Source organism: Mus caroli, unplaced genomic scaffold, assembly GCF_978045245.1.
Source record: "Mus caroli unplaced genomic scaffold, Mus_caroli_1 scaffold_8, whole genome shotgun sequence".
In the NCBI taxonomy this organism is placed as follows: Eukaryota; Metazoa; Chordata; class Mammalia; order Rodentia; family Muridae; genus Mus; species Mus caroli.
Window position 1 is genome coordinate 122,184,995 of NW_028227263.1, and position 72,089 is coordinate 122,257,083.

The 72,089-nt window shown below is 41.6% G+C and overlaps 1 protein-coding gene, 1 long non-coding RNA gene and 1 pseudogene across 2 annotated transcripts; 1 reads left to right on the forward strand and 2 right to left on the reverse strand.

Moving 5' to 3' along the window:
- The first annotated feature begins 20,840 nt into the window (after positions 1 to 20,840).
- LOC147003405 (igE-binding protein pseudogene) lies at positions 20,841 to 21,419 on the forward strand (annotated as a pseudogene).
- A 19,228-nt stretch (positions 21,420 to 40,647) lies between these two features.
- Positions 40,648 to 42,533, reverse strand: LOC147003406 (vomeronasal type-1 receptor 4-like). Its single transcript, XM_085840983.1, has one exon. The coding sequence runs from the start codon at positions 42,491 to 42,493 to the stop codon at positions 41,543 to 41,545; it is 951 nt and encodes a 316-aa protein (XP_085697109.1). The 5' UTR covers positions 42,494 to 42,533; the 3' UTR covers positions 40,648 to 41,542.
- A 125-nt stretch (positions 42,534 to 42,658) lies between these two features.
- LOC147003407 (uncharacterized) lies at positions 42,659 to 44,088 on the reverse strand. Its single transcript, XR_015047762.1, has 3 exons — positions 43,873 to 44,088; positions 43,590 to 43,752; positions 42,659 to 42,916 (listed from the first exon to the last, which is right to left on the reverse strand). It is a non-coding gene; the product is annotated as an uncharacterized LOC147003407 (long non-coding RNA).
- Between the last annotated feature and the right edge of the window lie 28,001 nt (positions 44,089 to 72,089).

Consider the following 72,089-nt stretch of genomic DNA (forward strand, 5'->3'; position numbering starts at 1 on the left):
GTTACATCACTCAGAGTGATATCTTACAGATCCATCCATTTGTCCAAGAATTTCATAAATTCATTGTTTTTAATAGCTGAGTAGGACTGCATTGTATAAATGTACCACATTTTCTCTATCCATTCCTCTGTTGAGGGGCATCTGGGCTCTTTCCAGCTTCTGGCTATTCTAAATAAGGCTGCTATGAATAGAGTGGAGCATGTGTTCTTATTACATGTTGTAGCATCTTCTTGGAATATGCCCAGAAGTGGTATTGCTGGGTCCTCAGGTAGTACCATGTCCAATTTTCTGACGATCTACCCAGGATCTTCTGGCTTTCATATTATTTAGTGAGAAGTTTGATTTACATTTCTCTGATCACTAAGGACTTCGAACATTTCTTTAGGTGTTTCTCAGCCATTTGAGATTCCTCAGTTTAGTTTTTTTTGATTGGGTTGTTTTGTATTTTGGTGATTAACTTCTTGACTTCTTTATATATTTTTGATATTAGCCCTCTATCGGATGTGGGGTTAGTGAAGATTTTTTCCCAATCAGTAGGTTGCTGATTTGTCTTATTGACTATGTCCTTTGCTTTACAGAAGCTTTCCAATTTTATGAGGTACCATGTTTCAAATCTTTATCTCAGAGCATGAGCCATTGGAGTTCTGTTTATTAAATTTCCCCTTGTGCCAATGGGTTCAAGGCTCTTTCCCACTTTCTCTTCTATTAGATTCAGTGTACCTGGCTTTATGTTGAGGTCCTTGATCCACTTGGACTTGAGCTTTGTACGAGTTGAATAATATGGATTTATTTTCATTTTTCTACATACAGACAGCCAGATAGACCAGCACCATTTATTGAAGATGCTTCCCTTTTTCCATTGTATATTTTGGCGTCTTTGTCAAAGATCAAGTGATGGTAACTGTGTGGTTTTATTTCTGAGTCTTCAGTTCTATTTCATTGATCAACATGTCTGTCTCTGTACCAACACCATGCAGTTTTTATCACTATTGCTCTGTAGTAAGCTTGAGATCAGGGATGGTGATTACTCCAGCTGTTCGTTTATTGTTAAGAATTGTTTTCAATATTCTGGTTTTTTGGTTTTTGTTTTGCCTTTCCAGATGAATTTGAGAATTGTTCTTTCTATGTCTTTGAAGAATTGTGTTGGGATCTTAATGGGTATTGCATTGAATGTATAGATTGCCTTTGGTAGGATTGCCATTTTTTTTTTAGGATTGCCATTTTTACTATGTTAATTCTGCCAATCCATGAGCATGGGAGATCTCTCCATTTTCTGAGATCTTCTTTGATTTCTTTCTTGAGAGACTTGAAGTTATTGTCATATAGGTCTTTCACTTTTTTGGTTAGAGTTACCCCAAGATACTTTATACTATTTGTGGCCATTATGAAGGGAATTGTTTCCCTAATTTCTTTCTCAGCCTGTTTATCTTTTGTATAAAGGAATGCTACTGATTTATTTGAGTTAATTTTATGTCTAGCAACTTTGCTGAAGTTGTTTATCAGCTGGAGAAGTTCTCTGATAGAATTTTTGGGGTAGCTTATGTATGCTATCATAGCATCTGCAAATACTAATACCTTTATATCTTCTTTAACAGTTTTTATCCCCTGGATCTCTTTTTGTTGTCTTATTGTTCTAGCTAACACTTTGAGTACCATATTGAATAGATATGGGGAGAGTGGGCAGCCTTGTCTTGTCCCTGATTTCAGTGGGATTGCTTCAAATATGTCTCCATTTAATTTGATATTGACTGTTGGTTTGCCATAAATTGCTTTTATTATGTTTAGGTATGGGCCTTGAATTCCTGATCTCTCGAACACTTTTAACATGAAGGGGTGTTGTATTTTGTCGAATGCTTTCTCAGTATCTAATGAAATGATCATGTGTTTTATTTTCTTTGAGTTTGTTTATATAGTGGATTACATTAATGGATTTTTGTATATTAAACCAACCTTGCATCCCTGGATGAAGCCTACTTGATCATGGTGAATGATGGTTTTGATATGTTCTTGGATTTGGTTTGCAAGAATTTTACTGAGTATTTTTGCATCAATGTTCATAAGCGAGATTGGTCTGAAGTTCTCCTTTTTGGTTGGGTCCTTGTGTAGTTTAGGTATCAGAGTAATTGTCGCTTCATAGAATGAGTTATGTAGAATTTCTTCTGTTTTTATTTTATGGAATAGTTTGAGGAAAATTAGTATCAGGTCTTCTTTGAATGTCTAGTAGAATTCTGCACTAAATCCATCTGGCCCTGGGCTTTTTTTGGTTGTGAGGGTTTTAGTGACTTCTTATATTTCCTTGTGTGGTATGGACATGTTTAGATAGTTTACCTGCTCTTGATTTAACTTTGGTATGTGGCATCTGGCTAGAAAACCATCCATTTCATCTAGATTTTCCAGTTTTGTTGATTTTCCAGTTTTGTTGAGTATAGGCTTTTATAGTAGGATCAAATGGTTTTTTGAATTTCCTCTGTTTCTATTGTTAGGTCTCTCTTCTCATTTCTGATTTTATTAAGTTGGATACTACCTCTTGGCCCTTTAGTTAGTTTGGCTAGGGGTTTATCTATCTTGTTGATTCTTTCAAAGAACCAGCTTTTGGTTTTGCTGATTCTTTGTATTGTTTTCTTTGTTTCTATTCAGTTGATTTTGGCCCTGAGTTTGACTATTTTCCTGCCTTCTACTCTTCTGGCTTCTTTTTATTCTAGGACTCTCAGGTGTGCTGTTAACTTCTTAGTGTAAGATCTCTCCAGTTTCTTTACCAGAGCACTTAGTGCTATGAACTTTCCTCTTAGCACTGCTTTCATTGTGTTCCATAAATTTAGGTATGGTGTGTCAACATTTTCATTAAATTCCAGGAAATATTTAATTTCTTTCTTTATGTCTTCCCTGACCAAGTTATCACTGAGTAAAGAGTTGTTCAGTTTCCCTGTGTATGTGGTATTTCTGTAGTTTTTGCTGTTACTGAAGACAAACCTTAGGCCATGGTGATCAGATAGGATGCATGGTATTATTTCATATTCTTGTATCTGTTGAGGGTTGTTTTGTGACCAATATATGGTCGATTTTAGAGAAGGTACCATGAGATGCTGAGAAGAAGGTGTATTCTTTTCTTTTAGAGTGAAATACTCTGTAGATATCTGTTAAATCCATTTGGTTCATATCCTCTCTTAGTTTCACTGTGTCTCTGTTTAGTTTCTGTTTCAATGACCTGTCCATTGCTGAGAGTCGGGTTTTGAAATCTCCCACTATTATTGTGTGGGGTTCAATGTGAGTTTAGAGTTTTAAAGTTCATTTTATGAATTTGGGTGCTCTTGCATTTCGAGCATAGATGTTCAGAATTGAGACTTTCTCTTGGTGGATTTTTCCCCTTGATGATTATGAAGTATCCTTCATCATGCTTGATAACTTGAAAGTCCATTTTATTGGATATTAGGATGGCAACTACTGCAAATTTCTTTGGACCATTTGCTTGGAAGACCTTTTTTTCATCCTTTTATTCTGAGATAGTGCCTGTCTTTGTTGTTCAGGTGTGTTTATTGTATACAGCAAAATGCTGAATCTTGTTTGCATATCCAGTCTGTTAACTTATGTCTTTTTATAGGTGAGTTGAATCCATTATTATTGAGAGACATTAAAGGGAGATGACTGGTGGTTCCAGATATGTTTGTTTTTGTAGGTTGTTTTATGTGCTTGTGGCTCTCTGCTTATGACTTTGTTGTGAGATGCTTAATATCTTGTCCTTTCTTTGGTGCAGGTTTCTTCCTTGTGTTGGAGTTTTCCTTCCAGGATCCTCTCTGTAAGGCTGGGTTGGTAGATAGATACTGTTTGAATTTGGTTTTGTCCTGGAATATTTTGTTTTCTCTATCAATGTTGATTGAGAGTTTTGCTGGTATAATAGCCTGAGCTGGCATTTGTGCTCTCTTAGAATCTGCATGACCTCTGACCTGGCCCCTCAGACTTTCATAGTCTCTGTTGAGAAGTCTGGTATAATTCTGATAGGTCTACCTTTATATGTTACTTGGACTTTTCCCCTTGCAGCTTTTAATATTTTTTCTTTACTCTGTGCATTTAGTGATTTGATAATTATGTGACAAGAAGATTTTCTTTTCTGGTCATATTTATTTGGTGTTCTATAGGCTTCTTGTACCTTTATGTCCATCTCTTTCTTTAGGTTGGGGAAGTTTTCTTCTAACAGTTTTTGAAGACATTTTCAGGTCCTTTGAGCTGGGAATCTTCATTCTCCTCTATTCTGATTATTTTTAGATTTGGTATTTTCATTGTGTTCTGAATTTCCTGGATTCTTTGGGTTAGTAGTTTTTTATGTTTTGAATATTCTTTGAATATTTAAATATTGAATATTGACAGTTCTGTCAATCTCTCCTACTTTATCTTCAAATACCTGAGATTGTCTCTTCTATCTCTTGTATTCTGTTGGTAATACTTACATCTGTTATTCCTGACCTCATGCTAGGTTTTCCATTTCCAGGTTTGCCTCCATCTGTGTGTTCTTTATAGTTTCTACTTCCACTTTTACGTCTTGGATTGCTTTATTCAATTCCTTCAACTGTTTGTCTGTCTTTTCCTTTTTTCTTTCAGTGAATTATTAATATCCTCCGTAAAGTACCCAATTATCTCCATGAGATAGGATTTTAGGACAGATTCTTGGTTTTCAGATGTGTTGTATTCAGGACTTGCTGTGGTGGGAGAGTTGGGTTCTGGTGATGCCCACGTGTTTTGGCTTCTGTTGCTTATGGTCTTGTGCTTGCCATTCCCCTGGTGTTTGTTGACCTGTGTGACTGTATGGAATCTGCCTCTTTTGTCCCTGGTTGCTTCAGGTTTCCTGGTATGCTTGTGGCCCTGACTGTATCAGACCACCTGTGGTACCTTCCAGGGCCAGAGAAGCTGCTTATCTGTTGCCCTGGCTACAATTGATCTCCTGGGAGGCTTTCAGACTATTGGGTCTTCTGTGGAGCAGTCAAGCTGTTGTTCAACTGTGCTGAGCATAGCTGGTTCTCAACTACTCTGGGCTCAGAAGGTCCTCAACTTCTCTGAGTTCAGAGGGTCTTCTAGGATGTATCGGGATATGGAGTATTCATGGGAGCAGACCAACTAGGAGTTTCCCCCAGCAGCAAGGGCCAGGTAGAAGGGGTAGGGGGGATGGAAGGAGGGAGGGTGGTATTCAGGAGGGCAGGGATTTTGGTAGCTGATGTGTCCCGAGTTCATCAGGCTCCCAGCAGCAGCTCCAGGGTGTGGGAGGGGCGTTCTTACCAACTGCTCTTGAGTGCAGCGGGTCCTCTAGGATGGATTGGGATATGGAGTCTTCACCTCTTCAAAAATTCTTAAATTTATGTAAATTCTATGAATCCCGGATCAATAGTCCTAACCCCAATTTCCTTAAAGCAGAAACTAAACACAAAGCAAAAGCATATTTCCTTATAGGTTTATACATCCTGTTCTTCATGGGTCGTTGGGCACAGCTCTTGTGGTTTCTTAGTACACCAGACAGCAGTGTTTAGTAATGATTTTCACGGAAAAATAGAAAGATGACAGACTCCTATAATTAAAATGATTCCTTACAAAGTTTTAAATTTATATAAGTAAAGTGGTTAGCTCTCTTTAATATCAAGATGTAGAACTGTCGGCTCTTTCAGTACCCAGGCTGCCATGCTTCCTGCCATGATGATAATGCACTGAACCTCTGAATCTGTAAGCCAGCCTCAGTTAGGTGTTTGCCTTTACTTTAAGAGTTACCTGGGTCACATCTCTTCACAACAATGAAACCATAACTAAGACCCTTCTGTAGCTCCAGTTCTGGGAAACCTGACCATCTCTTCTGTCCTTGTAGGAACCTACTTTCACGTGGTAGGCACAATTATTTTTTAAGAAGTGTCAGATTCACAACAGAATTTGAGAAATTGGAAACAGAATGGGCTTCTCAGAAACAAGCCCATCCACTGGTTTTCATATAATGCAAGTGATGCAAGATAGCTCAGGAAAAGAGCTGGTTCAACAAGCATTCCCAGTCAGCCACCATCCGTGAGGATAGGTAAGTCTGTGACACCATGCCATCTTTCTTCCCTTGATGTAAAGGATAAGCCTTAAAAGCTGTACAGTAGCCACCCCTACCCCTGTGTTGTCCATGGTTTGAGTTACCCATAGTGTCCCACTCCATTTTCATATGAGTTACCTGTGCTCAAAATTACTCATGCTCAAAGGCATTACTTAACCTAAAATAGTTTTACCTTTAAAAAGATTGTTTTGCTTCACCTAATGTGTGTTTGTGTGTGCAAGTGCCTGAGGAGGCTGCAAGAGGGAATTGGATCCCCTGCAACTGGAGTTCCAGGTGGGTGTGAGCTGACTGACATGGGTTTGGCAAACAAACTTGTGTGTTCTGCAAGATAGGTGTGCTCTTTAGCTCTGAGCCATCCCTCCAGCCCATATTTTAATTTTCATTTCAATGTATTGCAGTTCATCTTCTACACCATTGTTAGTTATCCTTGTGTTCCTGATCTACTCCACTGTCATTGTCAATGGACTACTGAGAACATGATGCTTTTTTTTAAAGATTTATTTATTTATTTATTGTATGTGAGTACACTGTTGATGTCTTCAGACACATCAGAAGACAGGGCATCTGATCCCATTACAGATGGTGTGAGTACCACATGGTTGCTGGGAATTGAACTCAGGACCTCTGGAAGAGCAGCCAGTTCTCTTAGTCACTGAGCCCTGTCTCCAGCCTGAGAACATGATATTTTCTGAATCTCTGAGTGCTGTCTGCTGTTGCAGACATCGCTGGGTCTTGTGAAATGCTTCCTTTTCAGATCAGGGAATAACCACAGTATTGTGATTTTTCTCTTACAGTATGAGACATTGTCTCATCACCACTAGTGGTTGCCAGGACCTGGCTGAAGTCTTGAGGAACAACCAGAACCTGAGGAACCTACAGGTTTCAAACAATAAAATAGAAGACTCTGGTGTGAAGCTCCTGTGTGATGCTATAAAACATCCCAACTGCCACTTAGAGAATATTGAGTGGGTGTCACCATGGTCATAGCTGTGTCTTTGAGGGTGGCAAAAAGTGGGCAATTAATGTTTAGAAAAATAAATTAAAACTCCATAGGGAGGCTGCAGAGATGGCTCAGAGATTACGAGCACTGTCTGTGCTTCCAGAGGTCCTGAGTTCAATTCCTAGTGACCACATGGTGGCTCACAACCATCTGTAATGAAATCTGTTGCCCTCTTCTGGCCTGCAGGCACACATGCAAGCAGAATGCTGTATACATAATAAAAAATTAAAAAAAAAAGAACTCCATAGGTGGGCTGGTTTGATGGTTGAGCAGTTAAAAGCACTGACTGCTCTTCTAGAGGACCCAAGTTCAATTCCCAGGACCTACATAGGACTTCAGAACTGTCTATGACTTCAGTTTCAGGGGACCTGACACACTCATACAGACATTGATACAGGCAAAATACCAGTACACTAAAATAAAAATAATTTTTTTTTTAAAACTCCATAGGCAATCTCAGTAACATAGCAGCTAGCAGTAGTTATATTAGTAACCAATTCCAAACCTTCAAGCCTGAAAGCAGTGAGCTTTTACTGCTGACTGATTGCTGATCTAGCCAGGTATGATTTATCATTACTGGGCATACTTACAGAATTGATCATCTAGGGGACTGTAATATGGGCCAGCCTAACTGTTGGGAATGGAGGCAGGAAAAGGAGATGGTGTGTGGATAGATGGATGAATGGGGAGATGCCAAGTTGATGAAATGAATGCATGGTGGGAGGGTGACTGATGGTTGTATGCAATGAATAGATGTTTATTACACAGATGGATGCATATTTAGTTGGGTGAGCCCATAGATGTTTGGATAGATCGATGCATTGGTGGGTGAGTGATTGATGGTTGTAAGTATAGATATATGCTTGTCTTTACTGATGTAAGCCTGCATAGATATATAGCTCTTACTTGGCTAGGAACATATATGAATACTGGATGCATGCATAGATGATTGGATAAGTGTAGGAATGGATGTCCACTGGAGATGACAGGAGTGACTAGACCACATCTCATTGACTTATTTCTGTGGGCTGATATGGCAACTGCTTTGGCTGCCATGACAAAAATAGACTGACTGGCTCATACAGTAGGGATTTATTGATAAACACAGTTGCAGAGGTTAGAAGTGACATTATGCATCAACTGAGATGGATCCTTAAGAGCACCAAACAAGGACTATGTTCCAGGCATTTTTCATTGACTTGAAAATGGTTGTCTTCTCCTTGAGTCTTCACAGTTATACAAGATTAGATCCCACTCTATTGTCCTCATTTTAATTTAATTCCCTCTGTAAAGACTGTCTGAAAATCCATACTCAAAGGATACTGGAGATTAGGACTTTAACATATGAATTTTGACAGCATATTGTTTAGTCCATAGCAGAATTAATCTCAAGGGTTAAAATAAAAAAGTATCAAGGTGCTTGAGGTGTAGGCTCAGAGCTCAGCAACCCTTGTCCCCTATTTTACTGTAGTACACATTGTGAGGTCCAATTTCATCCCAGCTTCAAGGGATGAGATAGCACATCATTAGTGGAACTATTAGTTAACCATAGACATGGATACTGAGAACGAGCAATTGTGATCTTATCTGCCAATAAAGGGAAAATTTGGTATCATGAACCCTGGGCTTTTAAGAGTCTGTCCTTAGAGGCTATGGAGTGAGCACACTCTAGATCTAGACTGAGTCACGACCCACCCACATGCCTTCTCATCCCGACACAGAACTATTCATTTTGTTGCAGATTGGAAGCACTAACTGGTGCCTCCTGTGAGCACCTTGCTTCTACTTTTACCCACTGTAACACCCTGTCAGGAATCAATCTGTGGGAGAATGCCTTGGACCAGAGTGGGTTGGTTGTACTGTTTCAGGCTCTGAAACAGCAACAGCATACCCTGCATTTGGGTGAGCTGGCCTCTGTTCTCTTCGATGGGAAGAGTCCGTAGGGATAAGAAGGGATAAACTGAGATCTAAAATGCACTGCTAACAATATGATAATTTTAGATAGAAATAAGAGCTGAACACATGATTCAGACTCTAGATACCATGCCACTCAAGTATAAGGGACCAGAGTTTGATCCCCAGAAACTACATGGAAAAAGCCAGGCATAAGTTTTGTATTTATAATCTCAGAAATGGAGAAAAAGAGACAAGAAGAATCCTTAACACTCCCTGGCCAGCCAGTCTAGTCAAACTGGTGAATTTCAGACCAAATGAGAGGAATTCCATCTCAAAAATCAAGGATGATACCTGAGGTTGTCCTCTGGCTTCTCTCTGCCTACTTATACACACACACCCAAGATGCAAGTAACTCAATAATAAGATGGTCACACCAATAATAATAATCCTGCCAATGCTACACCAGTAAGCATATCTTGTCATGAAACCCCACCTCTCACTGAGGGGCTGTGGGTAGGTGATTGGTGTTTGGGGAAGGGACACCATAAAATATTTTTAAAATTCAAGTTAAAAATAAATTCAAGTTATGCTCTCTCTCATGGTGATGCTGTTACAGGAGTATTAGATTAAGTATAAAGCCCTTCCTTGCCCTTGGACTGGTCAGAGCCTAAGTACTGGTGATACTTGGTACTATTGTAAGGAGAATACATAAATATGGTTGTAAATACAACTTTATTTATGCAGACAGTCCTGACTTAAGATTGTTTGGATCTACAATATGAAAGCATGTCCAATCATTCACTTGTTTTTCTCCACCACAGTAGTCCTTAATTATATGAGATAACATTTTTAACATTTCAGTATTTTAATATAATATCATCTTTATGTTAGGTGATTTGGTTTTGGCCACCTGGAGCCTAATGTGAGTGCTCTGAGAACATTTAAGATAGACTAAGTGAGCTAGGGTGGTCTGCTTGTAGATAAAGGTTTATATTGTGCTATTGTCATATAAATATGTGATTCAGAGTACTTTATATAAGCATACGATATTTTATGAGATACATTACATACTATTATTTTTATAGTCTTCAGCATTTATCTCTGTTATTTGTTTCCCCCCTATGGTCTTCAAACCCTTATGAGATCAAGGTGATGTTTGTGAAAGTATGTGAGCTCAGGTGCACATATGTGTTTACATTATGTACACAAACATAGAGACCAGAGGAAAACCTCTAATGGCCCTCCGTCATCAGATGCCTTCCACCTCGGTTGTTTTTGAGATGGGATCTCACACTTTTTACTAAGAGTAATAAATTCTGTAAGGCTGGTTAGCCATCAAGTGCTTGGAATCTGTCAGTCTCTGCTTCCTTGCTTCTTGGACCACAGTCATATGCCACTGTTTCCAGCTTGTTATGTGGGAGTTGGGAAGCAGCCTCAGGTCCTCATGTAGCAAACACTTCACTGGGAGAACCATCAGGGTCATTTTAGATAGTTATTTAAGCTACTCATTTCTAGGAAAGTGAAATCTTATAGAGTTGTCCAACCTTTTGCATTGCAGTGTGGCACATACAGAGTTCACACTCAAAAACTGTTCAGTTTGTTTACCAAAATAATTATTTTGAGTAAACTTAGACTTTTGTGCTAGCCCTTTTCATAGCTACCCTCATCTGTGTGTGGCTCATGGGTGACAGGGTGAATATGCCTATGAGATGTTGAGGTTAAAATGTCTATAACCCTTCTCTCCTGAAAGGAAGACACAGGCTCACTTCCTTAAGATTTACGCTTGCCAATTGCCTTGTCCCCTCCAAGTGTTGAGTGCCTGTGAGATTTCTTTCTTAATTGGTGTTGGCTGGAGGTTGACAGGGTACCAAGTGGGAGTGGATGCATAACAAAGCAGAAAGAGGTGAGTTATCTGTCATTTACTGAGTAACCCAGCTCTGCATCTAATGACAATTCAGCCTTTTTTACCTGCACCCTGGGGCAAGGTAGCCATTCCTCTGATTTGATTGGCAAAGTAAGAGTTCTTCTTTGACATGGGAAATTCAAAATTATATAGGTGTCAGATAATGTGATAGATATTATGAAGCCAAGTAAGTTTCTATAATGTCCTCTTACTCCACTGTGGAACGTCTCAGAAAGACATGTACTACAACTAATATAAGCCCTAGTACATGGTTCATTCCTATAGTACAAACCTACTTAAAAATACACATAACATGATTGTTTGAATGAAAATGTCTTCTCCTATTTATTGGCTCAGATGTTTGGATATGTGGTCTGCAGTTGATATTGTTACTTTGGTAGGGTTTGGAGGTGTGTGCTTGCTTGAGAAACTATGTCACTGGGACAGCCTCATACCATACCCAGTGAGTTTTCTCTGCTTCATGCTTGTATGTGGGCACTCAGCTTCCTGCTCCTGTAGCCACCCTTCCCTGCCATCATGGAGATAGACTTTTATATCGCTGGAACAGTAGGGGTTTTAGGCAAATAGACCTTTCCTTCTGTAAGCTGCCTTGGTCATGGTGTTGTATCACAATAATAGAAAAGTAATTCACATAGAATGAAAACAGACAGGAACCAGGATTTGAGAGAGAGGGAGGGAGGAGGAAGAGAAAAAGAGAGGGGGGGAAGACAGAGGGAGGGAGGGAGGGAGGGAGGGAGAGAGAGAGAGAGAGAGAGAGAGAGAGAGAGAGAGAGAGAGAGAGAGAGAGAGAGAGAGAGAGAGAGAATATGAATATGGGGGTCTCGTGTAGGGGAGGGGGAAGGGATGTACATACATGAGAACAATTACTGGTTGGAGCTTGAAAAAACATCAAATCTTTTCCAAGTCTTCTATGCAAAACCCTAAGAAGGAGTTGGTACTTGTAGGAAGCAATGGAAGTGCCACCATTCTGAATGTTGAAACCAAATTAAAATAAACCTCAGTTAGAGTTCACAGCACAGAGATGGTCAGAGCAGAAGCTGCGAAGAGGATCAGTCAAGTAAAGTGCTTGCAGCAGAAGTCTGAGGACCTGAGGTCAGATCTTCACCATCCACCTAAGAAACTTGATTGTGGTCTCATATGTCTATAGCCTTAGGGCCAGGGAGGAAGGTGGAGATAGGAGGCTCCCTGAAGCTCACTGGCCAGCCAGTCTATGAATGGAAGTTTCAGTGAGAGACCCTGTCTCACAAAGATAAGGTGGAAAACAATTGAAGACACCCGACATTGACCTCTGGCAGGCAGGCAGGCATGCACATATACACATACACCATACACACATGGGCAGACCAACAAATTAGGTTTTTAAATTTCATTTTTAAAAATTATATGTATGGGTATTTTACTTGCATGTATATTCTGGCTTGGAGGCCAGAAGTTGGTATCAGGTCCCCTGGAACTAAAGTTACAAATGGATGTAAGCTGCAGTGTGGGGAATTGAACCTGGGTCCTCTGAGGGAACAGCCACTGCTCTTAACCACTGAGCCATCTCTCCAGTTCCCAGGTTAGTTTTTAAGGAAAAGTCTGAATGTTAAACATGTATTAGCATACCATATCATAGTCTGGCTGTGTCACCCCATTTCCAGGCAATATCAGCGTTACCTGAACTTGGCCTTGGAAAAAATTATGGAGGGAAACTAAGATGTCAGAGAGCAAAAGGGAAGGTGTGGAGAAATGGCGCCTCTGTTAAGCTTTTGCTGCTCTTGCAGAGGACTCAGTCTCGGTTCCCAGCATCATCTGACATGGCAGCTCCCAACTGCTCTCACCCTATTCCAGCAGGTCCAGTGACTTCTGACTCCCACAGACACCTGCACACATGTGCTGCCCAGAGATCCACACAGGCACATGCACATACATAAATAATTTTAAAAAATTAAATCTTAAAAGAAGAGCAAATTAATTAAAACCTTTTTAAAATCTTTCTAGACTTCGAATTACTGACTTTGATAAGGAAACCCAGGAGATCCTGATTGCTGAGAAAGAGAAAAACCCATACTTGAGCATCCTAAGCAGTGTGTAAGGCAGAAGCAGAAACAAGGGTGGATGTTCTTGTGCAAGAAATATGGCTGTATTCTGACCTCAAACTGCCTCAAACTACTCCCAAAAGAAAGAGAGCAGGATCCTTAATTTGACCCATTGTATACTAAACTTACAGTTCACTAACATTCAAGTGAGATACATACAGTTTCTTTACCCCTGCCCCCTTCACCCCCCATTCAGATGTGTTTGCAAAATAGATGTGGCTTTTTGTTTGCACTACAGATTCAAACAGGCCATTCAAAGACAGTTAGGGTAAAATGAATGCCTTATAATGACAGTTTTTCCACACTGGTATCTTTAAGCATAGAATAAAATCTTTAAATGTATCTTTAATTTTAAAGAACAAAGTATCTTTAAATGCTTTGGAAAACTATCTTTTTCAATGGGATATTTTCTTCAATTAAATTCAAATGTTATCCTCTTTCCCAGTCACCCCCCCAGAAAACCCTATCCCATCCCCCCTCCCCCTGCTTCTGTGAGGGTGTTCCTCCACCCACCCACCCACTCCCACCACTCTGCTCTCAGTTGCCCTACACTGGGGCATCTATCAAGCCTTCATAGGACCAAGGACTTCTCCTCCCATCCTCTGCTACATATGCAGCTGGAGCCATTTGTACTCCTTGGTTGATTCATGGCTTACTTACTGGGAGCTCTTAGGGGACTGGTTGGTTGATACTGTTGTTCTTCCTGTGGGGTTGCAATCCCCTTCAACTCCTTTGGTCCTTTCTCTAAATCCCCTATTGGGGACCCCACGCTCAGTCCAATGGTTGGCTGCAAGCATCCATCTCTGTATTTGTAAGGCTCTGGCAGGACCTCTCAGGAGACAGCCATATCAAGCTCCTTTTAGCAGGCACTTCTTGGCATCCACAATAGTGTCTGAGTTTAGTAACTGTATATGGGATGAATCCTTAGATGGGAGAGTCTCTGGATGGCCTTTCCTTTAGTCTCTGCTCTATACTTTAACTCCATATTTGCTCCTGTGAATATTTTGTTCTCCTTCTAAGAAGGACCAAAGCACCCACACTTTGGTCTTGAGCATCATGTGGTCTGTGAATTCTATCTTGGTTATTTGGAGCTTTTGGGCTAATATCTATTTATCAGTGAGTACATAACTTGTGTGTTCTTTTACAGTTGTGTTACCTCACTCAGGATATTTTCTATTTCTGTCCATTTGCCTAAGAATGTCATGAAGTCATTGTTTTTAATAGCTGAGTAGTACTCCATTGTGTAATTGTACCACCATTTGTTTAAAATGCTGTCTTCTTTCCACTGGTTAGTTTTAGCTCCTTTGTCAAAGATCAACTGACCATATATGTGAGGGTTCATTTCTGGGTCTTTAATTCTATTCCATTGATCTTCCTACCTGTCTCTGTACCAATACCATGTAGTTTTTAATCACAGTTGCACTGTAATACAGCTTGAAGTCAAGGATAGTGATTCCCCAGAAGTTCTTTTATCGTAGAGAATAGTTTTTTGATATCCTGTTGTTGTTTTTGTTTTGTTTTGCTTGTTTGTTTTGTTATTCCAAACAAATTTGCAAATTACTCTTTCTAGCTCTGTGAAGAATTGGGTTTTGATGGGGATTGCATTGACTCTTTAGATTACTTTCAGCAGAATGGCCATTTTTACTATATTAATCCTGACAATCCATGAGCATGGGAGATCTTTCCATCTTCTGAGATCTTCAATTTCTTTCTTCAGAGACTTGAAGTACTTATCATATAGATGAAACTAGAAAAAAATAATTTATTTTTTATTAGATATTTTCTTTATATACATTTCAAATGCTATCCCCAAAGTTCCCTATACCCTCCCTCTGCCCTGCTCCCCTGCCCACTCACTCACACTTCTTGGCCCTGTCATTCCTGTGTACAGGGGCATCTAAAGTTTGCAATACCAAGGGGTCTCTCTTCCAAGTTATGGCCGACTAGGCCATCTTCTGCTACATATGCAGCTAGAGATACAAGCTCTGGGGGTACTGGTTAGTTCATATTGTTGTTCCACCTATAGGGTTGCAGAGCCCTGAAGCTCCTTGGGTGCTTTCTCTAGCTTCTCCACTGGGGGCCGTGTGTTCCATCTTATAGATGACTGTGAGCATCTACTTCTGTATTTGCCAGGCACTGGCATAACTATGAGACATACGAGACAGCTATGACAGGGTCCCTTCAGCAAAATCTTTATGGCATATGCAATACTGTCCGGGTTTGTTGGCTGATTATGGGATGGATCCCCAGGTGGGGTAGTCTCTGGATAGTCCATCCTTTCATCTTAGCTCCAAACTTTGTCTCTGTAACTCCTTTCATGGATATTTTCTTCCCCATTCTAAAGAGGAATGAAGTATCCACCCATTGGTCTTCCCTCTTCTTGATTTTCTTGTGTTTTGCAAATTGTATGTTGGGTGTTCTACGTTTCTGGGCTAATATCCACTTATTAGTAACTGCATATCTAATGACTTCTTTTGTGATTGGTTATCTCACTAAGGATGATATCCTCCATATATATCCATTTGTCCAAAAATCTCATAAATCCATTATTTTTAATAGCTGAGTAGTACTCCATGGTGTAAATATACCACATTTTCTGTATCCATTGTTCTGTTTAGGGACATCTGGGTTCTTTCCAGCTTCTGGCTATTATAAATAAGGCTGCTATGGATATAGTGGAGCATGTGTTCTTATTACCAGTTGGAACTTCTTCTGGGTATATGCCCAGGAGTGGTATTGCTGGATCTTCTGGTAGTATTATGTCCAATTTTCTGAGGAACCTAGAGACTGAGTTCCAGAGTAGTTGTAGAAGCTTGCAATCCCACCAGCAGTGGAGGAGTGTTCCTCTTTCTCCACATCCTTGCCAGCATCTGCTGTCACCTGAATTTTTGATCTTAGCCATTCTGACTAGTGTGAGGTGGAATCTCAAGGTTGTTTTGATTTGCATTTCCCTGATGATTAAGAATGTTGAACATTTTTTTCAGGTGCTTCTCAGCCATTTGGTATTCGTCAGTTGAGAATTCTTTATTTAACTCTGAACCCCATTTTTAATGAGGTTACTTGAATTTCTGGAGTCCAGCTTCTTGAGCTCTTTGTATGTATTGGATTTTATTCCCCTATCATAGTTAGGATTGGTGAAAATCCTTTCCCAATCTGTTGGTGGCCTTTTTGTCTTATTGACAGTGTCTTCTGCATTACAGAAGCTTCACAATTTTATGAGTTCCCATTTGTCAATTCTTGACCTGACTGCACAAGCCACTGCTATTCTGTCTAGGAATTTTCCCCCTGTGTCCATATCTTTGAGCTTTTCCCTACTTTCTCCTCTATTAATTTCAGTGTCTCTGGTTGTATGTGGAGGTCTTTGATCCCCTTAGACTTGAGCTTTGTACAAGGAGATAAGACTGGATCAATTCGCATTCTTCTACATGATAACCGCCAGTGGTGCCAGCACCATTTGTTGAAAATACTGTCTTTTTTCCACTGGGTGGTATTAGCTCCATTGTCAAAGATCAAGTGATTATAGGTGTGTGGATTCATTTCTGGGTCCTCAATTCTATTCCATTGATCTATCTGTCTGTCACTGTACCATTTTTTTTTTCACAATTGCTCTTTAGTATAGCTTAATATCAGGCATTGTGATTCCACAAGAGGTTCTTTTATTGTTGAGAATAGTTTTGCTATTCTAGTTTTTTTTTTCCAGATGAATTTTCAAATTTCCCTTTTTTTCTCAGGGAAGAATTGAGTTGGAATTTTGATGTGGATTGCATTGAATCTGTAGATTGCTTTTGGCAATTAGCCATTTTTACTATTAATCCTGCCAATCCATGAGCATGGGAGATCTTTCCATTTTCTGAGATCTTCTTTGATTTCTTTCTTCAGAGACTTGAAGTTCTTATCATACAGATCTTTCACTTCCTTATTTATAGTCACACCAAGCTATTTTATATTATTTGTGACTATTATGAAGGGTGTTGTTTCCCTAATTTCTTTCTCAGTCCGTTTATCCTTTGTGTAGAGAAAGGCCATTGATTTATTAGAGTTAATTTTATATCCAACTACTGCACAGAAGCTGTTTATCAGGTTTAAAAGTTCTCTGGTGGAATTTTTGGGGTCACTTATATATATATATGATTATATCATCTGCAAATAGTGACATTTTGACTTCTTCCTTTCCAAATTGTATCCCCTTGATCTCCTTTTGTTGTCAAATTGCTCTGGGTAGGACTTCAAGTACTATATTTAATAGGTAGGGAGAAAGTGGGCAGCCTTGTCTAGTACCTGATTTTAGTGGGATTGCTTCCAGATTCTCTCCATTTAGTTTGATGTTGGCTACTGATTTGCTGTAGATTTATTATGTTTAGATATGGGCCTTGAATTCTTGATCTTTCCAAAACTTTTATCATGAAGGGGTGTTGGATTTTGTCAAATGCTTTCTCAGCATCTAACAAGATGATAATGTGGTTTTTGTCTTTGAGTTTGTTTATATAGTGGATCACATTGATCAATTTCCATATATTAAACTATCCCTTCATCCCTGGGATGAAGCCTACTTGGTCATGATAAATTATCATTTTGATGTGTTCTTAGATTCGGTTTGCCAGGATTCTATTGAGTATTTTGCATCGATATTCATAAGGAAAATTGTTCTGAAGTTCTCTTTCTTTGTTGGATCTTTGTGGGTTTAGGTATCAGAGTAATTGTGGCTTCATAGAATGAATTGTGTATATTACCTTCTGTTTCTATCTTGTGGAATAGTTTGAGAAGAGTTGGAATTAGGTCTTCTTTAAAGGTCTGATAGAACTCTACACTAAACCCATCTGGTCCTGGGCTTTTTTTGGTTGGGAGATTCCCCTATTTTTTTTTTAGGGGAAATGGGACTGTTTAGACTGTTAATCTGATCCTGATTTAACTTTGGTACCTGGTATCTGCCTAGGAAGTTGTTCATTTCATCCAGGTTTTCTAGTTTTGTTGAGTATAGCCTTTTGGAGTAGGATCTGATGATGTTTTGGATTTCCTCAGGTTCTGCTGTTATCCCTCCTTTTTCATTTTTGATTTTGTTAATTAAGATACTGTCCCTGTGCCCTCTAGTTAGTCTCGCTAAGGGTTCATCTATCTTTTTTATTTTCTCAAAGAACCAGCTCCTCCTTAGGTTGATTCTTTGAATAGGTTTTTTTGTTTACACTTGGTTGATTTCAGCCTTGAGTTTGATTATTTCCTGCCATCTTCTCCTCTTGGGTGAATTTGCTTCCTTTAGTTCTAGAGCTTCTAGGTGTGCTGTCAGACTGCTAGTGTATGCTTTCTCTAATTTCTTTTTGGAAGCACTCAGGGCTATGAGTTTTCCTCTTAGGTATGCCTTAATTGTATCCCATAAGTTTGGGTATGCTGTGTCTTAATTTTCATTAAACTTTATAAAGTCTTTAATTTCTTTCTTTATTTTATCCTTGACCAAGGAATCATTGAGTAGAATGTTGTTCAGTTTCCACGTGAATGTTGGCTTTCTATTATTTATGTTGTTATTGAAGATCAGCCTTAATCCATGGTGATCAGATAGGATGCATGGGATAATTTCAATATTTTTTATTTATTATTATTATTTTTTTAGAATTTTAGATTCTCTTTAATCACCAAATTTATGTTCACAAACAAACAACCTTAGGGGAGCTCAGGTTACAAAGATTTTTGTGGGGACAGTTCTTGCACATGAAGGACAATTACATGCTCCATTCTTCATCTTGTAACTATTAAGACACATCACCACAGACACAAAAACTTAAAAAGCGATAGATTGCTGCACTTATATTTACAAGGATCCACGAGCAGACATGCATTTCTCCTTCAGCCAGAGGGCTTAAGTAGATGCTTGAGTGTTAAGGCAGTGGATGAGTCCAAAACAATAGAAAATCTAAGTTAAGGCTTTGTGTCTGTTCTGAAACTTACATTCACAGGCGACTGTGACCACAACCATTGTTTAGCTCCGGGGTTGCATTCACCTGCCAGGTGTGTTATTAGCCCATTACTGAGTTCTTTGCATCAGATGAATGTGACAGGACAGCAGCAATACCAACTTATTTAATGAGTCATCACCAGCCCCCTTAGGTTTCATTTTGAAGGTTCAGCTTTTGGCAGCACAAACATATGCCAAAAGAACAGGGCTTTTCCATCCAGGCTAGACTGGAAAGGTCTCCAGGCTGTGCTGATTCTGAATTTGCCTCAGAGTTGGTCAACAGCTATGAATTCATGATCTACTTAGCACAGAGCCTTACCCTCACTCCCCCTCCTGCTCCCAGTCAGGCTTGACCTCCCTCTTCCCTCAGAATGAGAGTGTTCTTAACCGTTGAATCAGTTGGTCTCCAGATTTTTCCTCTTTAAAGAATGCATCACAACAGAATCTAGATCAACATACTTTAGAAGGGTCTATTCTACAATTGCTAGTCTCAACGTACACATACTATGTTTGTCAGACCTAAGAGCTTCTTTCAGGGAGAAGATGGGGGTGGGTGGAGGAAAGATACTGTGGGCCCTGCTTCTCCTACCAAGATAACAAGTGCAGCATACTGACTGGGGCTGGGCAGGAAAGCCTTTCCCTTGCCCCACACCATCCTTTTTAACCCTTAGAGGGTTTCTGAGTCCATTATGGGAAGCAGTTAGGTAGGCCCCATGGTCTACTGTGGAGCAGGAAGGACGTTCATGGGGGTGGTAATGTAAAGTACATATTTGCTCACAACTTCCCCTAAAACCCAAAGTCTTGAGAAAAAATATTTTGCTTTGGCTTGCTATGAGGTCATTGGTAGCTGGTAGCATCAGGGTAGTATTAGGATGGGGACAAGTCACAGGAGAGACCAAGGAATAATTTCAATATTTTTTATCTGTTGAGGCCTGTTTTGTGACCTATTATATGGTCAATTTTGGAGGAGGTGCCATCTAGCGCTGAGAAGAAGGTATATCCTTTTGTTTTAGGATAAAATGTTCTGTATATATCAATTAAATCCATTTGTTTCATAAATTCTGTTAGTGTCCATGTGTCTCTGTTTAGTTCTGTTTCCAGGATCTGTCCATTGGTGAGAGTGGGGTGCTGAAATCTCCCACTATTATTGTGTGCAGTGCAATGTGTGCTTTGAGCCTTACTAACATTTCTTTAATGAATGTGACTGCCCTTTTATTTGGAGCATAGATATTTAGAATTGAGAGTTTATCTTGGTAGATTTTACCTTTGATGAGTATGAAGTGCCTCTCCTTGTCTTTTTTGATAACTTTGGGTTGGGAGTCAATTTCATTCATATTATAATGGCTACTCCAGCTTGTTTTTTTCGGACCATTTCCTTGGAAAATTGTTTTCCAGCCTTTCACTCTGAGGTAGGACTATCAGAAGGACAGGCTCGAATCAGATATATTGAGAGCAGCAAGAACTTGAGATAACCAGATGGCAGAAGACAAGCATAAGTACAGAAGCAACAGAAACCATGGTTACTTGGCATCATCAGAACCTAACTCTCCCATCATAGTAAGTCCTGGATACACCATCACACCAGAAAAGCAAAATATGGATCTTGTGAGGAGCCTTGTGGAATAAACTGGGAAAAAGGGGAAGGTGAAAAAACGCCCCCTACAGGTAAACTTAGTAACATTTATCCCACCCAGGATTTAGAAGCCCTAGAACTTGATAGCTCAGATCCTGATGATCTAGATCCTAGTGAAGAGGCAGAATTAGAAGAGGAAGCAGCAAAATATGAAGAGGAAAGGTATGGCCCTGATCAGAGAGTACAGCAAAAAAATAATAAGAGGGGTGGCATACAGCCGTCACCCAAGCCTCCACCATATGAATCAAGATATGGTGCTAGTTCCTTTCTGCCTCAGGAGGAATTAAAAAAGATTCAGATGGCGTTTCCAGACTTCGATGCTGGAGATGCGAGACGCATGCATGCTCCTGTAGAATACCAACAAATTAAAGAACTTGCTGAATCTGTCCATAATTATGGAGTCAATGCCAACTTCACCTTAGTACAAGTCGAGAGATTTGCCAATACAGCAATGACTCCGGCAGACTGGCAAATGACAGTTAAGGCCACTTTACCTAATATGGGACAATACATGGAGTGGAAAGCCTTATGGTATGATGCTGCCCAGAATCAGGCAAGAATTAATGCTGTGGCAGAAGATGATAATCAGAGGCAATGGACTTTTGAATTATTAACAGGCCAAGGACAGTTTGCTGCCAATCAGACTAACTATCATTGGGGAGCATATGCTCAGATATTGGTGGCTGCCATTAAGGATTGGAAAGCTCTAACAAGAAAGGGAGAAGCTGGAGGCCACCTTACAAATATCATCCAGGGCCCCCAGGAGCCATTCTCAGACTTTGTAGCAAGAATGACTGAGGCCACAGGAAGGGTTTTTGGAGACACTGAACAGGCCATGCTGCTAATTGAACAGTTTGTTTATGAGCAGGCCACATAGGAATGCAGGACTGCAATCACGCCAAGAGAAAACAAGGGATTGCAAGATTGGCTTAGGGTATGTAGAGAACTGTGAGGCCCACTTACCAATGCGGGGCTGGCTGCAGCCATATTTCAATCACAAAAGCGCCCCTCTACTAACAAACAAAGAGCTTGCTTTAACTGTGGAAAAATAGGCCACCTAAAGAAAGACTGCCCCCTCCCAGAGCGGGCCCGGGTGGCTACTCTTTGCTCTCATTGTGGAAAGGGTTATCACAAAGCTAGTGAGTGCCACTCTGTTCACGATATAAAAGGGAGGCTCCTGCCCCCAATCAATGAATCTGACAACCGCCTACCAAAAAACGGGGTTGTGGGCCCCCGATCCCAGGGCCCTCACAAATATGGGAATCAATTTGTCAAAAGCCAGAGCAACTTAGAGGAAATGAACCCCGGGGAATCGCAGGAGTGGACCTGCGTTCCACCACCGACTTCCTACTCATGCCACAAATGAATGTCCAGCCTATCCCAGTTGAAGCCCCGGAACCCTTACCTTCAGGAACAATGGGCCTGATAATAGGGCGGGGATTGCTGACTATGCAAGGACTTATAGTTTATCCTGGAATAGTAGATCATCACCATTTACAAGAAATCCAGGTCCTTCGCTCCTGCCCTCAAGGAATTGTCTCCATTACATCAGGAGATAGAATTGCACAAATGATCCTGTTGCCCACAGGGAGAGAGGAAAGCACACAAAAACATGAAAACAATTGTATGGGCTCTTCTGGCCAAGATGCAGCATATCTAATTATGCCACTAAACAATAGACCCACGCTGCATTTAACAATCAATGGTAAAAGCTTTCAGAGAATTATGGATACATGGGGCCAATAAGAGCATCATCTCCTCACATTGGTGGCCCCGGACCTGGACTGTAGATAAATCTTCCCACTCGCTACAGGGCCTGGGATATCAATCATGTCCTACAATCAGTTCTACACAATTGGAGTGGCAAACTCCGGAGGGGCAGAGAGGCTTATTTACCCCTATGTCCTTCCATTACCAGTCAATCTTTGGGGGAGAGATGTTCTTTCAGAAGTGGGCCTGACCTTAACAAATGAGTATTCTACACAAGCTGTTAAAATCATGAGTAAAATGGGTTACAAAAAAGGAAAGGGATTAGGGAAAGTAGAGCAGGGTAGATTTGAACCTATCCCTCAAGAAGGTAATAATGGGAGACAAGGTTTGGGTTTTTTCTAGGGGCCGATGGGGGCTCTATGCCCATACCATGGCTTACAGAGGAAGTTGTATGGGTTCCTCAATGGCCTCTCTCCTCTGAAAAATTAGAAGCAGCCACAAAACTGGTCTCTGAACAGCTACAATTGGGTCATTTAGAGCCCTCTACCTCACCCTGGAATACACCTATCTTTGTAATTAAGAAAAAATCTGGCAAATGGTGCTTATTACATGATCTTAGGAGCAATTAATACACAAATGTGCCTGTTTGGGTCAGTTCAGCGAGGGCTTCCATTGCTTTCCACCCTACCAAAAAATTGGGAAATTATAATTATAGATATTAAAGATTGTTTTTTCTCTATACCTTTATGCCCTCAAGATAGGCAAAGATTTGCATTTACCATCCCAGCAATTAATTATTTAGAGCCTGATCAAAGAAACTAATGGAGGGTCCTACCTCAGGGGATGGCAAATAGCCCCATCATGTGTCAACTGTATGTGCAATTGGCACTTAAGTCAGTTAGAAATCATTTTCCATCATTTCTTGTGATACTTTACATGGATGACATTTTGATTTGCCATAAAAATTTACAGTTATTGCAAGATGCATACCCTATATTAATAAAAAAGTTAGGGCAATGGGGATTGCAGGTGGCTACAGAAAAGGTGCAAGTTGCTAGAATAGGAGCATTCCTAGGGTCACTCATTTATCTTGACAAAATTGTTCCTCAAAAATTAGAGATTTGCAGAGATCATTTACACACCTTAAATGATTTTCAAAAATTATTGGGAGATATAAATTGGCTGAGACCATTCTTAAAGATTTCCTCGGCTGAATTAAAACCTTTATTTGATATTCTGGAAGGGGATTCTCATATCTCCTCCCCTAGGACTCTTACTTTTGCCGCTAATCAGGCCTTGCAAAAGGTAGAGAATGCCCTGCAAAAAGCTCAATTACAGCGCATTGATGAATCACAGTCTTTTGATTTGTGTGTCTTTAAGACAGCCCAGTTGCCAACCGCAGTTTTGTGGCAAAATGGACCTTTATTATGGGTTCATCCAAATGCATCTCCTGTTAAATAATAGATTGGTATCCTAATGCAGTTGCACAGCTAGCGCTCCGAGGGATAAAAGCAGCCATTACTCATTTTGGACGAGACCCTAAATTCTTAATTGTGCCTTACAATGCTGCACAAGTTCAAACCTTGGCAGCTACATCTAATGATTGGGCAGTATTAGTCACCTCCTTTTCAGGACAGATTGATAACCATTATCCAAAACATCCAATATTACAGTTTGCCCTAAATCAGGCTATTGTGTTTCCACAAGTAACAGCTAAGGAACCACTTAAAGATGGGATTATAGTATATACTGACGGATCAAAAACTGGTATAGGTGCTTATGTGGTTGATAACAAGGTGGTATCAAAACAATATAATGAAACCTCACCTCAAATTGTAGAATGTCTAGTGGTACTGGAGGTTCTTAAAGCCTTTCCAGGGCCGCTTAACATTGTATCAGATTCTTCTTATGTAGTTAATGCAGTTAACCTTCTTGAGACAGCTGGAGTAATAAAACCTTCTAGCAGGGTTGTCAATATTTTCCAACAAATACAATCTGTATTATTAAATAGAAGATTCCCTGTTTATATTACTCATGTCAGAGCACATTCAGGCCTTCCTGGCCCTATGTCTTTGGGAAATGATTTGGCGGATAAAGCCACAAAGGTTGTGGCTGTTGCTCTGTCTTCCCAGACAGAAGCTGCAAAAGAATTTCATAAGCGCTTTCATGTGACGGCTGAAACTTTACGTCGCCGCTTCTCATTAACTAGAAAAGAAGATAGAGAAATTGTTACTCAATGCCAAAATTGCTGTGAATTCTTGCCTATCCCTCATGTGGGGATAAACCCACGTGGCGTAAGGCCTTTACAGGTCTGGCAAATGGATGTTACTCATATCTCTTCCTTTGGAAGACTTCAGTATTTACATGTTTCTATTGATACCTGCTCTGGTATCATATTTGCTACACCTCTAACAGGAGAGAAGGCCTCACATGTAATTAAACATTGCCTCGAAGCATGGAGTGCTCGGGGACAACCTAAAATTCTTAAGACAGACAATGGACCAGCCTATACTTCTCAAAAATTTCAACAGTTTTGCCATCAGATGAATGTGACTCATCTAACCGGACTTCCATATAATCCTCAAGGACAGGGCACTGTAGAACATGCCCATTGCACTCTTAAGTCCTACTTAATTAAACAAAAGGGGGGAGTCGAGGAGGCTCTACCCTCAGTACCAAGAGTAGCTGTTTCCATGGCACTCTTCACTCTTAATTTTTAAAATTTTGATGCTCAAGGCCATACTGCGGCTGAACGTCACTGTTCAGAACCTGATAGGCCCAAGGAAATGGCGAAGTGGAAAGATGTCTTGACAGGAAAATGGAGAGGCCCGGATCCTATTTTAATAAGATCCAGGGGAGCTATATGTGTTTTTCCACAGGAGGAAGATAATCCCTTTTGGATTCCGGAGCGCCTCACTCGAAGGATCCAGCTCTCAGACAATGAGTCACAAGAACAAGATCCCAAGACATCGATGGTTCATACTCCTCATGCTGGAGATTCTGGTTCCTAGTATATCTGGGAAGTTAAGATGGGGAATTATGTCAACTTTTCCTCTTCCTATGCCAGTTATGCATAATGCACAAATATTTCCACACTTTTTTTTTTCTACAGATAAAGAACTGGGACTTGCCTATTTACCCTTAAATGAACAGATTCAGGCTTTACAAGAAAATAGAACCTTCTTCCTACAGGGAAGCCTGTGTTTTGTGCTAATTTCTTCATTACAAGATAAGAGTCAATGCATATCCTTGTATAATCAGTCAGAAGCCTGGTTAGAGAAGGCCTCTTGGGACAGAATGACTGAGATAAAGGCTGATACCATAGTTATAAGAGGATGGTGGCCCAGCCGAAAATCTGGAAATAAGCCATCTCCACAACCAAGAATGGCACCCTTTTGCATGGAAGGGTCCATGGAAGATTTAATGCTGCCTTGGACAGGCTACCAAGCTAAAAAATATACTTGGGCAGTAGAGAAATATTTTTCCTTTTCCCCCATATATTAGTAGAGAGTTTAATGATACTTTTGCTGGATATGATTTTACTACTATGGACCCCCTCAGAACTAATACTAACCCTTTTGATCAGTGGTTGCTTTGTGGGGTTAATGGAAGCTGTACTGATCTCGCCCCCATGGCAATGATTGGAGGAGGTTCTAGTGAGAAAGGAGAAATGACCTTTGAATGGAAAGGTACCTCAAAGACCAGTCGGTCTGAAAAACAGAGTTCAAATTCTTTTAAATGGACTACCTCTACCCGCATGCCTAGATTTGTCCCTGTTCCTGTAGATGCCCCTAATAGCTTGAGTTTGTTTCGAGAGAAAAGATATTTTGGTATTTCTGCTATCATAGTCGGACTGGTGGCCACAGTGGCGGTTGCAGCCTCTGTCACGGCCTTGGCACTCGCTCTATCTACTACTGTTCAAACAACACAAACTATTAACGAGCTTTCTATGACTGTCACAATGGCCTTGGATAAACAAGCCACAGCCAACTCACAGATACAAGGAGGGTTGATGCTGATAAATCAGTGCATCAACCTAGCCCAAGAGCAGGTGGATATTCTTTGGCAGTTGGCTCAATTGGGTTGTGAATACAAGATGCCTGGCCTTTGTCTTACTTCTGTTCAGTTTGAAAATTTTACAAGAGCAGCAAATTTGTCAAAAACTTTGTCTCGTTATATGTTACAGAATTGGACCATGGAATTTGAACAAACGCTTCGAGAATTGAGAGTTGCTATTCTACAAGTGAATTCTACGCATCTTGACCTTTCGCTGATGAAGGGCTTCTCCACCTGGATTTCCTCTGCATTTTCCTACTTTAAGGAGTGGGTGGGGGTAGGCTTGTTTGCCTTGATCCTATTCCGTGGAGCATTTCTTTTGCTCTGGATGGTCTGTAAACTTAAAGCTCAAACAAAAAGGGACAAGATGGTGATAGCCCAAGCACTTGCAGCATTGGAACACGGTGCCTCCCCTAATATATGGCTATCTATGCTTAAGCAATAGGTCGCTGGCCACTCAACTCTTGCACCCCACGAGGCTAGTCTCATTGCACGGGATAGAGTGAGTGTGCTTCAGCAGCCCAGGAGAGTTGCACAGCTAAGCACTGCAGTAGAAAGGCTCTGCAGCATAAAATGAGCCTATTCTGGGGAGACATATCTTGTATGAAGGTTGAGTGTCCAAGTGTCCTTCCCCCAGGAAAAACGACACGGGAGCAGACCAAGACTCCTCTGGGTGATGAGCCTGGGAGGAGGTTTTGTGTAAAGCCCCTATGTTAGCACACTGGGGATTTGACCTCTATCTCCACTCTCAGCACTGGGTGGCCTGTTGTTTCTTAAATAAAAGAAAAGGGGGAGATGTGAGGAGCCGCCCTTGCAATCGCCATTACAGGATGGTGCTGACATCCGGTGTTCTAACTGGTAAACAAGTAGTCTGCGCATGTGCTGGGGTATTTTTCCATTCCTTGTGCCCTGCCTGTCCTGTGGCGTCATCTGGGCTGATGGTAAGCAGCCAATCAGGGCGAGACACTTCTCTAACCGCTCTTCATGGTCTATTAAAGGACCGAGTTTCCTGTGTTCTGGGTCTCCTCCCCAGAAGCTGATCATCTATCTCTTGAGATGTATTAAAGCTTTGCTGCAGAAGGATCCGAGTGTCCTGTGTGTGTGTCCTTGATGGCGAGACTCAGAGACACAGGGACAGGATCTAAAGCCACTTCTCATGATGATGATGGAGGACTTTAAGAAGTAAATAAATAACTCCCTTAAAGAAATACAGGAGAACACAGGTAAACAGCTAGAAGCCCTTAAAGAGGAAACACAAAAATCCCTTAAATAGTTACAGGAAAATGTGGCCTCCCTTCCCCCAGCCTGGAACCTGCTTGCTCAAGGGTGGAGCTACGGGCTCATTCGTCCTGCCACGCCCACTGCTGGAACCTGCCTTTGCTGCCTGGAGGCACACACGTGTTCGTCCTGCTACTGGACCCTGAGTTACTTGGCGGGAAGTTGGGTTCCCTCCCCCTTCCTTTATAACTGAGTGTCTGAAAATAGTAAAATTGAGCCTTGATCAGAACGTTGTTGTCTTGGCTCCATTGTTTCTTCCGCCCCGTCTAGATTCCTCTCTTTTCAGTTCGAACTGCCATTCTCAGTTGAACCGTTCGTGTTGTGGACTGCGGGCAGGCCGCAACAGTTGGCGCCAGAACTGGGACCTGAAGAATGGCAGAGGGATGCTAAGAGAAACGACTGCTGTGTGGAGCTCCACAAGAAAGGAAAGGATCTTCGTATCGGAGGAGCATCGGAGCAACGGACAGGTACACATGCTAGCGCTAGCCTAAAATTTCAGTTTTGTAAAGTGTTGCTGAGGATGCGGTAGGATACGAATCAAGTTTGAATCAGTGCTGACCCAACACTGTTTCTGCTTGGGGTCAGTAGTTCGTTAATCAGAACTAGATACGGAGACAGGCGGTGTGCCGCAGTTTTTTAGAAAACTGCTTAGGTGGAAGAAGGAAGGGTTTAAAGTCATGGATCAGGCGGTTGTTTTTAGCTTTCAGGAGTTGCTTCGGGCCAAAGGAGTAAGGCTTGAAGTACAATTAGTAAGAAATTCTTCCTTTTCTCAAGCAGGTCAATCTACATTCTCCGGTTCTCCGCCCCTAAGAGCAAACAGGTGGTACTGCTAATCTCCCTTCCAAGGACATCCCAGCATGTGGTTTTCAGTCTGAGATAAGATTTAGATTTACCAGGAGAGCTAGGGAAGTAGAAATTTCATATATATTTACAGAGATTAGTTCTTATTTTGATAGAGATGGGCTTAGTCCCTTAGCTGGCCTCTGGCTTTTCACCCTTGCTGTTACTGCAAGGTGTCCTTAGTTCCTCAGGCTATTGGGAATAACAGGTATGAAGAGGAAAGACTTTCAGCTCCTATTTTAACCAAAATTAATGGTGTTAATACTGACATAATTCTTGTCTAGGCCTTGCTAAATCTGAGGTTGACAAGTCTCATATAGAGACCGCGCATAACTCAGAATTGCGATACTGATTCATAATCATATGAATACAGTATGGGTACCGCTTGGCGCAGGAGATTACTGCGGAGGGAAGGTCCAGCTTGACCATTTCTGAGTTCCCTGTGCGACACACCTGATTTGAAAGAGGTTGGTATCTGATTCCAGCTAAAAACCAAAAATACTTAAGGCTCTGCCTCCCCTCCCCAAAAGATACCAAGAGCCACAGATGTGAGTTGTTATAATGCTCACGGGAGGAATCAGGTCAATGTCCACCCAAGTCAAGGTTAAAGGCCCACTCATCTATGGATGAAAAGAATCATTTGATCACCTCTGTTAAGCATTGCCTATTTAAACTTAATTAATAGGGGGGAGAGAGGTTGGAGACCTTGCTGTCGTAAGGGCAGGCCCTTCACTGCCTCCCGCCCAAATAAAAAAGCCAACTGGCCTTGTACTAAAGAGCTGGTCTTACCCCCTTCTCACTGTTTCCCCTGCCTGTCACCCAAAATTGCGGAGGATTATCAGCTCAGTGTTATTCTAAATTTGTTTAGTTAAACTCAGCCAGGGTTCCAACGCCCTACTTATAATGCAAACAGGTAGCTACCTATTCAGCACTAATTAGCATTATAAAGTCAGAGCCTATTCTGTTAAGTGGTTTACTAGGATAATAAAGACAGTCTTAGCCAAATACAGTTTACCATTAGAAAAGTTAGGGAATCCCACGGAAACAGGTTTTTTTCTTTAGCCCTAAGAACTCAGGCAGAACTATTGAACATAGATAATTTTTCTGCCTCAGGCCACCCCCTTTTTTATTTTTGTTTTGTTAACTAATGGGAGGAAATGTGGCCTCCCTTCCCCCAGCCTGGAACCTGCTTGCTCAAGGGTGGAGCTACCGGCTCATTCGTCCTGCCACGCCCACTGCTGGAACCTGCCTTTGCTGCCTGGAGGCACACACGTGTTCATCCTGCTACTGGACCCTGAGTTACTTGGTGGGAAGTTGGGTTCCCTCCCCCTTCCTTTATAACTGAGTGTCTGAAAATAGTAAAATTGAGCCTTGATCAGAACGTTGTTGTCTTGGCTCCATTGTTTCTTCCGCCCCGTCTAGATTCCTCTCTTTTCAGTTCGAACTGCCATTCTCAGTTGAACCGTTCGTGTTGTGGACTGCGGGCAGGCCGCAACAGGAAAACACTACCAAACAGGTGAAAATTAAACAATACCATCCAGTATCTAAAAAATGGAAGTAGAGACAATAAAGAATTCACATAGAAAGACAACTATGGAGATAGAAATCCTATCAAAGAAATCAGGAACCATAGATGTGAGCATCAGTAACAATACAAGAGACGGAAGAGAGAATCTCAGGTGCAGAAGATTCCATATAAAACATAGACACAACAATCAAAGAATATGCAAAATGCAAAAAGATTCTAACTCAAAACATCCAGGAAATCTAGGACACAATGAGAAGTCCAAATCTAAGGTTAGTAGTTATAGATGAGAATGAAAACTTTCAACTTAAAGGGCCAGTAAATAACTTCAACAAAATTATAGAAGAAAACTTCTTTAACATAAAGAGAGAGATGCCCTGAACATAAAAGAAGCCTACAGAACTCCAAATAGACTGGACCAGAAAAGAAATTCCTCCCAACACATAAAAATCAGAACAACAAATGCACTAAATAAAGATAGATTATTAAAAGCAGTGAGGGAAAAAGATAAGAAACATATAAAGGCAGGCCTATCAGAATTACACCAGACTTCTCACCAGAGACTATGAAAGAGAGAAGATCCTGGACAGATGTGTTATACAGAGCCAAAGAGAACACAAATTCCAGCCCATGATACTCTACCCAACAAACGTCTCAATACCATAGATGCAGAAACCAAAATATTCCATGACAAAACCAAATTCACACACTATCTTTTCAAGAATAAAGCCCTTCAAAGGAAAGTAAAGGGAAAACTCCAACAAAATGAGGGAAACGATGCCCTAGAAAAAGCAAGAAAGAATTTCTTCAACAAACCTAAAAGAAGATAGCCGCGAGAAAAGGATCCCAACTCTAATAACAACAACAACAAAAAAAAACAGGAAGTAACAATTACTTTTCCTTAATATCGCTTAATATCAATGGACTTGATTCCCCAATAAAAAGACATAAACTAACAGACTGGCTACATAAACAGGACCCAACATTTTGCTGCATACAGGAAACCCAACTCAGGGATAAAGACAGACATTACCTCAGAGTGAAAGGCTGGAAAACAATTTTCCAAGGAAATGGTCCAAAGAAACAAGCTTTAGTAGCCATTCTAATATCAAATAAAATCAATGTCAAACCCAAATTTATCAAAAAAAGACAAGGAGGGGTACTTCATACATATCAAAGGTAAAATCTTTCAAGATGAACCCTTAATTCTGAATATCTATGCTGCAAATGCAAGGACTTCCACATTCATTAAAGAAATGTTAGTAAGGCTCAAAGCACACATTGCACTGCACACAATAATAGTGGGAGACTTCAACACCCTACTCTCATCAATTGACAGATCCTGGAAACAAGAACTAAACAGAGGCACATTGAAACTAAGAGAAATTATGAAACAAATGGATTTAACAGATATCTAGAGAACATTTTATCCTAAAAAGAAGTATATACCTTCTTCTCAGAACTTCATGGTACATTCTCCAAAACTGATCATATAATCGGTCACAAAACAGGCCTCAACAGACACAAAAAATTGAAATTATTCCATGCATCCTATGAGATCACCGAGGACTAAGGCTGATCTTGAATAACAACATAAATAATAGAAATGCAACATTCACATGGAAGCTGAAGAACACTCTACTCAATGATAACTTGGTCAAGGAAGAAATAAATAAAGAAATTAAAGTCGTTTTAGAGTTTAATGAAAATGAAGCCACAACATAAACAAACTTATCGGATACAATGAAAGCAGTTCTAAGAGGAAAACTCATAGCTATGAGTGCTGCAAAAAATAAACTAGAAAGAGCATTCAGTAGCAGCTTGAGAGTACACCTAAAATCTCTAAAACAAAAGGAAGCAAATTCACCCAAGAGGAGTAGATGGCAGGAAATAATCAAACTCAGGGATGAAATCAACCAAGTGGAAACAAAAGAAACTATTCAAAGAATTAGCCAAACCAGGACCTGTTTATTTGAGAAAATCAACAAGATAGATAAACCCTTAGCCAGACTAACTAGAGGGCACAGGGACAGTATCCTAATTATCAAAATCAGAAATGAAATGGGAGATATAACAACAAAATCTGAGGAAATCCAAAGTATCAAGAGATTCTACTACAAAAGTCTATACTTAATAAAACTGGAAAACCTGGATGAAATGGACAATTTTCTAGATAGATACCAGGTACCAAAGTTAAATTAGGATCATATTAATTATGTAAACAGCCCTACATTCCCTAAAGAACTATAAGCAGTCATTAATATTTTCCCAACTAAAAAATGTGCCAAGGATCAGATGGGCTCAGGGCAGTTCTATCAGACCTTCAAAGAAGACCTAATTCTAATTCTCTTCAAAATATTTCACAAAATAAAAACAGAAGGTACTCTACACAATTCATTTTCTGAAGCCACAATTACTGATACCTAGACAACATAAAGACCCAGAAAAGAAAAAGAACTTCAGAGCAATTTCCCTCATTAATATATCGATGCAAAAATACTCAATAAAATTCTTGCAAACCAAATCCAAGAACACATCAAAATGATCAGCCAACAGGATCAAGTAGGCTTCGACCCAGAGATACAGGGATGGTCTAATATACAGGAATCCATCAATGTAGTCCACTATATAAACAAACTCAAAGACAAAAATCACACGATAATCTTGTTAGATGCTGAGAAAGCACTTGCCAAAATCCAACACCCATTCATGATAAAAGTCTTGGAACTATCAGGAATTCAAGGACAATACATAAACATAATAAAAGCAATATACAGCAAACCAGTAAGTAACATAAGGCTACATGGAGAGAAACATGAAGCAATTCCAATAAAATCAGGGACCAGACAAGGCTGCCCACTTCCTCCCTACCTATTCAATATAGTACTTGAACTCCTAGCCAGTTCAATTAGACAACAAAAGGATAGCAAAAGGATATAAATTAAGAAGGAAGAAATCAAAATATCACTATTTGCAGATGATATGACACTATATATAAGTGACCCTAAAAATTCCACCTGAGAAGTCCTAAACCTGATAAACTGCTTCAGTGTAGTAGCTGGATATAAAATTATCTCAAACAAATCAGTGGCTTTTTCTGCACAAAGGATCAACAGGCTGAGAAAGAAATTAGGAAAACAACACCTTTCACAATAGTCACAAATAATATAAAATACCTTGGTGTGACTCTAACTAAGGAAGTGAAAGATCTGTGTTAAAAAAAAAACTTCAAGTCTCTCAAGAAATAAATCAAAGAAGATCTCAGAAGATGGAAAGATCTCCCATGCTCATGGATTGGCAGGAATAATATAGTCAAAATGGCTATCTTGCCAAAAGCAATCTACAGATTCAATGCAATCCCCATCAAAATTCCAACTCAATGTTTCACCGAGTTAGAAAATGCATTTTGCAGATTCATGTGGAAAAACAAAAAAACCTAGGATAGCAAAAGCTATTCTCAACCATGAAAGAACCTCTGGTGGAATCACCATGCCTGACATCAAGCTGTATTACAGAGCAATTGTGATAAAAAACAAAAAACAAAAACTGCATGGTACCCATACAGAGACAGACAGGTAGATCAATGGAATAGAATTGAAGACCCAGAAATGAACCCACACAACTACAGTCACTTGTTCTTGGACAAGGGAGTTAAAAACATCCAGTGAAAAAGACAGCCTTTTCAACAAATGGTGCTGGCACAACTGGGGATTATCATGTAGAATAATGTGAACTGATCCATTCTTATCTCCTTGTACAAAGCTCAAGTGTAAGTGGATCAAGGAACTCCACATAAAACCAGAGACACTAAAACTTATAGAGGAGAAAATGGGGGAAAGCCTTAAAGATATGGGCACAGGGAGAAAAATTCCTGAACAGAATAGCAATGGCTTGTGCTGTAAGATTGAGATTCGACAAATGGGACCTCATAAAATTGCCAACTTCTGTAAGGCAAAAGAGACTGTCAATAAGACAAAAAAGACACCAATAGATTGGGAAAGATCTTTACCAATCCTAAATCTGAAAGGGAATAATATCCAATATACATAAATAACTCAAGAAGTTGGAGACCAGAAAATCATATAGCCCTATTAAAAATGGGGTACAGAGCTAAACAAAGAATTCTCGACTGAGAATTCTCAACTGAGGAATACCGAAGGGCTGAGAAGTTAAAAAATGTTCAACATCCTTAATCATCAGAAAAATGCAAATCAAAACAACACTGAGATTCCACCTCACAACAATGAGAACAGCTAAGATAAAAAATTCAGGTGACAGCAGATGCTGATGGGGATGTGGAGAAAGGGGAACACTCCTCTATTGCTGGTGGGATTGCAAGCTTTTACAATCACTCTGGAAATCAATTTGTCAGTTCCTCAGAAAATTAGATATAGTACTACCAGAAGATGCAGCAATACCTCTCCTGGGCATATACTCAGAAGATGTTCCAACTGGTAATAAGACACATGCACCACTATGTTCATAGCAGCCTTATTTATAATAGCCAGAAGATGGAAAGAACCCACATGTCCCTCAACAGAAAAATGGATACAGAAAATATGATACATTTATACAATAGTGTACTACTCAGAAATTAAAAACAATGAATTTATGAAATTCTTAGGGAAATGGATGGATCTGTCCTATATCATCCTGAGTAAGGTAACCCAATCACCAAAGAACTCACATGATATGCACACACTGATAAGTGGATATTAGCCCAGAAACTTAGAATACCCAAGATTCAATTTGCAAAACACATGAAACTCTAGAAGAAGGAAGACCATAATGTAGATACTTCATTTTTTCTTAGAATGGAGAACAAAATATCCATGCTAGGAGTTACAGGGACAAAGTTTGGATCAGAGACTGAAGGAACAATCATCCAGAGACTGCCCTACTTGAGGATCCATACCATAAACAACCACCAAACCCAGACACCAGGCAGATCCCAACAAGAGCCTTCTTGTTGAAAGGAAGATGTGAAAATATCAGTATTTGCATATGACAGTGTACTTAAGTGACCCCCAAAATGCCAACAGAGATCTCCTACAGCTGATATACAACTTCAGCAAAGTGGCTGGATATAAAATTAACTCAAACAAATCAGCTGCCTTCCTCTACTCAAAGGATCAACAGGCTGAGAAAGAAATTAGGGAAAGGGCAGCCTTCACAATTGTCACAAACAATATAAAGCATTTTGATGTGATACTAACCACACAAGTTCTGCATGACAAGAACTTCAAATCTCTGAAGAAAGAAATCAAGGAAGACATCATAATGTGGAAAGATTGTTGTGTCCAGCCAGCCGACCACATGTTTGGGTTCTAGGCTGGAAAGGCATTTTGGAAACCTGGAAGAGAAGAAGGGCTAGGGGGCAAGAACAAGATGCAGCTAAGACAGTCATTCTGATCAAAGCTCAATTTTACTATTCTGCACGCAGTTATGAAGCAGGGAAAGGGGGCCGGATTCCCGCCAAATAATCTTGGGGTCCAGTAGCAGGGTGACCACGTGATGGCTTTGGAACAGCAAAGCGGAGGGCTCCAGCAATGGGCATGGCAGAACGATTGAGCAGGAAGCTCCACCCCTGAGCAAGCAGGTTTCAGGCTGGGGATTGGCAGGATTAATATAGTAAACGTGGCAATCTGACCAAAAGCAATCTACAAATTCAATGCAATTTCAATCAAAATTCCAACTCAATTCTTCATAGAGCTAGAAAGAACAATTTACAAAATCATCTTGAATAACAAAAAAAATCCAGGATAGAGAAAACTATTCTCAACAATAAAAGAACTTAGGGGGGAATCCCCATCCCTGACCTCAAGCTGAATTACAGAGCAACAGTGATTAAAAACGTCATAGTATTGGTACAGAGACTGGCTTTTAAACCAATGGAACAAAATTGAAGATCCAGAAATTAAGCCAAACACCTATGGTCACTTGATCTTTGACAAAGGACCTAAAACTATCTAATGGAAAGAAGTATTGTCAACAAATGTGGCTGGTTCAACTGGTAGCATATAGAAAAATTGGCCCATTCTTATCTCCTTGTTAAAAGCTCAAGTCCAAGTGGATCAGGATCTCTGCATAAAACCAGATAAACTGAAACTAATAAAAGAGAAAGTGGGGAAGCGCCTTGAGCACATGGGTACAGGGGAAATTTTCCTAAACAGAGCACTAATATCTTATGCTCTAAGGTCAAGTATTGATAAATGGGACCTCATAAAATTGCAAAGCTTTTATAAGGAAAGGAGCACTGTCAATAAGGCAAAAGGGCAACTAACAGATAGGAAAAAGATCTTTACTAACCCTACCTTGATAGAAGGCTAATATCCAATATATACGAAGAACTCAAGAAGTTAGATTCCAAAGAACCAAATATCCCTATTAAAAATGGGGTACAAAGCTAAGCAAAGAGTTCTCAACTGAGGAATCCCAGATGGCCAAGCAGCACCTAAAGAAATGTTCAACATCTTTTGTCATCAGGGAAATACAAATCAAACAACCTTGAGATTCTACCTTACACCAATCAGAATGGCTAAGATAAAAAAAAAAACTCAGGTAACAGCAGGTGCTGGTGAGGATGTGGAGAAAGAGGAACACTGTCCTATTGTTGGTAGGATTTCAAGTTGACAACCACTCTAGAATGCAGTCTCCAAAATCCACAGAAAATTGGACATAGAACTACCTCAGGATGTAGCTATACCACTCCTGGGCATATACCTAAAAGATACTCCATCATATAACAAGGACACATAGGGGGTTTGCAGAGGGGAAACCAGGAAAGGAATAACATTTAAAATATAAATAAAGACTATATATATATATATATATATATATATATATATATATATATATATTATATAAACATACATATAATATATAGTATATATATAATATATTATATATATTATGTATGCAATGTAACTCAGATCCCAATCTGACAATCATTGTTTGTACACATTTATATGTGAATATTATATATAAAGTACATGGCACTTTCCAGAAAACCAAAGAAGCTTTAAAATAAGTCCCAAATGATGATGCTTGAATTTCTTTTATAAAGTGAAATAAAATAGACATATGAGGCAGGTGGAGGAAGGGAACGTGATGGGAGTGCGAAGGGAGTGGGTAGTTGGGGATGTTCAGGACTAGGTATGGAAAGTTGTGGGGCAATGGGCTACATGCAGACAGCCTGGTTTCCAGTCGAGGCTAGATCTTGACCCCCGAGACCTGGTAGTGATAATTCACTTACATGGGACAGAAGGAATTCTCTCATGTCTCCTGGACCCTGGCTCCTGTTGGAGTTCTGCCCCCACAACCCCCACAGGAGAGGCGTGGCCATCAGCCACTTAGGAACAGTACCAAGCCCTCTCACATGCAAATAAGGTTTCCCCCAAACTCTCAGCCCAAGGCAATGAGAGGGGCTTGCTGTCAAACTCTAAATCATTGCCAGAACTGTATTTAGGAGAGCCAAGCAGGGAATTAAAGGAATGCAAAACTATTCCTTTATCTGACCCTTTTGTTCCAAGAGCTGTAACACTTGGGGAGAGATCTCTTGATAAGTCAGCCCTAGTTCCACCACATTACTCACTGGCTTTTTCCCAACCCAGACTTGGAGTTACCAAGTGACCCAGAAGGCATGGCAGAGGCTTCCTCTGTCTCTCTGCCTGCACTCACTTCCCTCTCTGGGATCTTCCCACCATGCCTGAATAGAGGTCTCCATTGAAAACTTCTGGTACCTAGGAACACAGAAAGTGACAGAAATGAGGACCAGAAGGCTGGGATAATGAATGGAAATCAGCTTTTGAAGTGGGATGGGGCTTGGGGCACATCTTTAGGAGGTTCCAGAGACCTAGGATTGGGAAGGCTCCTAAGAGTCTATGGGTTTGACTTTAGCTGGTACTCCTAGTGGTGGGGATATAGATTCAGAAATAGCCACTTCCTGTGGCCAGGCCAGACACACAGTGAAGAAATACAGACACAGGTGTACCCACAAGACTTAGGAGATGAAATTTTTCCTGTATAGGAGAAATGCAGGGACAAAGATGGACTAAAAATGAAGATATTGGGCATCCAAAAACTGGCCCAACTTGAGACACATCCCTTTGGCCTGTACCAGTATCTCACAATATTAATGATTCTTTGTTATGCTTACAGATAGGAGTCTAGCATAACTGTCTTCTGAGAGGATCCTCCAAGCAGCTGACTGAAAGGGATTCAGAGCCCCACAGCCAAAGATTGTTCTGAGCATGAGGAGTCTCATGGAAGAGTTGGGAAAGTAGTGAGGCTCCTGAAAGGGAGAGGAACTCCACAGGAACAGGAAGACTGACACAGTCAAGTAACTTGGATAATTGGGGTTTCTTGGAAAATGAACACTATCCAAAGAGGATATTGGGATTGAATCTAGGCCCCTCACACACATAGATAGCAGATGTGAAATGTGGCCTTCATATAGATCCACCCAACAACTGGAACAGGAACAGTTCCTAAATATGTTGCCTGCCCGTGGATCCCATTTCCAAAACTGGGCTGTTTTGTGGGGCATTTTGGGGAAAACATGCACCAAGCCCATCAGTCTTAATGTGCCTGGTTTGGGAGATACCAAGGAAAGGCCTTCAACTTCTCAAAGGAGAAGGGGAGACAGGATAGTGGGTTGGGCTATATGAGAGGAAACTAGGTAGGATGAGGCAGCAATGTGATGCAAACTGAGTTAATATATTAATTAATAGAAAAAAGGAGAAAGAAAAAGAAAACTAGGACTTAGTTTTGATTTTCAGTGATAAAAAGCAAATCTTCATGGGAAAAGAAACAAGACTTTCTTTGGCAAAGTAAATGAACGAGTATGCATGAGAAGCAAGTTTCATTGTATAGTACTTTTTCCTATGTAACATGACAGCATTTGGGACTAATATATGTGGAAATAAGACACGATACACAGCATAATATATTATTTTTGTTCAGTATTTTACTTTGTTCTAGGATAAGCATACATCTCCTTTTTCAACTAAAAGTTATGTCCGACAATTGACAATTAAATATGGATTAAAGCCCCATAGATTTGAGATAAAAATGTCTGAAAATTCTTCAAATAAAAAGAATAATTTTGTTTGAGACAGCCGCCTTATTAAAAGGAAAAGATGATCTTGGTTCCGGGACTCCGCCGAAAAGTAGTCTGCACAGGTGAGAGTGTGCACACAGAAGCAAACAGCTTCTGGGACAGGCGGGAGACACAGAGCTTCTGAGACAGCACCCATTTCAGGCTCCAGACATCCAACAACCTCCCCTGCCAGAGGACAGGTGTCCACCCAGACAGGAAGATTTTTGCCTCAGGAACAGCAGGAGCCATCTTGGTTCCAGGACTCAGTTGAAAAGTAGTCTACACAGGTGAGAGCGTGCACACAGAAGTGGACAGCTTCTGGGACAGGCGGGAGCCACAGAGCTTCTGAGGCAGCACCCTTTTCGGGCTCCGGACATCTGACCACCTTCCGGTCCACTGCAGCACCAGGATTCCTGGCACGGGGAGTCTCCAGACACCCACAAGGACGTGCACAGGATCCCCCATGGGATCCTAAGACCTCTGGTGAGTGGAACACAGCATCTGCTCCAATCCAATCACACGGGACCTGAGACTGCATTAACTAGGGAAGAAGATAACCCGGCATGATTAGGGGCATAAGTCCATTCCGGTCCACTCCAGCACCGGGGTTCCTTCTGCGCTGAGTTTCTGGACACCCCCAAGTTCCTCACAGACCCTCCATGGGATCTTAAGACCTCTGGTGAGTGGAACACAACATCTGCCAGGAGGCAGGTTCGAACACCAGATATCTGGACACCTTCCCTGCAAGAGGAGAGCTTGCCTGCAGAGAGTACTCTGACCACTGAAACTAAGGATAGAGCTAGTGATAAAAACTGCATGGTACTGGTATAGTGACAGACAAGTAGACCAATGGAATAGAATTGAAGACCCAGAAATGAACCCACACAACTATGGTCACTCGATCTTTGACAAGGGAGCTAAGACAATCCAGTGGGAGAAAGACAGCATTTTCAACAAATGGTGCTGGGACAACTAGTTGTTATCATTTAGAAGAATGTGAATTGATCCATTCCTATCTCCTTGTACTGAGGTCAAATTTAAGTGGATCAAGGAACTTCACATAAAACCAGATTCACTGAAACTTATAGAGGAGAAAGTGGGGAAAAGCCTCGAAGATATGGGAACAGGGGAAAAATTCCTGAATAGAACAGCAATGGCTTGTGCTGTAAGATCGAGGATTGACAAATAGGACCTCATGAAACTGCAAAGCTTCTGCAAGGCAAAAGATACCGTCAGTAAGACAAAAAGGCCACCAACAGATTGGGAAAGGATCTTTACCTATCTTAAATCTGATAGGGGACTAATATCCAATATATGTAAAGAACTCAAGAGGTTCTTTGACTCCAGAAAATCAAATAACCCCATTAAAAAATGTGGCTCAGAGCTAAACAAAGAATTCTCACCTTAGGAATACCGAATGTCTGAGAAACACCTGAAAAAATGTTCAACATTCTTAAACATCAGAGAAATGCAAGTCAACAATCCCGAGATTCCATCTCACACCAGTCAGAATGGCTAAGTTCAAAAATTCAGGTGACAGCAGATGCTGGCGAGGATGTGGAGAAAGAGGAACACTCCTCCATTGTTGGTGGGATTGCAAGCTTGTACAACCACTCTGGAAATCAGTCTGGCCGTTCCTCAGAAAATTGGACATAGTACTACTGGATGATCCCACAATACCTCTCCTGGGCATATATCAGAAGATGTCCCAACCGGTAAGAAGGACACATGCTCCACTATGTTCATAGCAGCCTTATTTATAATAGCCAGAAGCTGGAAAGAACCCAGATGCCCCTCAACAGAGGAATGGATACAAAAAATGTGGTACATTTACACAATGGAGTACTACTCAGCTATTGAAAACAATGAACTTATGAAATTCCTAGGCAAATGGTTGTACCTGGAGGGCATCATCCTGAGTGAGGTAACACAATCACAAAAGAACTCAAAGGATATGTACTTGCTAATCAGTGAGTATTAGCCCAGGAACTTAGTATACCCGAGATATAAGAGACGATTTGTAAAACACATGAATCTGAAGAAGAACGAAGACCAAAGTGTCGACACTTTGCCCCTTCTTAGAATTGGAAACAATCACCCATGGAAGGAGATACATAGACAAAGTTTGGAGCTGAGTTAAAAGGATGCACCATCTAGAGACTGCCATATCCAGAGATCCTCCCATAATTAGCCTCCAAACGATGACACCATTGCATACACTAGCAAGTGTTTGCTGAAAGGACCCTGATATACCTGTCATTTCTGAGACTAGGCCAGGGCCTATCAAACACAGAAGTGGATGCTCACAGTCAGATATTGGATGGATCACAGGGCTCCCAATGGAGGAGCTAGAGAAAGTATCCAAGGACCTAAAGAGATCTGCAACCCTGTAGGTGCAACAACATTATGAACTAACCAATACCCAAGAAAATAGAATATTGATGGCTGTTAGGAGAGTTATGAGGAATGTTTGTCACTTGGACTGTCATTTTCAGCAGCTGAATAGCAGAGAACAAGGATCTTTGGGATCCCTAAAGATCAACAATAATGGAGAAAAGGTAGGGAAGCTTACAGCCAAAATTTCTTTGACACGTCTCAACCAGAGCCGAGAGTCCACAAAAGAAATGTGACAGAATGTACAAATGCAGTCTAGAAGATAACAGGTCACAAATGTGACCACCAGCATCAGGATGGTGTGGGATGCTCTAGTCTCAGCATGAACTCTGAGCTTCTGATTTGTGGATTGAATATGCTGCAGTCTTTGGTGGTGTCTGTTCAGGAGAATAACCATGGAGACACTGCTCCAGATGATGATGCTGATGAACACCGCATCATGGGTAAATGACAAGATGCGAGTGCCTATACTGAAACCAGTGGTGGAACAAACCCACTTGCTTTTGATATTGGTATCATTGTATGTTTTCTGAGGACCACTGACTTTCATTGGAATATGAGCATTATTTAAGACACTGAACAACCAACAACTATAACAAGTATACCTCACAAATATGGGGGCTCTTCCATGGAGCATCACCCTACCCCAGCTACCAGGAGCAAGAGTGACAAGCTGATAAGTGCTCAGAGAGCAGGTGGAGCACATGTTTGTACTTCGAGCCACCAGGCAAATGAAGTACCCAAGTTTACATTTTAGGTCAGTTGGGGGCTCCTTTGGAACAAAAAGTGTCATATTGTTTGGAAATGCAAAGAGCAGAATCAAGGTATTGCCCACAGCCAAGTTGGCTAGAATGACTTTTATGGGTTTCTGTTGAGATCCATTCAAGATTGGAGATAAATTATGAACAATCAGAAAAATGTTGACTGCAGTCCCAACCCCAACCTGGCAAAGCAAGAGGACCTGAAGAGCCACTTCCTCTGTGGTTTTCACAGATTTATTCTGAGACAACATGGAGACAACCTCATTGGTCAACGGAATAGTGATCATGAGGGCAGTGCTGTTTGAGTCTTCTCAAATCCTGACCTTTCCAATTTATTTGAAATATTTTCCCCCACAAAGAGCAGCACTACTTTATCTGTATGATCATGTTGACTGGAACACTGCATGAACATTGATCCATAATATCAACTTTACAAATGTTTTACTTTTTCTTTCCTCATGATGGATCTGTGTGTGTGATACAGCACTATCTCCATTGGTTAACATCATTACACACATTTTAACACAGTATGGGCTCTGCATATTTATAAATTAACATTTATAGACAAGCCTGTATTTTTGCTTGATTAGAATTCAGCATTTTTCCTCATGTTATAGTAGTGTGTTAAGAAGAACAAATTTGGTTTTGGATAGTTGGTTCTGGATCTAATGCCATGTATTGACCTTTATGCCACTTCGTTCTTTTATTTCCTGTCATTCAGAACAACACCATTCATGTACATAAAATAAAGTAAGTATATCTTTTAAAATATAATGCAGGGCTGGAGAGATGGCACAGCAATTTAGGGCACTGGTGGCTGCTTAACTGCAGCAACCTTAGTTCAATTTCCACCACCCATATGACAGCATCTAATTGTGTGTAAATCCAATTAAAGGGGATGTGGTATTTACTGCCATACATGCAGGCAAAACACAAATGTATAAAACAATTAAATGAATAAAAATTTAAAGAACAAAATAAAAATTTAGTAATTATACTTTACAAAAGAATGAGACTGAAGAATTCCCCCCTAAAATAATCCATCTAGTTTTGATAAATTTTTACAATCTTTACCATAATGATAGAATGCATAATATTTCTGAAAATGTCACTATTATTCTATTCACATAGAAAAACCTTCATTTACAAATATATCATATATGTAGGATAAAAGTGTCTGGAACCCAAGCATATTATTAACTTATAAATATCTGAACTTTATCTGTTTTTATAAGGAACTGGGTGCTGCACACAAAATTGATTCATCTACAGTTTTTGTCATCCACAACTGAAATCACTAAAAAAATTACAGTTTATGTATTTACACACATAGATTTTTTTGAAACTGAGTTTGAGATAGACAATGTTTACTCTGAAACTTACTTTTTTTATTTTGCTGTCCATAGAAAAAATAAACCATCATCCTACATTTAAAAACCTGTCCTCTCACATATAGTCGTCAGATGAAGGAATTTTTCAGATGAATCCTGAGCCATGGAATATACATTTCTTTACACAAAGGAAACGACTGACGTAATTAGATAAACTGTGGAGATAAAAATGAAGTCATTCTAATGATTAATGTTGGCTCTACAAAACACCATTGATTGCAGAGGAAAGAAATCAAGTCTAAGCAAAAATCTACAATTGCAGGAATCTCACCTACATTCATCAATGATGGTGATGCTCATAGGGATGAAGGCCTACTTCTGAGAGTTATTGCAGAAACAGAGTTCTGAATTCCACTCCGTTTGATGACCTTTTCTGTGTAACTATTTCCGAAGACTGGTCCAAAAGAAATCCTTACCTGCCCCATATTTTCCATGAAGTGTTTCACTGACTGAGACACGCTATCAGAGCTCATGAAGACACAGTATGTGGTACTGACATAACTCAGAGAGCAGATTACTGTGTTATACTTGGTATTATTTATTGTGTCTGTGTGGGGATGTTGCAATACTTCTAATGAAAGAAAAAAAAAACATTTATCCCCAGAGCAAATCATCATTTTCACTTTCTGGTAATTAAGGATGATGCCAAGAGTTTGTTAGATCTTAATGACTAGTCAAATTTCCTTTGAGAGATTCTAAGTTCTGAATTGATTTTGTCATCAAGAGTAGAAAGAGACATTCCAGGGGAGATCAAGAGATTTCTTACATGCATTTCCTGGGAGGGGGATTCATTATACCATATGCTTTCCTTTTTGCAAAATCATGCTAAAATCAAGTACTTCCAGACAGAAAATCAATATGTGATCTGGTGTCTTGTATATTCCCATGTACAGATAAGGACTTTGTCAAAGGACAAAGTGGGTTTTCTGTCATTCCAGAGAACTTTGTAAATTGCTCTTTCTAACTTTATGAAGAATTGAGTTGGAATTTTGATGGGATTACATTGAATCTGTAGATTGCTTTCAGCAAGATGGTCATTTTTACTATATTAACCCTGCCAATCCATGAGCAGGGGAGAGCTTCCCATCTCTGAGAACTTCAATTTCTTTCTTCAGAGACTTGAAGTTCTTGAACTACAGATTTTTCACTTGCTTGGTTAGAGTCACACCAAGATATATTATATTCTTTGTTACTATTATGAAGGATGTCATTTCCCTAATTTCTTTCTCAGCCTGTTTATCCTTTGAGTATTGGAAGGCTGTTGATTTGTTTAAGTTAGTTTTATATCCAGCCACTTTGCTGAGTTTATCAGTTGTAGGAGTTCTCTGGTGGAATATTTGTGGTCACTTCAGTATACTATTATATCATTTGCCAATAGTGATATTTTGATTTTTCCTTTTTAGTTGGTATCCCTTCGAACAACTTTTGTTTTCAAATTGCTTTAGCTAGATCTTCAAGTATCATATTCAATACATAGGCAGATAGTTAGAAGCCTTCCCTAATTTCCAATACTACTGGGATTATTTCAATTTTCTCTATTTAGTGTAATGTTGACTACTGCTTTGCTTTCTACTGCTTTTGCTATGTTCATATAAAGGCCTTTAATTCCTGATCTTTCCAAGACTTTTAACATGATGACATGTTGAATTTTGCCAAATACTTTTCCAGCACCTAATAAAATGATCAGGTTTTTTTCCTTAGAGTTTGTTTATGTAGTGGTTTAAGATGATGGATGTTATATATTGAAATACACCTACATCTCTGGAATGAGAGGATATGACACCATTTCCAGGTTTTAACTCCTCAGCTGCACCAGCAGTCGCAATGTATGCTGGGATGGCTCCGTATTCTATTGTGCAGTGCACCCAGAATTCTAACTATAGTGGATACACTAGTTGTTAGTATTAGAAATCATACGTATAGAGACAAACACAGGGAAATAACCTGATATTCTTGCTATACATTTTTCTATCTCTAATATTCATAGATAGTCATAAATCACTCCTGCTTTTTATTAACTTAATAGGATTCACAGAACATATTGATAAACATTACCGCAATGAAAAATGGGTTTCTATTCTTCATTTCCTATGGTTATTTCCCCACCCAAGCCATTTACAAACAAATCCATCATAAGGGACTCAATATTTAATGACAAAAATGCCACTTCCTGGAAAATGAACACCTCTGCTATCCTGTTCAAGTGTTGCCCTATAATTTCTTGCAATATAATTTCTTGCTATTTGTTTTAGTTCTAAAAGAAATCCCTATTCCATTTAATCTTTTAGATACAATGTAAATTCTCTTAATTTGACTCCCTGGTTATGAAGATTTTCTGTCAAATTAGACACAATCCACTCCCCCCTTTTACACTAAAGATACATTTTCCCTTTACCAGCAACATGCCAGATCTCATAGTCCCCTTCCAGATCAGATATCTGATGGAAACTTCCTTGCTGATCAGACTGCCTCTATAGGAATGTTCATTGCCTCTGTTGAACAAGCAGATAAATCCCATTCATATACAAAAACAAATATAAAAGGGTTGCAAGCCCATTTTCCCAATGTACCTCTGGCTTAGACTCAAAGAAGAATAAAAACATTTTCCTGTTGTGCATCCCTATTACTACGGACACTTTACAAGCTATGGACACCAAACTCTGGACTCTCATACCCAATGCCCTATGGCAAATTGATATCATACCCATTCCCAATTCCATGGACAAAAATATCTTTCTTAGTTTTGACTCATACTAGCATTCTATGTGGGCTATTGCTCAAATGAACGAAAAATCAAAAAAGTAAATTCACCATATGTTCTCCACCTTTGCCTTTATGGGCATTCTCCAACAGATAAAAACTGACAATGGCCCCGCTTTTACTAGTGCACAATTAAAAAAACCTTGTGTTCACAATGTGAAATTGCCCACCACACAGGGCTTCCTAACAACAAACAGAGTCAAGCAAAGGATAATAGAAAGAACACAGCAAACCCTAAAATCCGACTCATAAAACAAAAAACAAATGCCTACCCACTGAACAAGATGGATCTTACTACCCTAAATGTATTTAACATTACAAGAGTTCCAAAAACCCTCCTATCTTCTTCCATTGGCATTTACCAGGAGTAATTCCTCGCATCTGGACTTGATTTAGAAGGTAGGAAATCCCCTCACACACATACAAAAAAAAAATGTGTAACAACTTTGACTGTGTGTTTCCACAGAATCAGCATAGGCCTATTTAGGTTCCTACTACAAATGTCCAACATAAACACAACAACCAAGGAGATTTCCCAACTCTCTGAGGAGGCAGAAGAGAGGCCATCCACAATAGAACAACAAGATCTCCTGGAAGGACATCCATGATCTGTGACCACTGTCAAGCTGTGTACCCTCCACTGTCTTTCCTTTGCTTTATTCTTATGGGTGTTTTTGTTATTTCTCTTTCTAACTTTGCTACTTCCCAGCTTACTCATATCCCTCCCAATACACACCACTGGAGATGTTTTGCTACAGTGTCTTATAATGGACATGAAAAAAAAAAGAAGAACACAGGACTGTCAGACCAGAATTGAGATCTCTCTATAACCCAATTTCATTTCCTCTATTCCCTGATCTTTCCTCTGTATTCCTTACTGAAACACAGGCGACTGCATGCAGGAGACCTTCATATATGGAGGTTGTAGACATTAGGGATTAAAAATTGAATCCATTGGTCATGATGGTACCATGTTTAAAACTTAAAACTCACTTTCAGAATTCCATCAGTAATATACGGGAGTAGTAATGTTGTCTAGGAATCATGAGTAATAACTACCCTAATGAATACACTAAATACTCTGTAGCTGATCTATGTCTTTTGCCAGCCTGGACTTGCTTTCAAGTTGGTTTTTACCAACATTAAAATCCTTTAACAGGAGGTCAAACCCAGAGAGAGATCCAATCCACTCTCTGCTAGCTTCACTTGTTATGAACGTTTTAATCATATGATCATTTATCCTGATAGATATATAAATGCTGAGGACAGATAAAGAAAAAAAAGTATTCCCCCTTTTCTAACCAGAATCCTCTTTTCTTAGACAACTCTCATATGAACCAATTAGAGAGAATTTAGAAATAAAGATTAAAAGCACTTTTCAATGTGTCTCCTTTTCTTCCTGTGACTTCAACTAGCAGGCTTGAAGTTAGAGCCCTGTAATTTCCGTGGAGATTGAACAAAGGCTACTTACCTTAATCCCCTGCTGTCTTATGATGAGGTGGTGAACAGTAACTAACATAAAAGGAGCTCAGGCAGGTTAACTAAATTAGAAAAGTTTCATAGACTTAAGATAGGTAAATGACTTATTGTTAAAGAGTAGCCCCAAATAACTTGTAACTCAAAGTCTTACTCCCTGCAGATGTGTTTCCTCATTGACAGCCTCAAGATGAATCAACAAGAAAGAAGAACTATTGGGCCTGGCCCCTAGCAGATGGAATCTCACCTTCATAAAAAATGGGGAGGGATATGAAGCCATAAAACTGTGTGAATGCGAAAGTCAGTCCAGAGCAGGAATGAGGTTGAGTCATGTCCAACCCGAAAAATCTCATGATGAGTCTGACAGAAGTAGGACTGTTTTTTCCATGTTCTGTTTCTGGATATACCTGCACATGTAGTCTGTACAACACCATATCTGTCACCAGGTAACATAATCTGATGGCCAGTTTTAGATCAGACTTCCTATCTGATTTATGAAGACATGTCTTACTAGCATCTGGAATTCTTCTTTATGCAAATGAGGGATTCCTAATACTTCAGCTTCTGCCAATGATATAAACTCACACAAACACTTACACAGTCCCCAGTGTTCATATAGCACTTGTTCACCCCAAAGCAAAAGAGTTGTTTCACCCAAAACTGTCTCCAAAGATGATTATTTCCCTGTATTCATGCCATTCCAGATCCTCCTAACCCATCCAACCTGATAAGGTTCATTTCTTCCAATCCAGCCCAGTACACAATGGTGCTTGAATATTCTGAGGGCAGAAACCAACCCAGACTGATCCTTCAGCTGCTACAAATCACAATCCAAATTTCAAACACAGACGATAACTTTGTTAAAATCTGTCAATATTCTATTGTTTTCCCTGAGGCCATGGGAGCTGTGCTCTCAGCTCACAGCAGTGGATGGGTGTGCTACCCTGACCTGGATCCTTCTGAAACTGTAAACTCTGCTCCGGTGTGCTGTCCTGTGCTGAGTTGGGAAAGTTGGCAGCACAGTGGTGGGACCCATGGCTCGGTGACCCTGGAACCTGCCAGATATGTTAATGGTCACCTGAGTTAGTAGTTTATCCAGAGTTTCTTTGAGACCTAATAAGATTTTGACAAGCCTAGTATGCATGCAGTATCCCATAGTTCAGCCAGATCTGCTTACCTGTGAATAAGAACTAAGAGCCCGGGGTGATTAGGACAAAGGAGACTGTAGCAAAGGATCTAGGTTGGCGAAAGCCCCGGACCACCATGGGCAGGAACTCGGCAGATGGTCCTTTGGTCCCCAGAGGCCTCTTCATGTTGCAGGTGCCCTATCATGCCCAGGATCTTGGGATCGCTGGTGAGTGGAGTGCAACATCTGTTCCAAGACAGTAAGGGCAGGGAGGGGGTCATGCCAGCAGGAACAGGGATGCAGGAAGCCAGCACAAACAGTGGCTGGTGTTCATTCTGGTTGGATCCAGCACAGGGCCACCTTGGGCATGAACTCAGTGGATGATCCCATTGTCCCCAGGGGACTCCCCATGCCGCAAGTGCCCTAGCACACCCATGATCTTGGGGTCACTGAGGATAGTTGGCCTTCAGAGAGGTCTCTGAACCCAGGACTCAGGTGAGAGCACCATCTTGTATCCCAGGTCTCTTGGAGAGCAGTCCATGCAAGAGACCAAGTGGGCTGCAGAAGCAACAGAGCTTCTTGAACAGCGTCCTTTCAGACCTTCATCCTCAGCCAGGAGACCGAACTGAGACCCAGACCTCTTGGAACCTTCCCATCCACAGGGGAGTCAGCCTCCAGGGAGGGCTCTGGCCCTGGACTCAGGTGAGCTCATCACCTTGTATCCTGGGTTTCTCAGAGATCAGTGCACACTGGAAAGCATGTGGGCCACATAGGCAACCGAGCTTCTTAGACAGGGTCCCTGCAGGCATTCATCATCAGGCAGGAGGTAGAATAGATCTGGGTGTCAGACATCTGTACACCTTCCCTGAAAGTGGAGGGGTTGCCTGCAGAGACCACTAGGACTCAGGAGAGAGTTGGACTCACAGGAGTGCTGACTGAGGCTGTTAGAATCACAGGAGGAACAAGCTCAAGCCAGAGACAGCTGGAACATCTAACACCAGAGATTGCCAGATGGTGAAAGGCAAATATGGGAATCTTACTGGCAGAGACCAAGACCACTCGGCATCATTAGGTCCCAGTACTCCCACCACAGTGAGTCCTGGATACCTGAGCACATCTGAAAAGCAAGTTTCGAATTTAAAATCATATCTCATGATGCTGATGGATGACTTTTAGGAAGGGCATTAATAACTCACTTAAAGAAATTCACGAGAACACTGCTAAAGAGGTAGAAGTCCTTAACAAGAAGAACAAGAATCCCTTGAAGAATTGCAGGGAAACACTGCTAAACAGGGAGAAGACCTTAAAGAGGAAGCACAAAAATCCCTTAAAGAATTATAGGAAAACACAACCAAAGAGGTGATGGAACTGAAGAAAGCCATCCAGGATCTAAAAATGTAAGTAGAAACAATAAAGAAAACCCAAAGGGAGACAACTCTGAAGAAAGAAATCCTAATCATGAACCATAAATACGAACATCAGCAACAGAGTATGAGAGATGGACAAGAGAATCTCAGGTGCAAAAGATTCCATGGAAGGCATGGACACAACAATCAAACAAAATGAAAAAGGCAAAGAGATTCTAACTCAAAACATCCAGGAAATCCAGGACACAATGAGCAGAGCAAACCTGGGGATAATGGGTATGGATGAGAATGAAGGTTTTCAACTTGAAGGGCCAGTGAATATCTTCAACAAAATTATGGTAGAGAACTTCCCTAGCCTAAAGAAGGATATGCCCATAAACATACGAGAGGCCTGCAGAACTCCAAATAGACTGGACCAGAGGAGAAATTCCTCCTAACCCATAATAATCAGAGCAACAAATGCACTAAATCAAGATAGAGGTTGAAGGCAGTAAGGGAAAGAGGTCAAGTGGCATATAGAGGCAGATCTATTGAAATTGCACTATACTTCTCTTCATTGACTATGAAGGCCAGAGGATCCTGGACAGATGTTATACAGACCCTAGGAGAGCACAAATTCCATCCCAGGCTACTGTGCCCAGCAAAGCTCTCAATTACCACAGATGGAGAGGCTGAAGTATTCCATGGCAAAACCAAATTCACAAAATATCTTTCCACAAATTCTGCCCTTCAAAGGATAATGAATGGAATACTCCAACACAAGGAGGGAAATTGCACCGTAGAAAGAGCAAGAAGGTAATCTTTCAACAAACCTAAAAGAGAATACTCACAGGAGCAGAATCCCCACTCTAACAACAAAAATGGCATGGAGCAACAATTACTTTTCCTTGGTGTCTTTTGATATCAATGGACTTGATTCCCCAATAAAAAGACTGGCTACATAAGTAGGACCCAACATTTTGCTGCATGCCTGAAGCCCACCTCAGGGACAGGGTTGGACACTGCCTCAGAGTAAAGGGCTAGAAAACAATTTTCCAAGCAGATAGTCTGAGAAAGCAAGATGGAGTAGCCATTCTAATATCAAATGAAATAGACTTCCAACCCTGGGTTATCAAAAAGGACAGAGAGGGGCACTTCATAATTATCCAGGGTAGAATCTTACAAAATGTACACTCAATTCTGAGTGTCTATGCTCCAAATGCAAGGGTGTATGGCATTGCACTATGTACAGACAGCCTGGTTTCCAGTAGAGGCTAGATCTTCAACCCCTGGATAACTCGATGGGTGGTAATTCCCCGCTACATGAGATGGCAGGCGATCGACCATGTCTCCTGGAACCCTGCCTCTGGTTGAAGTTAACCACCCCTTCAGTCCCCACAGGAGAAGTGTCACTTTTAGTCAGGTAGACAATGTCCCAAGCTTCTGACCTTCAGTCTAAACTCTTCCCCAGTTACCTAGCAACACATAACAGCCATAAGAGGAGCTGCTTAGCCCCACCTCACACTCTTATGTTCTCCTCTCCTCTCCTCTCCTCTCCTCTCCTCTCCTCTCCTCTCCTCTCCTCTCCTCTCCTCTCCTCTCCTCTCCTCTCCTCTCCTCTCCTCTCCTCATCCTCTCCCTCACTTACTCTCTCTCCCTCTCACTCTTTGTTTCTTACTCTCTAGCCTTTCATCTCTCTCTCCTTCTCCCCTTTCTCTCCTCTTAGTGATGGCTGGTTTCTCTCTCTCTCTCTCTCTCTCTCTCTCTCTCTCTCTCTCTCTCTCTCTCTCTCTCTCTCTCTCCTCTCTTTCCTCCTGCATTTCTACAATAAAGCTCTAAAACCATAGACTGTCTCTATTCATCAAGGCCAGCTGTGCTTGGAAGATGGAATAGGCTTTCTCCTAATGAGCCGTTTCTTCAATCTCCCAATTGAAGGCCTTTCTGTGCTCCAGTTAAAACCTGGACTAAGGACTCTTGCCTGCATGGTAACCTCTTTCCCTCAGCCCTCCAACCCATAACCCCAGGGCAACAGGTTGTTGCCTCAGGGACTCCAGTTGGGGGCTGCCTCTTGTCCACCCCAGGTTGAGTGGGGTCAGTGGCTTAGATGCCCACTCGGGGCTGAGTGGAAAGTGTCTGACAGCTCTCCAGCATCTGTCTGCCCAGAGCACAGGAGGAACTCTGGACAGACGCAGGCTATCCTCCCTCTACCTTCCTTTCCCCAACACACTCTTAGTTCCCACACAAGGGCATCCACATTTATTAAGGAAACTGTACAGAAGCTCAGAGCACACACTGCACCTCACACAATGATGATGGGAGACTTCAGCACCCCATTCTCATCAAAGGACAGATCCTGGAGGCATAAAAAAAACAGAGAAACATTGAAATTAACATAAGTGGTGAAGCAGATGGATTTAACAGACATCTACAGAATATTTTATCCTAAAAAGCAAGGATGTACCTTTTTCTCAGCACCTCATGGTGCCTTCTCCAAGACTGAACATATAATTGGTCACAAAGCAGACCTCAACAGATAAAGAAATATTAAAATTATCCCATGCATCCTGTCTGGTCACCACCGAATAAGGCTGATCTTAAATAACAGAATGAATAATAGAAAGCCAACATTCACGTGGAAACTGAACAGTGCTCTACTCAATGATACCTTGGTCAAGGAAGAAAGAAAGAAATTAAAGACTTTTTAGAGTTTAATGAAAATTATGCCACAACATACCCAAATTTGGGACACAATGAAAGCTGCCCTAAGAGGAAAACTCATAGCTCTGAGTACTGCCAAAAAGAAAGTAGAGAGAGCATACAGTAGCAGCTTGACAGAACACCTAAAAGTTCTAGAACAAAGGGAAGGAAATACACCCAAGAGGAGTGGATGGAAAGAAGCAACCAAACTCAGGGATGAAATCCACAAAGTGTAAACAAAAAGAATTATACAAAGGAACATCCTAACCAGGAGCTCTTTGTTGTTGTTGTTGTTGTTTTGTTGATTTTCTCAAAAAAAAAAACCCAAGAAACAATCAACAAGATACATAAACCCTTAGCCAGACTAACTAGAGGGCACAGGGACAGTATCCTAATTAACAAAATCAGAAATGAAAAGGGAGACATAAAAACAGAACCGGAGGAAATCCAAACCATCATCAGATCTGACTATAAAAGGCTATACTCAACAAAACTGGAACACCTGGATGAAATGGACAATTTTCTAGATCGATACCAGGGACCAAAGTTAAATCAGGATCAGGTTAATGATGTAAACAGCCCATATAACCTAAAGAAATATAAGCAGTCATTAAAAGTCTCCCAATCAAAAAAAGCCCAAGACCAGATGGGTTTAGTGCAGAATTCTATCAAACCTTCAAAGAAGTCCTTATTCCAATTCTCCTCAAACTGTTCCATAAAATAGAATCAGAATGTATGCTACCCAATTCATTCTATGAAGATACAATTACTCTGAACCTAAACCACACAAAGATCCAACAAAGAAAGAGAACTTCAGACCAATTTCCTTTATGAATATCGATGCAAAAATATTCAATAAAATTCTCATAAACTGAATCCAAGAACACATCAAAATAATCATTCATCCTGGTCAAGTAGGCTTCATGCCAAGGATACAGGGATGGCTTAATATATGGAAATCCATCAACGTAATCCAGTATATAAACAAACTCAAAGACAAAAACCACATGATCATCACCTTAGATGCTGAGAAAGCATTTGACAAAATTCAACACCCATTCATGATAAAAGTCTTGGAAAGATCAGAAATTCAAGGCACATATATAAACATAATGAAAGAGATATACAGCAAACCAGTAGCCAACATAAGGCTACATGGAGAGAAACTTGAAACAATCCCACTAAAATCTAATACTAGACAAAGTTGCCCACTCTTTCCCTACCTATTCGATATAGTACTTGAAGTCCTAGCCAGTTCAATTAGACAACAAAAGGATATCAAGGGTTGTCTTAGTCAGGGTTTCTCTTCCTGCACAAACACCATGACCAAGAAGCAAGTTGGGGAGGAAAGGGTTTATTCGGCTTACACTTCCATACTGCTGTTCATCACCAAAGGAAGTCAGGACTGGAACTCAAGCAGGTCAGAAAGCAGGAGCTGATACAGAGGCCATCTAGGGATATTCTTTACTGGCTTGCCTCCCCTGGCTTGCTCAGCCTGCTCTCTTATAGAACCCAAGACTACCAGCCCAGAGATGGTCCCACCCACAAGGGGCCTTTCCCCCTTGATCACTAATTGAGAAAATGCCTTACAGTTGGATCTCGTGGAGCATCTCCTCAAATGAAGCTCCTTTCTCTGTGATAACTCCAGCTGTGTCAAGTTGACACAAAACTAGCCAGTACAAGGGTATACAAATTGGAAAGGAAGAAGTCAAAATATCAGTATTTGCAGATGATATCATAGTATAAATAAGTAGCCCTAAAAATTCCACCAGAGAACTCCTAAACCTGAGAAACAGATTCAGTGCAGTAGCTGGATATAAAATTAACTCAAACTCAGTGGCCTTTCTCCATACAAAGGATAAACGGGCTGAGAAAGAAATTAGGGAAACAACACCCTTCACAATACTCAGAAATAATATAAAATACCATGGTGTGACTAACAAAGGAAGTAAAAGATCTTTATGATAAGAACTTCAAGTTTCTGAAGAAAGAAATAAAAGACGATCTCAGAAGATGGAAAGATCTCCCATGCTCATGGATTGGCAGGATTAATATAGTGAAAATGTCTATATTGCCAAAAGCAATCGACAGATCAATGCAATCCCCACCAAAATTCCAACTCAGTTCTTCACCTAGTAATAAAGAGCAGTTTGAAAATTCATCTGGAATAACAAAAAACTAGAATAGCAAAAACTCTTCTCAAGGATAAAAGAACATCTGGTGGAATCATCATTCCTGGCCTCAAGCTGCACTACAGAGCAATTGTAATAAAACCTGTATGGTATTGTTACAGAGACAGACTGGTTGATCAATGGAATAGAATTGAGGAACCAGGAATGAACCCATACAACTATGCTCACTTGATCTTTGACAATGGAGATAAAGCCATCCAGTGGAAAAAAGATAGCATTTTCAACAAATGGTGCTGGCTCAACTGGCAGTTATGTAGAAGAATGTGAATTGATCCATTCGTATCTCCTTCTACAAAGCTCAAGTCTATGTGGATCAAGGACCTCCACATAAAACCAGAAACACTGAAGTGTATAGAGGAGAAAGTGAGAAAAAGCCTTGAAGTTATGGGCATGGGAAAAATTATTTTGAATAAAACAGCAATGACTGGTGGTGCAATATCCAGAATCAACAAATGGGACCTCATAAAATTGCAAAGTATCTGTAAGGCAAAAGCCACTGTCAATAAAACAAAAAGGCCACCAACAGATTGGGAACGGATCTTTATCAATCCTAAATCTGATAGGGGACTAATCTCCAATATGTACAAAGAACTCAAGATGCTGGACTCCAGAAATTCAAATAACCCCATAAAAACGGGGTACAGAGCTAAACAAAGAATTCTCAATTGAGGAATACCAAATGGCTGAGAAGCACCTGAAAAAATGTTCATCATCCTTAATCATCAAGGAAATGCAAATCAAAACAACCCTGAGATTCCACCTCACACCAGTCAGAATGGCTAAGATCAAAAATCAGGTGACAGTAGATTGCTCGTGAGGTTGCAAGCTGGTACAACCACTCTGGAAATCAGTCTGACTATTCCTCAGAAAATTAGACATAGTACTACCAGAAGATCCAGCAACCTCTCCTGGGCATATACCCAGAAGAAGTTCCAACTGGTAATAAGCACACATGCTTCACTATGTTCATAGCAGCTGTATTTATAATGACCAGAAGCTGGAAAGAACCCAAATGACCCTCAACAGAGGAATGGATACAGAGAATGTGGTATATTTACACAATGGAGTACTACTCAGCTATTAAAAAGAATGAATTTATGAAATTCTTAGGCAAGTGGATGGATCTGGAGGATATCATCCTGAGTGAGGTAACCCAAACACAAAAGAACACACATGATATGCACTTAATAATAAGTGGATATTAGCCCCAAAACTTAGAATACCCAAGATACAATTTACAAAAAACATGAAACTCAAGAAGAAGGAAAATCAAAGTGAGGATGCTTCATTCCACCTTATAATGGGGTACAAAATACCCATGGATTGAGTTACAAAGACAAAGATTGGAGCTGAGATGGAAGGAAGGACCATCCAGAGACTGCCCCACCCAGGGATCCATCCCATAAACAGCCACCAAACCCAGACACTAATGCATATGCCAGCAAGATTTTACTGACAGGACCCTGATATAGCTGTCTTTTGTGAGGCTATGCCAATGCCTGGCAATTACAGAAGTGGATGCTCAAAGTCATCTATTGGATGGAAAACAGGGCTCCAATGAAGGAGCTACAAAAAGTACCCAAGGAGTAAAGGGGTCTGTAAACCTATACTAGGAACAGCAAAATGAACTACCCAGTACCCCCAGAGATTGTGCCTCTAGTTGCATATGTAGCAGAGGATGGCCTAGTACGCCATCAATGGGAGGAGAGATCCTTGGTCTTGAGAAGATTATATGCCCCAGTACAGGGGAATACCAGGGCCAGGAAGCGGGAGTGGGTGCTTTGGGGAGCAATGTGGGAGGATTGTATAGGAGACTTTCAGGATAGCATTTGAAATGTAAATGAAGAAAATACCTAAAAAAAAAAAAGAAAAAATACATTGAACATTTTCTTATGGTACAATCATAGTGGCACACTACTGTAATATCAGCACTATGGGAGTTGAGGTGGGTAGACTGTCACACAAGTCTACAGCTCCCTGCTACCTTAGAAAACAATAAAAACCAGTAACCACAAAAATTCTAATCATTTTGGGAAGTGATTGCTTAATTCTTGATGTGTTAGAGGATTAAATACACTCCAAAAAGTGAAATTCTTAATAATTACATTCTTTACCAAAGAATCTGTCCAAATGAAATCATTCCTATTTGAAAATAAAAGCACAGACTAATATACCAGTAGAATTGTCAACTGCAATAATGGTGAAAGTGAGGCATTCCATGAAAAGTCAAATTTGGGTAATATCTTCTTATATATCTACCGCTAAATGTGCTGAAAAATACAGTTCACTCTAAAGGAGCTAACTATATTCAGGAAACCACAAGGAATGAATAATCTCTGACCACCAAATTAAAAATACTTTACCATAAAAAACAGTAATTTTTTCATTAGAATGACTGTGAAACACTTCACAGAATGCTTAATAATTATATAACACCAGTCATAATAGATAATATCAAAACACATGCTGGAGGGAATGTGGAGAAATAGGAAGAATGGTTCACTCCTGGTGGGATTGCAAGCTGGTACACCACTCTGGAAATCAATATGGAGGTTCCCAGATGTCCCCCAACATAAGAATGGATACAGAAAATGTGGTTCATTTACAAAATGTAATACTACACAGGTATTAAGAATGAGGACATACAGAGCTTTTCAGGAAAATGGATGGAACTAGAAAATATCATCCTGAGTGAGGTAAATCAGACCCAAAATGACATGCATGGTATGTACTTACTAATAAGTGGATCATACCCAAAAATGTAAAGAATAGCCAAAATACAGTCCACAGAACACAAAAAGGTCAAAAAGCTGAAGTTTCCAAGTGAAGATGCCTCAGTCTTACTTGAGAGAGAGAAGGAAGCAATCCCATGTGAGGACAGGGGTAGAGTGAAGATATTTCAGAAAACAATCTAGGGTCTAAAAATGGAAGGAGGAACAATAAAGAAATCACAAATGGAGACAACTCTGGAGACAGAAAATCTAAAAAAAGAGATCAGGAGTGTATTAGTCAGGGTTCTCTAGAGTCACAGAACTTATGGATAGTCTCTATATAGTAAAAGAATTTATTGATGACTTACAGTCGGCAGCCCAATTCCCAATAATGGTTCAGTCGCAGCTGTGAATGGAAGTCCAAGGATCTAGCAGTTACTCAGTCTCACACAGCAAGCAGGCAAAGGAGCAAGAGCAAGACTTCCTTCTTCCAATGTCCTTATATTGTCTTCAGCAGGTGTAGCCCTCGTCTCTGCAACTGGTTACGTGGCCTTAATTGGTATTTATAACTACCTTCCTCTACTACCCATTCTATATTTTCTTCATCTTCGGCAAGCACCTCAGCAGGTCTTGGCTCTTTTCCTGGAGAATTGACCCATACCTTCATGGGCTACACCTGCTGTGGTGGAACACACCTTTAATCCCAGATGAAAGGTGTAGCCCAAATTAAAAGTGTGTTCTATCACACCTTTAATCCCAGATGACCTTGAACTCGGAGATTTAATTTTCTGGAATTCATAGCCACTATGCTTCAAGATCTCCATACCAAAATCCAGATCAGAATATTCTATCTCCAAGCCTCCAGATAAAAGGGTTGCTGGTGAGCCTTTCAATTCTGGATTGTAGTTCATTCCAAATATAGTCAAGTTGACAACCAGGAATAGCCACTACAATCCACCCCTTGTCAACTTGACACAAATAATATCTCATGTTCACATGAAACAATAATGAGGTTGTGAATACGCCTAACATGATATAACTATCCCTCGTACAATCACAAACACATTTGTAAATTTACAATGGGGCATTCATATTACTTTATAATCCTTGTTTCTGCAACTGGTTACGTGGCCTTAATTGGTATTTATAACTACCTTCCTCTACTACCCATTCTGTATTTTCTTCATCTTCGGCAAGCACCTCAGCAGGTCTTGGCTCTTTTCCTGGAGGATTGACCCATAACTTCATTCCTGATGGGTCTGCGTCCTTTGTCATCCTACTTGTATTAGGCTGTTGTAGTTTCCCATTGACTTTAATCACAGGACATGGTAGTACTAAGAGATTCCCTAAGGGATCTCCTACACTCCAGACATCATCTTGCTTTCCACCATTGTGAAGAAGTAATCCAATTTTCCCATGGTAATCTGGATCTATCACCCCACCTAACACTGTTATTCCTTTTTTAGCCTGTTGGTTTAAGGGCATTAGAAGCCCAAAATAACCAGGGGGAAGTCTGAGCTTCCAGTTCAATGGAATGTTTGTTGTAGCTCCTGGTAGGAGCACTCCCCTCTCTGGAGCCAAAACTTCTAGGTCAGCAGAACCTACTAGAGTTATGGGGACAGGAAGCAAAAATTTTCCTAGAGGGTCACTAGGAGTGATAGTAAGTGGAACTATTCCCTTTTCCACCTCTTGATTCCTGGACCCATGAATCCTGGCTATGGGTGAAACTGTACCATATATAGAGCGCTGATTCAAAGCATATACTGCCTTCTGAAGAACTCTACCCCAGCCTTCCAAGCTGTTACCACCTAATTGGCGCTGTAACTGCATCTTCAAAAGGCCATTCCATCTTTCTATCAGACCAGCTGCTTCAGGATGATGGGAAAGGTGGTAAGACCAGTGAATTCCATGATCGTGGGCCCACTGTCATACTTCTCTGGCTGTGAAAGGAGTTCCTTGGTAAGAAGCAATACTGTGTGGAATACCATGACGATAGATAAGGCATTCTGTCAGTCCGTGAATGGTGATTTTAGCAGAGGCATTACATGCAGGAAAGGCAAATCCATAACCAGAATAAGTATCTACTCCAGTAAGAACAAAACGCTGTCCTTTCCATGAAGGAATTGGTCCAATGTAGTCAACCTGCCACCAGGTTGATGGCTGGTCACCTCGAGGAATGGTGCCATATCTGGGGCTCAGTGTTGGTTTCTGCTGTTGGGAGATCTGGCATTCAGTAGCAATCTTGGTGAGTGGAAGCCCGTGTTGCTGAGCCCAAGCATAACCTCTATCTCGACCACCATGGCCACTTTGTTCACGTGCCCATTGAGCAATGACAGGGATGGCTGGGGAGAGACGCTGACTGTCCACAGAGTGGATCATCTTATCCACTTCATTCAATGCTGCCACCTGGCCCTTGTTACCTCAGAATCTAACTAAACCCAGTGAATTTAATTCATATAATTGAGCAGAAGCATCTCCAATGCTAAGGTCTGGCACAAGGAAAAGGGAAAGAACAAAACCCTTCAAATGTGCTGGTGCCCCTCTCACCAATTTGCGTCTTATAGAGCTGGTGAAGGGCATATCTTCAGGACTTTCCCATTGTGGACAATTAGGCTTACACAATATATCCACTCTAGCATTGCAATTTCCCTAAGTCTTAAAATCCCTTCATCAACACTAAGCCACGGAATATCAGGCATCTCCAAGTTCAGGCATCTCCAAGTCATTTCCAGTAGGCCATCTTTTGATAAACACCTCAGCCAATCATTCAAACAAACTTTTGACACCTTTTTAACTATTCGAGCTTCTGTATTAAACCTAGAATCTCCACTCAGAGAGCCCATGTCAATAAACTCAGCCTGCTCTAGTTTTATGTTCCTTCCGCCCTTATCCCACACCCTTAAAATCCATTCCCACACATGTTCACCAGGTTTCTGCTTGAATGAATTAGCAAACTCATGGAGCTCCTTATTAGTGTATCAAATTTCCTCATGGCCTACACTTTCTACCTCCCCTCTAGGAGCCTGTTTTGCTTTGAGTCTGGTTACAGGTCTAGAAGAAACTATTGGTGGGTCTTGAGAAACATCAGTATTGTCTTGTCTGACTTTTTTTTTGAAAGTCATTGCTGGTTTATCAGACTCTGCAAAATTAATTTCCTCATGTGGGGAAGGCATTATTTCAAGGGATGGGGCTGAGGGTACTACTTCCACAGGTAGGGCAAACCCTTGAGAATCTGAAGATTCAAAATTCTCAGCTTCAACATGGTCTTCCCACACATCCCCGTCCCACGTTATAGGATCCCATTCTTTGCCAATTAGTGCCCTTACTTTAACTGTCGACACACTCTGAGGCTGAGACTTGAATTTTCGCTGTAGTTCAGCCAACCTTACAATGAGGGTTTCAGTTTGATTTTCTGCAACTTGAGCTCTATTGTTGCAAGAGAGAAGATTCTCTTCAAGGACACAGTTAGCAACTTTTAGATCATTTACTTGTGTCTGGAGCCTTTTGATTTTATCACACAACTCCTTCCTTTCATTCATCATTTTCCCCCAGATAATAAGAGCAGCCAGCCAGTAAAATCATTTTCTGATTTTTCCCCCATCTTGTAGAAAGCTTTGTGCACTGAATCACCTAATTCATTAAAAAAAAAATCAAGGGCATTAGCTTCTTTAAGTTTGAAATATAGTTTCAACCATGGGTCTTCAAAATTCTCTGACCTCCCAGGAGGGAGAGAATCTGGAAAGGTTTCAGTAGTTGAAAGTGCTGGTGGATCAACAAGCCAATTCCAGTATTTTAAAAGACTCATCCTTGTACTTCTGTTACTCTAGAACCACTCCTGGTACCAACTTCTGTATTAGTCAGGGTTCCCTAGAGTCACAGAACTTATGGATAGTCTCTATATAGTAAAAGAATTTATTGATGACTTACAGTCGGCAGCCCAATTCCCAACAATGGTTCAGTTGCAGCTGTTAATGGAAGTCCAAGGATCTAGCAGTTAGTCTCACACAGCAAGCAGGCAAAGGAGCAAGAGCAAGACTTCCTTCTTCCAATGTCCTTATATTGTCTCCAGCAGGTGTAGCCCAGAGTAAAGGTGTGTTCCACCACACCTTTAATCCCAGATGAAAGGTGTAGCCCAAATTAAAGGTGTGTTCTGTCACACCTTTAATCCCAGATGACCTTGAACTCAGAGATTTAATCTTCTGGAATCCATAGCCACTATGCTTCAAGATCTCCATACCAAGATCCAGATCAGAATATTCTATCTCAAGCCTCCAGATAAGGGTCACTGGTGAGCCTTCCAATTCTGGATTGTAGTTCATTCCAAATATAGTCAAGTTGACAACCAGGAATAGCCACTACAAGGAGTCTTAGAGATGCAAGTATCACCAAAAGAATATAAAAAATGGATTTGCAGGCACAGAAGATACTATATAAAACAATGACAAAACAATCAAAGAAAATGCAAAATGCAAAAAGATCCTAACTTAAAATACCCAGGAAATCCAAAACACAAAGAGAAGACAAAACTTATGAATAATAGGTATAGAGGAGAGCAAAGATTCACAATTTAAAGGACCAGTAACTTTCTTCAACAAAATTATAGAAGAAAACTTCCCTAACTTAAAGAAAGACATGCCCATTAATATTCAACAACCCTATAGAACACCAAATAAATTGGATCAGAAAAGAAATTCCTCCAGTCACATAATAATGAAAACACAATATTAAAAGCATTAAGGGAAAAAGGTCAGGCAACAAATAAATACAGACCTATCAGAATTACACCAGACTTCTCACCAAATATTATGAAAGCCAGCAGATCCTGGGCAGATGTCATACAAACCCTAAGAGAATACAAATGCCAGCCCAGGCTAATATACCCAGCAAAACTCTTGAAGGAGGAAAATTACTGGCCACCTGAACTCTTCAACTCAGAGTCCTACCCCTCCCATCTGGAGATTGTTCCCGGAACACTCCTGAACTCTTCACCCCAGAGTACATTCCTGAACTCTTCACCCCAGAGTCCGACCCCCTCCCAACTGAAGACTGTTCCAAGAACATTTTTTAGATAAAGGTTTCCTGGAACAACCCCAAGAACATTTTTGAGATAAGGGCCTCCTGGAACAACCTCAGAATGTTCCAATAGATCGGGTACAATGCCAAATATAGGACACGACCCCTTGGTTACGTAAAGCCCCTTGGAAAGCCCCTTGGAAAAACCCTTGGCAAAACCCCTTAGTTACGCAAACTTGTACTTTTCCTACCCTGCTCCCCCCTTGGCTTTTTCCTATATAAGCCTGTGAAAAATTTGGGTCGGGGTCGATTCTCCTCTACACCATGCCTGGTGTATGAGTTTCGACCCCAGAGCTCTGGTTTATGTGCTTTTTATGTGCTTTCTTGTTGTTGCTTTATTAAATCTTACTCTCTACATCTTAAGTTCGGTCTCAGTGTCTTCTTGGGTACGCGGCTGTCCCGAGGCTTGAGTGAGGGTCTGCCCTCCAGGGGTCTTTCATTTGGTGCATTGGCCGGGAAACAGCGCGACCACCCAGAGGTACTGGACCCACTCAGAGGTAAGATTCTCTGTTCTGTCTTGGTCTGGTGTCTGTATTCTGTTTCTGGAGGCCAGGAAGGTCTCAATCTCTAGGCCTTGGAGAGGCCATCTGATTCTGTATCTGGTGCGATCGCTGTTTCGGTTTTGCGGACGCTGTACCGCGCTCCGAGAGGGAGCGCTGAGACCCCGCTCCGGGAGGGAGCGCGGGGTGGATAAGGATAGACATGTCCGGTGTCTCACCCTGGGAGACGTCCCAGGCGGAACAGGGGAGGACCGGGGACTCCTGGTGGACCCCTCTGAAGGCCAAGAGACCATCACTTTGGTGGAAGGTCTCAATCGGCCGGCCTTGGAGAGGCCATCTGATTCTGTAAGTTGCCTGTGGTCGACGCGAAGTCGCCGCTGTTTTTGGTTTTTTTTTTGTCTCAGTCTCATGTCCGCACTTGTTGTGTCTGCTATTAATCTAGAAATGGGACAATCTGCCTCCTCTCCCCTGTCTCTAACTCTGGAGCATTGGGGAGAGGTGAGGGTCAGAGCTCACAACCAGTCGGTGGAGGTTAGAAAAGGTCCTTGGCAGACCTTCTGCACCTCCGAGTGGCCGACATTTGGAGTGGGCTGGCCACCAGAGGGTGCTTTTGACTTGTCACTAATCGCCGCCGTCAGGCAAGTTGTTTTTCAGGAAGAAGGAGGTCACCCTGATCAGATCCCCTACATTGTGACTTGGCAGAATCTTGTTCAGTTCCCACCTCCGTGGGTCAAGCCTTGGATTCCAAATCCTTCGAAACTGACGGTCGCGGTTGTCCAGTCCGATGCAGCCGGAAAATCCGGTCCCTCAGCACCCCCCAAGATTTATCCAGATGTTGATGACCTCCTCTGGATGGACTCCCAACCTCCCCCTTACCCCCTGCCCCAGCAGCCGCCTGCGGCCGCCCCGCCACAAGGACCAATAGCGAGAGGGGCACAGGGACCGGCGGGGGGGACTAGGAGCCGCCGAGGCCGAAGCCCTGGGGAGGAAGGGGGGCCGGATTCAACAGTCGCCTTGCCACTTAGAGCACATGTGGGAGGGCCAGCGCCAGGACCTAATGATCTCATTCCTTTGCAGTACTGGCCTTTTTCCTCTTCTGATTTATATAATTGGAAAACTAACCACTCTCTTTTCTCAGAAAACCCCTCTGGGCTTATTGGGCTCCTTGAATCACTTATGTTCTCCCATCAACCCACTTGGGATGATTGCCAGCAACTTTTGCAGGTCCTCTTCACCACAGAGGAGAGAGAAAGGATCCTACTGGAAGCCAGGAAGAATGTCCTGGGACAAGATGGGACCCCCACTAATCTCCCCAATCTTATAAATGAATCCTTCCCCTTGACTCGTCCTAATTGGGATTACAACACTGTGGAAGGTAGGGAGCGTCTCACGGTCTACAGCCGGACTCTAGTGGCGGGGCTCAAAGGGGCCGCACGGCGACCTACTAATTTGGCCAAGGTAAGAGAGGTCCTTCAGGGTCCAGTGGAGCCACCCTCTGTTTTCTTAGAACGACTAATGGAGGCTTACAGGAGGTATACACCGTTTGATCCCTCTTCAGAGGGTCAAAAAGCAGCCGTGGCTATGGCTTTCATTGGTCAGTCCGCCTCTGATATCAAGAAAAGGTTACAGAGACTAGAGGGGCTGCAAGACTATACTTTACAGGATTTAGTGAAGGAAGCTGAAAAAGTGTATCACAAGAGGGAGACAGAGGAAGAGAAGCAAGAGAGAGAAAAGAGAGAGATCGAAGCAAGAGAGAATCGGCGTGATCGCCGCCAGGAGAGAAACTTAACTAGAATTTTGGCCATAGTAGTAGGTGAAAAAAGGGCAGAAAAAGGACAGTCAGGGTACCTGGGCAACAGGGCAAGAAGGCCTCCAGGAGAACAGAAACTTCCACTTGAAAAAGACCAGTGTGCATACTGTAAAGAGAAAGGACATTGGGCCAGAAATTGCCCCAAAAGGAAGCCAAGAGGACCCAAGGTGTTGACTATGGAAGAAGACTAGGGGAGTCGGGGCTCGGACCCCCTCCCTGAGCCTAGGGTAACACTTTCTGTGGGGGGGACTCCTGTTAATTTTTTAATAGACACAGGAGCAGAACATTCAGTCTTGACTAAACCGTTAGGACAATTAGGAAGTAAGAAGACTATGGTAATAGGAGCTACTGGCAGTAAATTTTACCCCTGGACTACTAAGAGAGTTTTGGAAATAGGAAAAAATCAAGTAACTCACTCTTTTCTTGTGATTCCTGAGTGCCCTGCGCCCCTTCTGGGACTAGACTTGTTGACCAAACTTAAAGCTCAAGTTCAGTTCACCTCAAAGGGACCAGAAGTTACCTGGGGAGAGACCCCTATAGCGTGTTTAGTTTTAAATTTAGAAGAAGAGTATCGCCTCCATGAGCAGGGTCCCAAACAATTGCCAGACCCTGAATAGCTATCCGCTTTTTCTGGAGTCTGGGCTGAGCAGGCAGGGATGGGATTAGCTAAACAAGTACCACCGGTCGTGGTAGAGTTAAAAGCCGATGCCTCCCCCGTCTCAGTCAGACAATACCCTATGAGTAAGGAAGCTAAAGAAGGCATCCGGCCACATATTCAGAGACTGATAGAGCAAGGAATTCTAGTGCCTTGCCAATCCCCTTGGAACACACCTCTCCTGCCAGTACGGAAGCCTGGGACTAATGATTATCGACCAGTACAAGATTTAAGAGAAGTTAACAAGAGGGTGCAGGACATTCACCCTACCGTTCCAAATCCTTACAACCTACTGAGTTCCCTCCCGCCAGAGCGGACTTGGTACACTGTCCTAGACTTAAAAGATGCCTTTTTCTGCCTTCGATTACACCCTAATAGCCAGCCACTATTCGCTTTTGAGTGGAGGGACCCAGAAGGAGGATATACGGGCCAGTTAACCTGGACGAGGTTGCCCCAAGGATTCAAGAACTCCCCTACTCTTTTTGATGAAGCGCTCCACCGTGACCTTGCGCCTTTTAGAGCGAAAAACCCTCAGATTTCTCTCTTGCAGTATGTAGATGACTTACTGGTTGCAGCCCCAACTCAGGAACTGTGCCTTGAAGGAACCAAGAAGCTCCTGAATGAACTGGGTGAGTTGGGGTACCGGGTATCGGCCAAGAAAGCTCAGCTATGTCGCACCGAGGTGACCTACCTAGGATACACCCTCCAAGAAGGAAAGCAGTGGCTCACCGAGGCCAGAAAAAAGACTGTGATGCTGATCCCAACCCCTACCACCCCACGCCAAGTACGTGAGTTTCTGGGAACGGCGGGCTTTTGCAGACTCTGGATACCAGGGTTCGCAACACTGGCGGCCCCTCTATATCCACTTACTAAGGAAAAAGTCCCATTCACCTGGACTGAGGAACACCAAAAAGCCTTTGACAGCATAAAGGCAGCCCTGCTTGCAGCCCCTGCTCTGGCCTTGCCAGATTTGACTAAGCCTTTTAACCTATATGTTGATGAGTGGGCTGGAGTAGCTCGCGGGGTCTTGACTCAGACTCTGGGGCCCTGGAAGCGGCCAGTGGCCTACCTATCTAAAAAGCTTGACCCAGTCGCCAGCGGTTTGCCCTCCTGCCTGAAAGCCATTGCTGCAGTAGCCCTGCTTGTTAAAGACGCTGACAAGCTTACTCTGGGTCAGCATGTGACTATAATCGCCCCCCATGCTCTGGAGAGTATTGTACGACAGCCCCCTGACCGATGGATGACTAATGCCCGGATGACCCACTACCAGAGTTTGTTGCTAAATGATCGAGTAACTTTTGCTCCACCTGCCATCCTCAATCCTGCCACCCTCCTCCCCTTGGCGGATGACTCCACTCCTGTACATCAATGTGCTGATGTCCTGGCTGAAGAAACTGGAACGAGGAGGGATCTGACTGATCAGCCTTGGCCAGGTGTGCCTGCCTGGTACACAGATGGTAGCAGCTTTGTGGTGGAGGGAAAAAGAAGAGCAGGAGCGGCAGTGGTAGATGGAAAACAGGTAATTTGGGCGAGTGGTCTTCCAGAAGGAACTTCGGCTCAGAAGGCTGAACTCCTGGCGCTAACCCAAGCCCTGCGGTTGGCTGAAGGTAAGGCGATCAACATTTATACTGATAGCCGCTATGCTTTTGCTACAGCCCATATCCATGGGGCCATCTACCAACAGAGGGGGCTACTTACCTCGGCAGGTAAAGACATTAAAAACAAAAAAGAAATTCTGGCCCTCCTAGAGGCTATACATATGCCAAAGAAAGTGGCTATTATCCATTGTCCGGGCCACCAAAAAGGACAGGATCCCGTGGCCCGAGGAAACCAGATGGCTGATGTAGCAGCAAAGCAGGCAGCTCAGGGGGTAACAATCATGATAGAAAGAGGCAGGCCCCTGCCAGAGCCCTCATCGGCAACCAGTCCTAATTATACTTACTCTGATGAAGATTTTAAACTATTAGATTCCATGGTTTGTCGCAAACAGGCGCAGGAATTCGATTTTAGGGGGCTAGCGCGGACTGTAGATGGGCGCATTATTTTACCTACAAAAGAAGGAAGAGACTATGTCCAAAAATTACATCAACTGACTCATCTGGGATCTGATAAACTCCTACAGCTGATCAAGGGTTCCGATTATTATATTTTAAAACTCAACTTGGTAGTACAACAGGTAATTGACTCCTGCCAGGCTTGTGCTCTCACCAATGCTGCCCGACCTTACAAAGAACAAGGAAAGAGACAACGAGGAGATCGCCCCGGAGTTTACTGGGAAGTGGACTTCACTGAAATTAAACCAGGAATGTATGGCAACAAGTACCTGCTGGTATTTATAGACACCTTTTCCGGATGGGTAGAGGCTTTTCCCACTAAGTCTGAAACTGCTCAGGTGGTAACCAAGAAAATCCTTGAAGAAATCCTACCCCGGTTTGGGATCCCCAAGGTAATTGGCTCAGACAACGGGCCCGCTTTTGTTGCCCAGGTAAGTCAGGGATTGGCCTCCCAATTGGGGACTGATTGGAAGTTACATTGTGCTTATAGACCCCAGAGCTCAGGGCAGGTAGAAAGAATGAACAGGACTCTAAAAGAGACCCTAACTAAATTAGCTATTGAGACCGGAGGTAAAGACTGGGTGACCCTCCTTCCCTTTGCGCTTCTTAGAGTCCGAAACACACCTGGACGTTTCGGTCTTACCCCTTATGAAATTCTACATGGGGGACCGCCCCCCTTGACTGAGTCTGGTGGGATATTGGATCCCTGTGTTGACTCTTCCTCACCCTCTGCTCTGTTTACCCATTTAAAGGCCTTAGAAGTTGTCAGAACACAGATCTGGGACCAGATCAAAGAAGCTTATGCACCGGGGACTACAGCAGTGCCCCACGGGTTCCAGGTTGGAGATTCGGTCCTTGTCAGACGACATCGCACTGGCACTCTTGAGCCTCGGTGGAAAGGACCATATCTGGTGCTGTTAACAACTCCCACAGCAGTAAAGGTAGATGGAATCGCCGCCTGGATCCACGCCTCCCACGTCAAGAAGGCTCCTAGCCGGGGTAGAGGCAACCATGAAGACAACTGGACGGTGGCAACTACTGACAATCCTCTTAAACTTCGCTTGTGTCGCGGGTGCCACCCTAAGCCTAGGGAACCACAACCCTCATGCTCCAATTCAACAGTCTTGGGAAGTGCTTAATGAGGAGGGAAACATTGTATGGGCAGTCACTGCAGTCCATCCCCCTTGGACTTGGTGGCCTGATCTCACACCTGACATCTGTAAGTTAGCAGCAGGATCTCCCAATTGGGACCTCCCCGATCATACCGATCTTAGTAACCCACCCCCTGAACAGCGGTGTGTTCCGAGTGGAATAGGAAACACGTATGGATGTTCGGGGCAGTTCTACCGAGCTAATCTTAGAGCTGCACATTTTTATGTTTGCCCCGGTCAGGGTCGGAGTGGGAGGCTTCAACAAGAATGTGGAGGGGCATCAGATTATTTTTGTGGTAAATGGACATGTGAAACGACAGGGGAAGCCTACTGGAAGCCTTCCTCTGACTGGGACCTAATCACGGTAAAACGAGGTAGTGGTTATGACAGGCCAAACCAAGGAGAAAGAAACCCCCATAAATATCCAGAGAGTGGGTGTGCTCTTAAAAACAGCCCCCCAGGACCATGCAAAGGTAAATACTGCAACCCCCTACTTATAAAATTCACCGAAAAAGGGAAACAAAATCGTTTGAGTTGGCTTAAAGGAAATAGGTGGGGTTGGCGTGTATACGTTCCACCAAGAGACCCTGGGTTCATTTTTATGATCAGACTGACGGTGAGAGACCTGGCGGTAACACCCATAGGGCCCAACAAAGTCCTTATAGAACAGGGCCCCCCAGTCGCACCGGCTCCCCCAAAAGTCCCGGCCGTACCAGCTCCACCAACTCCACAGCCCAACACAGTGGGACCCTCCCTAAGGACTAATACTCCCCTCATAAAGCCAACCTTAGCTTCCCCACCGCCCCTAGATACAGAGAGCCGTCTGGTCAGTCTAGTCCAAGGAGCTTTTTTAGTTTTAAATAGGACTAATCCTAATATGACTCAATCATGTTGGTTATGCTATGCCTCTAGGCCCCCTTATTATGAAGGAATTGCTCAGATCAGGACTTATAATACTACTTCAGATCATTCTCAATGCCTTTGGGGAGAAAACAGAAAGTTGACTCTGGCAGCGGTTTCAGGAAGTGGGCTTTGTTTAGGCCAGGTACCTCAAGATAAAGGGCACCTCTGTAATCAGACCCAGAACATCCAGCCTAACAAAAGTGGTCAGTATCTAGTGCCCCCCATAGACACAGTATGGGCTTGCAATACCGGTCTCACTCCTTGTGTATCTATGTCTGTTTTTAATAGTTCCAAAGATTCCTGCATTTTAGTTCAACTTATTCCTAGACTCCTGTATCATGATGATAGCTCCTTTTTAGACAAATTTGATCACCGGGTCCGCTGGAAAAGAGAACCCGTTACCTTAACTTTGGCAGTACTTTTAGGATTGGGAGTAGCAGCAGGAGAAGGTACAGGAACCGCTGCCTTAATTAAGACCCCCCAATACTATGAAGAATTACGTACAGCTATGGATGTTGATCTTAAAACTATGGAACAGTCTATAACCAAATTAGAAGAATCTTTGACTTCCCTGTCCGAAGTAGTGTTACAAAACAGGAGGGGATTAGACTTATTATTCCTTAAAGAAGGAGGACTCTGTGCTGCCCTAAAAGAAGAATGTTGTTTTTATGTTGACCATTCAGGAGTAATCAAAGATTCTATGGCCAAACTTAGAGAATGCCTAGATATACGTAAAAGAGAAAGAGAAAGCCAACAAGGATGGTTCGAAAGCTGGTTTAATAAGTCCCCTTGGCTCACCACTCTCCTCTCCACCATAGCAGGACCCTTAATTACACTTATGCTTTTGCTTACTTTTGGCCCCTGCATCCTCAATAAGTTAGTAGCTTTTATTAGAGAAAGAATAAATGCAGTGCAAGTTATGGTACTAAGGCAACAATATCGGGTCCTTCAAGAGGCCGAAAACTTGCTCTAAGATTAGAGCTACTTACTAAAAGGAGTGGGGAATGAAGGAGGAAAATTACTGGCCACCTGAACTCTTCAACTCAGAGTCCTACCCCTCCCATCTGGAGATTGTTCCCGGAACACTCCTGAACTCTTCACCCCAGAGTACATTCCTGAACTCTTCACCCCAGAGTCCGACCCCCTCCCAACTGAAGACTGTTCCAAGAACATTTTTTAGATAAAGGTTTCCTGGAACAACCCCAAGAACAATTTTGAGATAAGGGCCTCCTGGAACAACCTCAGAATGTTCCAATAGATCGGGTACAATGCCAAATATAGGACACGACCCCTTGGTTACGTAAAGCCCCTTGGAAAGCCCCTTGGAAAAACCCTTGGCAAAACCCCTTAGTTACGCAAACTTGTACTTTTCCTACCCTGCTCCCCCCTTGGCTTTTTCCTATATAAGCCTGTGAAAAATTTGGGTCGGGGTCGATTCTCCTCTACACCATGCCTGGTGTATGAGTTTCGACCCCAGAGCTCTGGTTTATGTGCTTTTTATGTGCTTTCTTGTTGTTGCTTTATTAAATCTTACTCTCTACATCTTAAGTTCGGTCTCAGTGTCTTCTTGGGTACACGGCTGTCCCGAGGCTTGAGTGAGGGTCTGCCCTCCAGGGGTCTTTCACTCTCAATAACCATAAATAGAGAAACCAAGTTATTGCATGACAAAAACAAATTTACCCAATATCTTTCTACAAATACAGCCATTCAAAGGATAAAAAAAGGGAAAAGTCCAACACAAGGAGGGAAACTACACCCTAGATAAAGCAAGAAAATATTGCCTTTTAACAAACCAATAAGTACATATCCAGAAAAAAACCTAATTCTACCTCTAACAAAATATAACAGAAGCCAACAGTCTTTTTTCCCTTAATATCTCTTAATATAAATAGACTCAATTACCCCACTAAAAAGACATAAAGTAAAAAACTGGATACTTAAACAGGACCCAACATACTATTGCATACAGGAAACCCACTATTGTGACAGAGACAGACACTACCTCAGGTTAAAAGGCTGGAAAGGAAATTCCAAGCAA

Bases quoted from the DNA above. Each gene is read 5' to 3' on its own strand.
- LOC147003406 (XM_085840983.1), bottom strand. From the start codon at position 42,493: ATGATCACTATTCCGTTGACCAATGAGGTTGTCTCCATGTTGTCTCAG.